General features: G+C 31.8%; 3 protein-coding genes, 1 long non-coding RNA gene and 1 pseudogene across 8 annotated transcripts; 2 read left to right on the top strand and 3 right to left on the bottom strand.

Annotated features, from left to right (window-relative positions):
• Positions 1 to 15,124: 15,124 nt before the first annotated feature.
• Positions 15,125 to 48,677, bottom strand: LOC101512220 (uncharacterized). Of its 5 annotated transcripts, none has more exons than XM_004501824.4 (16): positions 48,223 to 48,677; positions 47,228 to 47,339; positions 46,581 to 46,694; positions 45,685 to 45,866; positions 34,661 to 34,856; positions 31,125 to 31,373; positions 29,961 to 30,107; positions 27,810 to 27,888; positions 26,800 to 26,913; positions 26,560 to 26,726; positions 25,458 to 25,526; positions 25,259 to 25,385; positions 24,931 to 25,045; positions 24,610 to 24,800; positions 24,412 to 24,524; positions 15,125 to 15,654 (listed from the first exon to the last, which is right to left on the bottom strand). In XM_004501824.4, the coding sequence occupies exons 1-16, from the start codon at positions 48,558 to 48,560 to the stop codon at positions 15,388 to 15,390; spliced, it is 2,580 nt and encodes an 859-aa protein (XP_004501881.1). In that variant the 5' UTR covers positions 48,561 to 48,677; the 3' UTR covers positions 15,125 to 15,387. The 5 variants fall into 5 exon arrangements, with proteins under 5 accessions (XP_004501881.1, XP_012571763.1, XP_027190594.1 ...); XM_012716309.3 differs by having other exon boundaries at positions 24,412 to 24,518; XM_027334793.2 differs by having other exon boundaries at positions 46,581 to 46,691.
• Positions 16,113 to 23,953, top strand: LOC140920561 (uncharacterized). Its single transcript, XR_012163256.1, has 2 exons — positions 16,113 to 17,475; positions 22,969 to 23,953. It is a non-coding gene; the product is annotated as an uncharacterized lncRNA (long non-coding RNA).
• Positions 20,682 to 22,240, bottom strand: LOC105852200 (polyadenylate-binding protein RBP45-like; annotated as a pseudogene).
• Positions 48,678 to 58,415: 9,738 nt separating the features above from the next.
• Positions 58,416 to 59,031, bottom strand: LOC101511896 (large ribosomal subunit protein uL15x). Its single transcript, XM_004501823.4, has one exon. It carries the CDS (start codon positions 58,965 to 58,967, stop codon positions 58,524 to 58,526), a length of 444 nt encoding a protein of 147 aa, XP_004501880.1. The 5' UTR covers positions 58,968 to 59,031; the 3' UTR covers positions 58,416 to 58,523.
• Positions 59,032 to 69,308: 10,277 nt separating this feature from the next.
• LOC101511445 (protein PAL OF QUIRKY-like) lies at positions 69,309 to 70,594 on the top strand. Its single transcript, XM_004501822.4, has 2 exons — positions 69,309 to 69,593; positions 69,683 to 70,594. The coding sequence occupies exons 1-2, from the start codon at positions 69,452 to 69,454 to the stop codon at positions 70,138 to 70,140; spliced, it is 600 nt and encodes a 199-aa protein (XP_004501879.1). The 5' UTR covers positions 69,309 to 69,451; the 3' UTR covers positions 70,141 to 70,594.
• The last annotated feature ends 1,495 nt before the right edge of the window (positions 70,595 to 72,089 follow it).

The following is a 72,089-nucleotide window of genomic DNA, read 5'->3' as shown; positions in this document are numbered from 1 at the left end:
ATCTGAATCCTACTCGCTATGCAAAGGTTCAAGTCGAAAGACACCTTTGTTTATGCACAATCTTATAGAAGCGTTTGACGCTAGTCAAGAATCTATTTTTAAATTTAAGTGGGGGATTGTTGGAAATGATGAAAGATAAATGACATTGATGATGGCTTTTAATGTGTGAATTGAAAAATGAGAAGTCCCACATTGGAGGGAATACACTCATTTATGACATTTATAAGGAGTTAGTTTCACAATTGGGTTGGGCCCCAAGGGGCACCGCAATTTTTTGAAGGAGGGAGAACGCAAGCAAACGGACCACCACACGCGCATACATGCGCGCCGCCGCCGCCCGCCCGGCTTGGCTCGGGTCGGGTTGTGGTGTATTAAAGTTTTTTTTAACATATGAAAATTAATTATTTATTTAATTAATTAATTGCTTGCGTTATGTCACATATTACGAAATTGCCATCCACAAGGTCAAAGTCAATGTTCTGATTCATTCAAACCCTAAACAAACTAATCTTTTGTCATTTGCTTAGTCAAAACCCTAATTTGACTTAGCTTCAGTTATTTGCCACGTCAAAACCCTAAGGCTGAGTTTTTCCCACGTTTTGATTATTGCCCGGTCAAGATGCCTAGTCAAGTCACGTTTCCTATTTCTGAGGCACGTTCCTGGTGGCCAGCTGATGGACCTCGTGCTCTTGGATCCCCCCTTTTTCTCAGATCCAGTTGCTGAACTCATCTATAAATAGAGAGCTCACCTCACTTGGAAAAGCACACCAAAAGCTCTCCGTATCTGAGGCTTTTCTCACTTCTCCCCCTTATATTCTTCTTCTTCTTAATTTCTTGAGTAGCCTTCGTGCTATATTTGAGTGTCAGTCAATCGACTGGCATACTGAAGGTGTAATTCTAGAACAGTTTTCTACAGTGCAGTAGAACTCCGATACAGTGAATCTGAGCTGTTTTATGATGAGGACTTTGTGGTTGATAGTCTGCCTTGCACAATTTTGGGCAGTGTCTCGAAACGTCTTAAAGAGAGCGACCTAGTCCGCGACTCAACCCAGTAATATTTTCGGTGACATAAATTGTTTTCAAAGGTTTTCGAATTTCAAAAACAACATCTAACGAACCCTAGCAGTGTGGCTAGGTGCAACACTAGGCACATACGACATCGCTTTCTCTTTTATAAGCTTTAGACCAGGCTGATCCTCATCCTTTTGTGCAAGGGAGGCTCTAAAGTTTTTAAGTTCCTCATCAGTAAGTCGAAATTCATGGAAAGTCTCCGCCGGTGCTGAACGCTTACAACGAATAATTTGCGACCCCAAACAGGCCATCAGCTCCATGCAATAGGAACACTCGTCCTCAGTTTCATCATCGTCATACTCTGCAAAATCAAATTTGTCCGGAAAAATATGTTCCGGATCTAGGCCAGTGTATACAAGATTCGTCATTTCTCTGCGCTTAACCGCACATTTCGAGTCAACAACTTGCCAGTACTCATCAGGTAGATCAATGATGAGCATCTTATGGTAATCTTTGTCGGTCATGAACAAACTAAGTGCATTTCTGAAAGGAGCAGCCACTTTATTAACCGTCCTTTCGATCAACATTAAGAAAGGATTAAACTTAGCATCCTTAATCTCCTTCTCAAACATCTCATATTGTCCAAGCCTGTACAAAGCGCAAAGATGCACAACCTGCGCAAAGTCACCAATTAGGGCAGGATTGACAAGCCAGACACGCGAAAGCTCTTTGGTCACTAAGGACATACCCATGGTTTTCCTTCTTATGTACACACAAATGTTCCTATGACACAAAGAATCTTTAGATATATCTAAAGCATAGTTGATAGCATCATCAAATTCTTCGCGTCTAACTTTGAAGTAGACCAACTTATCCAACATCAATTTACCTTCCTTACTAATCGATCTTCGGATGTTGAGAAACTTAACCGTCATTAACTCCTTTGGTAGGACCCTACAGCTAACAAAACTGTCATTACTCTGCGCCCTATACATACGAACCATAGCCATTGGACCAGCCCTAGATACTATCTCAACCCCAATTGTAAGATCTTTAACATCTATGACTGTTTTTCTCATTAAGGTAGCCCACCTGCTGGTTTTGTGCTTATATCCATTAGAATAGCCGTTGTAAGCCAACAAGGAATAGTCACCTTCAATCCTGTACTTGTAAGCCTCTTGTGGGATAATCTCCGGAAAAACGAGCTCCCAGGGTAAACACATATAACCAATAGCATGTGTGGCGTTGGTAGTCCTGAATATCTTATACCAATCATACTGTGAAAAATTGTAACCAACATCTTCAAAGACAATTCTGTCGTAAACACATTTACTGTGGTTATCGAGACCCAGGTACTCGTCCTCAAAAGGGATAAAACATGCTGAGTTCTCATCAAAAATAGAAGTTATCGCCATGCAGGTCTGATTGACTGTTCTCTTAAAAGAGCTGAAAGTGGAGATCTCTTGCGCTCTACTAAGCGCATCATTATCATGTATGACACCATACTCAAAAAGATTCTTAGTCTCCTCCCACAGCAAAAATCTCTCAGGTATTTTCCTTTTCTTTATCCACTCAGCTATGGCATCATCAACATCATTGACATATTTCAAATTTCTGTTTAACGCCACATGATTCTTGACCTTGTTAAGTTTTCGCAACTTGTTTTTCCTAACTGCTTCTAATATATCACGCACCAACCTAACAGTATCCTTAGCTTCCTTATTAGCAAGTTGAAAATGGAAGTAAGGATTGTGGTGATAGGTTCTCACTTCTCTGTCAGTCGCACCCAAAACAAGAGTCCTAATTTTGTCCTTATCGGGATTTACATACCTCTTATAGTCGCTCCTAATAATTTCCCTGTAGGCCGCCATCAAAGCATGATCGCCAGAGTTATAGTCAGAATGCACAAACCTTAAAGCAGGTCTTTCTTTTGTGATAATGTTAACCTCCCTTTCAGTCAACATAGTTGTAACAGTTGGCAAATTGTGCAAGGTGTTCTTGTAGGCCGTCGAAGAAGACCTGTCCGGGGAACTACCGCCGGACGGCTCAGAACCAGAAAAGAAGGAAGAAGAAGAAGAGGAAGAAGCCATACTCCTGACAAACCTAAAAATGCAAATAAAAGTCCTCGAAAGCAGTGATTTCTTTTGGAGGCGCTAGGCAACGCCGTCAAGTTCCTTTAAACAGACACTTTCGCAGAAAGCAGAAGTAAGGATACTGTAGGAAGGAGAAAGAACAAAAACTACTTATTTTACCTATTTTTGTAACAAAAATATAAAAGAAGAAATTGTTTCACCCCGCCATCTTTAATTATATTCTAGAAAATTTAAAATTTGAATTTTTAAGAACAAAAATATGTTATAAAATAATTAGATATTAAATATTTTTTTTTTTGAATTTAAGAGAACTCAACTTTTAAGTTTTTTAAAATATATTTGTATATCGGAAAACTTAAAATAAATATGATGACAATTTTTTAATTAAATTTTTTTACCAATAAAATTCAGTTTAAAAAAATGGTTGTGTTCCGAAAAAGATGTGTTTTAAAATGTTTAGAATTTAAATTTTTTTTAAATGTTTGTGTTTTAGAAAACTAAAATTTTAAATTTTTTTCAGAACACATTTATGTATTACTGAAAAATTTATATTATGTTTTTCAATACACACTTTAACAATTTGTATTTTTTTTAAAAAAATTAAAATTTAATGTATTGAAAAAATTAGTTTTCAATTTTGTTTCTAATAAAAATGGTGATTTTTGTTTTTAATTTAAAATAAAAATAGAGTTTCTATTAAATATCGAGATACAAGTATAATTCTGAAATATAGAGTAAATTTTTTTTTTCATTTACCTTTATTATTTCTTCATAAAATTATAACCTTTATCAAATAAAATATAATAAATTAATATATTAAAATAGTTTGAAACTCATAGGTTATAAATAAATTAATATAAGTTATTATCTTATGAATAAAATAATGCACACATCTATCTATATTACATACATATTATTTGAATTTTATATTTAGAATTTAAGACACTGAAAAAAATTATTAGATTCAATGAGAAAATCAAATCGGGACAATTTAGTCTCCACCTTTATTATGTTTGGTCGATGATAGAAAGATAGAGAAAAGAAATAAAAATGAAAAGAAGAGAAAATAAATAGAAAATAAATTGATTGATATAGGAAGAAAATGAAAAGAAATTCAGAAAAAAAATATTATTATAAAATAACATAAATATCATTAAGAAAAAGTTATATGATAAAAAGAATAAAAATAAATATTTCATTGGAACCAATAAAAAATTATAAAATATAAAAGAAAAATAAAGAGAGAATAAATATATAAATAAATTTTGTAACAATCAAATAAAAGTTTCAATGTAATATACTATAATATTTTATTTTTATTCTCATCATATTTTCTAATTTTTTGTTAATTTTTCTTTTAATCATATCTAATTCTTTTTTTACTTAAAGACATTTGTTATTTTATAAATATTATTATTTGTAGTTTTTTAATTTTAATTCCATCAAAATATTAGATAAGATTAGAATAAAAATTACACAACTTGTTGATAATAGATAATTTAAACAGAATGCATAACCTTCAAATATGTAAATGAATGCATAAACAACAAACACAATGCTCGTATTCTTGTAAACCTCAAGTCATGACTCGTGAAAATTGCGAGCATAACATAATCCTAAGCATACAAATTATTTTTGAAACTTCAAGTCTCAATCAAGTGTTTGTTGTTTAAGACTACTTAAACAGAACCAATCTTCTTCGTCTCTAAGAAGAATGCATAAACAGAACCAACATAATATAAGAGGAAGTTGGATACTCTCCAACAAAATATCTCTCTATATATATTTCAGAACCAATTTTCTTCTTTACATGTGTTTTAAAGAGTTGAAAGCACAAATTTTAAAACAAAATTTCTACGTTCAAATTAGCATTTTCTTTTTTAAGTTTGTTATAACAAAAAAAAAAAATTATTTTAAGTTAGGAACCATGAACGCACTAAACTTTTTTCTTCAAATAATGCAAGAAAAATGACGATAAGAAGGAAGAAAATGGAACAACGTCGTCAATATGTATTTGTGAGAGGCACAATGAGATGACAGAGAAGCAAAGAAAGGAACAATTTCAAGAAAAATAAAATAAAAAGTTCAATTGGCATTGTTAATATACACCAATGTTTCATGTTATGCTATTAATTTCAGAAAGTCATTAAAAAGTGGAGTGGAGTGACAAAATGTTAAATTTGTATATCATGTTAGTGTAAATGAATTTAACACTTCAACTTGCATAGAAACCCTAGAACCTCAGCAAATTAGATAATCAACTCAATCCTTCATAATTGACACTCGTCTCACAATTCTTTTTTTCATTTAACGATGTTAATTAATCAATTAAATAACTAATTTTAATCCATTAACATGTTTCTGATAAGTTATTTGATTTAATCAATTAAATTGTAATATAATTGTAATTGAATCAATTATGTGTTGCACATATACATTGTAAATTCAGTTTAAAACAGACTAATCCTTTATAATTCAAATTAGAGGATAAGTCGCGATTTAATTACCACAATTAATCGATCATAGGTCACTTGGTCATCTTAAACCCTATTTCCTTGGTACTCTCAAATATAGTGACATCCCTGTATAAATCTTATCTGGAAAATGTTGGATTTGGATCCTTTGATTCCTAATTTTGACATAATTCACAATTCAACAATATTCATACTTAATATGATAAATCTAATATTTCAATTGAGCAAAATTTCAGGAACACCAATTCAATCCCACACACTTGTATCAAATTGCTTGGAACACAAGAAATCAACAAAAGTTGATTTCTGACTATGTAAATCGATTGGGAAATCGATTTCATAACAAGGGTGTAAGGAAATCTTAAGTGTTTGTAAATGTGCAATCGATTAGGCAATCGATTAGCTTAATTAAAAATGAAAAACTGCACAAGTCAGTAGCCTCTGATTTAGAGAGTAATCGATTGGTAAATCGATTGAACATTTCACAAATCAAACCTGATGGTAACACATCGATTGGTAAATCGATTGGATGAGTCACAGTGGCACTCCAGTGCTGAGGAAATCGATTGGCAAATCGATTGACAAAGTATCATTTGAAAAATAACCTCACCTGTGACAAATACAATCGATTGGACAATCTATTGTGAACACTTTCATTTTGTTAAAGTTTGGTTGCAATCGATTGGGAAATCGATTGAACTAAACACCAGGTAAAAACTTTTCAGGAACATGCTATTAAATCGATTGGCAAATCGATTGACAAAGTATCATTTGAAAAATGACCTCACCTGTGACAAATACAATCGATTGGACAATCTATTGTTAACACTTTAATTTTGATAAAGTTTGGTTGCAATCGATTGGGAAATCGATTGAACTAAACACCAGGTAAAAACTTTTCAGGAACATGACACCAAAGCGATTGACAAGTCGATTGATATCAAATAGCTGAGCCACTGTTTTGAAAACAATCGATTGGCAAATCGATTGATATTAAAAACTGAATCACTATTTTGAATCACATCGATTGACAAGTCGATTGATAACAAGTAGCTGAGCCACTGTTTTGAAAATAATCGATTGGCAAATCGATTGATATTAAAAACTGAATCACTATTTTGAATCACATCGATTGACAAGTCGATTGATAACAAGTAGCTGAGCCACTGTTTTGAAAATAATCGATTGGCAAATCGATTGATATTAAAAACTGAATCACTATTTTGAATCACATCGATTGACAAGTCGATTGATAACAAGTAGCTGAGCCACTGTTTTGAAAATAATCGATTGGCAAATCGATTGATATTAAAAACTGAATCACTATTTTGAATCACATCGATTGACAAGTCGATTGATAACAAGTAGCTGAGCCACTGTTTTGAAAATAATCGATTGGCAAATCGATTGATATTAAAAACTGAATCACTATTTTGAATCACATCGATTGACAAGTCGATTGATAACAAGTAGCTGAGCCACTGTTTTGAAAATAATCGATTGGCAAATCGATTGATATTAAAAACTGAATCACTATTTTGAATCACATCGATTGACAAGTCGATTGATAACAAGTAGCTGAGCCACTGTTTTGAAAATAATCGATTGGCAAATCGATTGATATTAAAAACTGAATCACTATTTTGAATCACATCGATTGACAAGTCGATTGATAACAAGTAGCTGAGCCACTGTTTTGAAAATAATCGATTGGCAAATCGATTGATATTAAAAACTGAATCACTATTTTGAATCACATCGATTGACAAGTCGATTGATAACAAGTAGCTGAGCCACTGTTTTGAAAATAATCGATTGGCAAATCGATTGATATTAAAAACTGAATCACTATTTTGAATCACATCGATTGACAAGTCGATTGATAACAAGTAGCTGAGCCACTGTTTTGAAAATAATCGATTGGCAAATCGATTGATATTAAAAACTGAATCACTATTTTGAATCACATCGATTGACAAGTCGATTGATAACAAGTAGCTGAGCCACTGTTTTGAAAATAATCGATTGGCAAATCGATTGATATTAAAAACTGAATCACTATTTTGAATCACATCGATTGACAAGTCGATTGATAACAAGTAGCTGAGCCACTGTTTTGAAAATAATCGATTGGCAAATCGATTGATATTAAAAACTGAATCACTATTTTGAATCACATCGATTGACAAGTCGATTGATAACAAGTAGCTGAGCCACTGTTTTGAAAATAATCGATTGGCAAATCGATTGATATTAAAAACTGAATCACTATTTTGAATCACATCGATTGACAAGTCGATTGATAACAAGTAGCTGAGCCACTGTTTTGAAAATAATCGATTGGCAAATCGATTGATATTAAAAACTGAATCACTATTTTGAATCACATCGATTGACAAGTCGATTGATAACAAGTAGCTGAGCCACTGTTTTGAAAATAATCGATTGGCAAATCGATTGATATTAAAAACTGAATCACTATTTTGAATCACATCGATTGACAAGTCGATTGATAACAAGTAGCTGAGCCACTGTTTTGAAAATAATCGATTGGCAAATCGATTGATATTAAAAACTGAATCACTATTTTGAATCACATCGATTGACAAGTCGATTGATAACAAGTAGCTGAGCCACTGTTTTGAAAATAATCGATTGGCAAATCGATTGATATTAAAAACTGAATCACTATTTTGAATCACATCGATTGACAAGTCGATTGATAACAAGTAGCTGAGCCACTGTTTTGAAAATAATCGATTGGCAAATCGATTGATATTAAAAACTGAATCACTATTTTGAATCACATCGATTGACAAGTCGATTGATAACAAGTAGCTGAGCCACTGTTTTGAAAATAATCGATTGGCAAATCGATTGATATTAAAAACTGAATCACTATTTTGAATCACATCGATTGACAAGTCGATTGATAACAAGTAGCTGAGCCACTGTTTTGAAAATAATCGATTGGCAAATCGATTGATATTAAAAACTGAATCACTATTTTGAATCACATCGATTGACAAGTCGATTGATAACAAGTAGCTGAGCCACTGTTTTGAAAATAATCGATTGGCAAATCGATTGATATTAAAAACTGAATCACTATTTTGAATCACATCGATTGACAAGTCGATTGATAACAAGTAGCTGAGCCACTGTTTTGAAAATAATCGATTGGCAAATCGATTGATATTAAAAACTGAATCACTATTTTGAATCACATCGATTGACAAGTCGATTGATAACAAGTAGCTGAGCCACTGTTTTGAAAATAATCGATTGGCAAATCGATTGATATTAAAAACTGAATCACTATTTTGAATCACATCGATTGACAAGTCGATTGATAACAAGTAGCTGAGCCACTGTTTTGAAAATAATCGATTGGCAAATCGATTGATATTAAAAACTGAATCACTATTTTGAATCACATCGATTGACAAGTCGATTGATAACAAGTAGCTGAGCCACTGTTTTGAAAATAATCGATTGGCAAATCGATTGATATTAAAAACTGAATCACTATTTTGAATCACATCGATTGACAAGTCGATTGATAACAAGTAGCTGAGCCACTGTTTTGAAAATAATCGATTGGCAAATCGATTGATATTAAAAACTGAATCACTATTTTGAATCACATCGATTGACAAGTCGATTGATAACAAGTAGCTGAGCCACTGTTTTGAAAATAATCGATTGGCAAATCGATTGATATTAAAAACTGAATCACTATTTTGAATCACATCGATTGACAAGTCGATTGATAACAAGTAGCTGAGCCACTGTTTTGAAAATAATCGATTGGCAAATCGATTGATATTAAAAACTGAATCACTATTTTGAATCACATCGATTGACAAGTCGATTGATAACAAGTAGCTGAGCCACTGTTTTGAAAATAATCGATTGGCAAATCGATTGATATTAAAAACTGAATCACTATTTTGAATCACATCGATTGACAAGTCGATTGATAACAAGTAGCTGAGCCACTGTTTTGAAAATAATCGATTGGCAAATCGATTGATATTAAAAACTGAATCACTATTTTGAATCACATCGATTGACAAGTCGATTGATAACAAGTAGCTGAGCCACTGTTTTGAAAATAATCGATTGGCAAATCGATTGATATTAAAAACTGAATCACTATTTTGAATCACATCGATTGACAAGTCGATTGATAACAAGTAGCTGAGCCACTGTTTTGAAAATAATCGATTGGCAAATCGATTGATATTAAAAACTGAATCACTATTTTGAATCACATCGATTGACAAGTCGATTGATAACAAGTAGCTGAGCCACTGTTTTGAAAATAATCGATTGGCAAATCGATTGATATTAAAAACTGAATCACTATTTTGAATCACATCGATTGACAAGTCGATTGATAACAAGTAGCTGAGCCACTGTTTTGAAAATAATCGATTGGCAAATCGATTGATATTAAAAACTGAATCACTATTTTGAATCACATCGATTGACAAGTCGATTGATAACAAGTAGCTGAGCCACTGTTTTGAAAATAATCGATTGGCAAATCGATTGATATTAAAAACTGAATCACTATTTTGAATCACATCGATTGACAAGTCGATTGATAACAAGTAGCTGAGCCACTGTTTTGAAAATAATCGATTGGCAAATCGATTGATATTAAAAACTGAATCACTATTTTGAATCACATCGATTGACAAGTCGATTGATAACAAGTAGCTGAGCCACTGTTTTGAAAATAATCGATTGGCAAATCGATTGATATTAAAAACTGAATCACTATTTTGAATCACATCGATTGACAAGTCGATTGATAACAAGTAGCTGAGCCACTGTTTTGAAAATAATCGATTGGCAAATCGATTGATATTAAAAACTGAATCACTATTTTGAATCACATCGATTGACAAGTCGATTGATAACAAGTAGCTGAGCCACTGTTTTGAAAATAATCGATTGGCAAATCGATTGATATTAAAAACTGAATCACTATTTTGAATCACATCGATTGACAAGTCGATTGATAACAAGTAGCTGAGCCACTGTTTTGAAAATAATCGATTGGCAAATCGATTGATATTAAAAACTGAATCACTATTTTGAATCACATCGATTGACAAGTCGATTGATAACAAGTAGCTGAGCCACTGTTTTGAAAATAATCGATTGGCAAATCGATTGATATTAAAAACTGAATCACTATTTTGAATCACATCGATTGACAAGTCGATTGATAACAAGTAGCTGAGCCACTGTTTTGAAAATAATCGATTGGCAAATCGATTGATATTAAAAACTGAATCACTATTTTGAATCACATCGATTGACAAGTCGATTGATAACAAGTAGCTGAGCCACTGTTTTGAAAATAATCGATTGGCAAATCGATTGATATTAAAAACTGAATCACTATTTTGAATCACATCGATTGACAAGTCGATTGATAACAAGTAGCTGAGCCACTGTTTTGAAAATAATCGATTGGCAAATCGATTGATATTAAAAACTGAATCACTATTTTGAATCACATCGATTGACAAGTCGATTGATAACAAGTAGCTGAGCCACTGTTTTGAAAATAATCGATTGGCAAATCGATTGATATTAAAAACTGAATCACTATTTTGAATCACATCGATTGACAAGTCGATTGATAACAAGTAGCTGAGCCACTGTTTTGAAAATAATCGATTGGCAAATCGATTGATATTAAAAACTGAATCACTATTTTGAATCACATCGATTGACAAGTCGATTGATAACAAGTAGCTGAGCCACTGTTTTGAAAATAATCGATTGGCAAATCGATTGATATTAAAAACTGAATCACTATTTTGAATCACATCGATTGACAAGTCGATTGATAACAAGTAGCTGAGCCACTGTTTTGAAAATAATCGATTGGCAAATCGATTGATATTAAAAACTGAATCACTATTTTGAATCACATCGATTGACAAGTCGATTGATAACAAGTAGCTGAGCCACTGTTTTGAAAATAATCGATTGGCAAATCGATTGATATTAAAAACTGAATCACTATTTTGAATCACATCGATTGACAAGTCGATTGATAACAAGTAGCTGAGCCACTGTTTTGAAAATAATCGATTGGCAAATCGATTGATATTAAAAACTGAATCACTATTTTGAATCACATCGATTGACAAGTCGATTGATAACAAGTAGCTGAGCCACTGTTTTGAAAATAATCGATTGGCAAATCGATTGATATTAAAAACTGAATCACTATTTTGAATCACATCGATTGACAAGTCGATTGATAACAAGTAGCTGAGCCACTGTTTTGAAAATAATCGATTGGCAAATCGATTGATATTAAAAACTGAATCACTATTTTGAATCACATCGATTGACAAGTCGATTGATAACAAGTAGCTGAGCCACTGTTTTGAAAATAATCGATTGGCAAATCGATTGATATTAAAAACTGAATCACTATTTTGAATCACATCGATTGACAAGTCGATTGATAACAAGTAGCTGAGCCACTGTTTTGAAAATAATCGATTGGCAAATCGATTGATATTAAAAACTGAATCACTATTTTGAATCACATCGATTGACAAGTCGATTGATAACAAGTAGCTGAGCCACTGTTTTGAAAATAATCGATTGGCAAATCGATTGATATTAAAAACTGAATCACTATTTTGAATCACATCGATTGACAAGTCGATTGATAACAAGTAGCTGAGCCACTGTTTTGAAAATAATCGATTGGCAAATCGATTGATATTAAAAACTGAATCACTATTTTGAATCACATCGATTGACAAGTCGATTGATAACAAGTAGCTGAGCCACTGTTTTGAAAATAATCGATTGGCAAATCGATTGATATTAAAAACTGAATCACTATTTTGAATCACATCGATTGACAAGTCGATTGATAACAAGTAGCTGAGCCACTGTTTTGAAAATAATCGATTGGCAAATCGATTGATATTAAAAACTGAATCACTATTTTGAATCACATCGATTGACAAGTCGATTGATAACAAGTAGCTGAGCCACTGTTTTGAAAATAATCGATTGGCAAATCGATTGATATTAAAAACTGAATCACTATTTTGAATCACATCGATTGACAAGTCGATTGATAACAAGTAGCTGAGCCACTGTTTTGAAAATAATCGATTGGCAAATCGATTGATATTAAAAACTGAATCACTATTTTGAATCACATCGATTGACAAGTCGATTGATAACAAGTAGCTGAGCCACTGTTTTGAAAATAATCGATTGGCAAATCGATTGATATTAAAAACTGAATCACTATTTTGAATCACATCGATTGACAAGTCGATTGATAACAAGTAGCTGAGCCACTGTTTTGAAAATAATCGATTGGCAAATCGATTGATATTAAAACTGAATCACTATTTTGAATCACATCGATTGACAAGTCGATTGATAACAAGTAGCTGAGCCACTGTTTTGAAAATAATCGATTGGCAAATCGATTGATATTAAAACTGAATCACTATTTTGAATCACATCGATTGACAAGTCGATTGATATCAAATAGCTGAGCCACTGTTTTGAAAACAATCGATTGGCAAATCGATTGATATTAAAACTGAGTCACTATTTTGAATCACATCGATTGACAAATCGATTGACATCAAAAACCTGAGCCACTGTTTTGAAAACAATCGATTGGCAAATCGATTGAAATAAACTTGTTGAAAACACAGTGAACTCTGAAGTTTGGCAAATCGATTGAGTAATCGATTGAAAATAGTTTTATTAAAACAGTTTCCCAGAAATCGATTAGGCAATCGATTTATACAGGTCTGGACATGTTCTGCTGAAAAGTGTTGTTTTAAAGAATCGATTGGTAAATCGATTAGCTTGTATAGTTTCAAGATTAAAGAAAACCAAGATCGCGATAATCGATTGGCAAATCGATTTAGCTCATTTTATAACTTTACAAAATCGATTGGGAAATCGATTGCGTAGTTGGTTTTTCAGAAACTATATAAACTGTCTTTCAATCTTTATTCTAATAACTTTTTCACAATAATTCATAACTTTCATAATTTCTCATAATGCTCTCAACTGTTCATAACAACAAACTAACACCTTCATAATTGTGATTACAGATTACAATACAGTTTGTTGACAATCCAAGAGAAATGATAATGTGCTCAAGAACAATCCATGAATATCCAGATTTGTGAAGAGCAACATTCATAAAGATTGAAGACCCTTTTGTTTTACTTCTTTTATTCATTCTGTAATAAATCTTTGAACCGAAACGAACGTTAGAAACCCAGCTAGAAACTGGTGGCTATTTCTTGGGTGAGAGGTCTCAACAAGAAAGAGTCGTACTTTGATTTTGTGTTAGGCTGACGATTGTCTACAAGGATCAAAGGGTTGATAGAAAGCCAGCTAGAAACTGGTGGCTACTTTCTTGGGTGAAGAGTGTTCAACAAGAAAGAGTCGCACTGTGATTCTGTGATAGGTTGACGAGTATCTACAAGGATCAGAGGGTATTCAATAGGAAAGAGATCATTAAGATAGATAGGTTTCAGGGAGGAAACTGGACAATCTATAATTGATTCTTTCTATTGAAGGAGAAGAAAATCTGAAATCCGATTGGATTTTCAGGACTGGATGTAGGTTGTTGTTGACAACCGAACCAGGATAAATCTCTTTGTTTTCTTCTCTAACTCTCTCTCTTTAATTTTCTATATTGCTAACTTTGCATGCCTCAAAATTTAATTTCCGCTGTGCACTTGATACTGATTAATTTGGTAACGAAAACTGATATATTTTCTTTATTGCGAGGTCACTGATACCAACAAGAAAAGAGTCGAGCTCTATTGGAAGCACAATCAAACCCTTTTTCTTTAGCTTGATTTTAAATTAAAATTAAAATTAAAAAATAAATAAAACTCTAACAAATATGTACATATATTACGATTTAAACAATTTTTTTGATAAATAAAACGATTTGATAAAAAAACAAATGAATTTTCAATCAATAGTTATTATTGCCCTTAAATAAAATGCATTCCTTCACATTAGAGTGGGGGAGATAAAAAAAACTAACATTAAAATATAGAACAAAGATCGCTAAAAGATGTGTTTGGTTAGATATAGATGAATAAGAGAGAAAAAATAATTTTAGAAGAGGAGAAGTGGAGGGAGTCAATTTCTACTATAGCTCAACGACGAGAATTTGGAGGAGCAAATAAATTTCTTATAGCCAATTTTTTTTCAATAGCTCATTTTGATCTCCCCCAAAAAACAAAAAAATATTAAAATCTCTCCCCTCTCCTTAAATCAAATACAAATTCATTAAAAAAAAAATCATTCTTCTCTTCTAAACCAAATAGATTTCCAGTTCTCCTTCGTTAAAATGTCTATTATTTTACATTAAAATTGTAACTACTTGTTTCTGTGTTAAGCATAGCTTTCAAGTATTTATCATTTTCACATATATGTGTTTTAGCCATAAGACCCATATTCATTTTACTTTTATAAATAGATAAAAAGAAAATAAAATAAAATAAAAAGAAATAAAATAGATTAATGGAGTGTGAGGATTAATGAGGATACATCTATAGGAGTGACGAAGATTGGATGGTAAAATCTATAGATAAGACTAGTAATTGCTTTGTTGTTACTAACAGTAACACATACGTAATATATGTTTAGTACCCCCTTCAACCATATTTAGGGGTGACCACTACACCCAGCCCCTGTGTGTACATAATAGAATTCCATAACCCTGGAGATTATTTACAATTTGTAAGGATCATGCAATCTCAAAAGGAACAATAATCTTTTAGAACTTGTCTAGCAAGATCTCGAGCCCCACTCCTTTTATAGATTAAATGCAGATTGTAAGCTGCCTCTCTGCGAAGGTCGCAATAGCCAGGTTTATGATTTTCAATGACATCAATATTCTCATTGGGAAGTTTGGGAATTGGACAATCTCTCTCCCTAATTGCAATCACCTTCTCATAATATTTCGCTGCCAGTGTCACAAGACCAACATGATGGTATGCCCGAGCTATGTTGTATAAAGATTCCTGCATGGCATCCATTACTTCAGTCTCACCTTATTAATGCATAAAGTAAGAAACTCACGACAAGAATCAATTTGCTGTATGTGTTTTATCTGATAAGCTACCCCAATTATTTTATTCATATTTCATTGAAAATGACTCCAAGAATTCAAGGATCCATAAGGTGGAATTTCGACAAACCCGAGACATTGATGATAGTGATTGGTCAACCATTAGAATATAGAAACACCATCAATATAAAATCATCATCAAATTCTCATAGAAGATATTAAATGTTTTGAGTTGCAGTCTGTCAATGTCAAACTCTGTTTCTATTTTATTATTAAAAAATATCCCTCAATTATAAAGATTTGATTGTATAAGAGTACTAATAGTAATTTGGTAATTTTATATATATCTAATGTATTATTAGCATATTTCAATTCAGTAAAATATATTTTTCTAATTTTTGAGATGGCATAAGAGTTCTGCATAAACCTGTAGCCTCTATTGCAGTTTCTTTTTTCCTGAAACCTTAGCCACCTTTATTGTGGCCCCTTTGGCTACTTTTATTGCAACAATTTGAGATTTCCCTTTGGCTACTTTTATTGCAACAATTTGAGATTTCTTTTCGGCCTGTTTGCTGCCATAATATGTTGTTCACTATTCACACCTATGTTGTTGATCCCGATGGGATCGCGTGCAATCCCGGAATCGCAGTGCAGCGGGCGGCCTTACTGCGATGCATCTGGGCATGGAAACGCCATCAACGGGTGCAGCGCTTGAGGCCGCAAATCACGCTCTGATCGTGTGTCACAGTCGCGGCCCAAGCCGCTTTCTGACCCGCATTCTGTGTTTTCCAAAAAACAGAGGTTTTTTTTATTTTAGTAATGTTATTTGGGTCTTTTTGCACCCACTGAAGCCCTAATCGTACATCTCTGTTTTTCAAAAAAGAAACATTTTGCCTTCTTCCTCTAATTTTGCTAATGAAATTATTTCTTCCTCAGCCAGAAACAGTTTTGTTTCTTCTTCATCTGTTTCGTTATCCTTCATTGTTTTTTTTCCTGGTACAGTTTCGTTTTCTTCCTCAGTTTCAATTTCGTTTTCTTCTTTGTTCCAGTTTTGTTTTGTTCCTCTATTCCAGTAGAACTTGATTACTTTTATAACTTAATTTTGATTACTATTATGATTACTACTAGAACTTAATTTTGATTACTATTAGATCTTGATTTCGATTTTAGATTCTTGATTTCGATTTTAGATTTTGATTATAAAGTATGATTTCCCCTTTATTTTTGTGTATTTCGCTACTTTTTAGTATTTTTGACCACAATTTGCATTTTATGTTTAGCTTATATACTGTTTTTTAGCCTTCGCAATAGCGGTCATCCCACTATCTGCGATCCTACTATCCCATTTTCGGAGTTTGGCGCTTCACGCGACTTCTGAGACTGACAACATAGATTCACACCATTACTGTTCATGTTCATTTTCAATCAGATTGTAGATCGGCCATTTCTCGTTCTGTTTTAGGTGTTCACTTTTTGATCGAAAAATTGCTTGTGGGTCCTTTGAAGCTCACACGATATTTACTCGGACTTTTTTGTTATAGACTTTGGCCATTATTGTTATTGCATCATTATAGCACACCTATAGTTTGTGAATATTTTTCTGGATGTTTGAAGTTTGTTTTGTTTGATAGATCAATCTTTCGTTTCTAATATCGTTTGTCTGCTGGTTTCACGGACATGACAAACAAAGAAAGCAAATGTGGATTGGCCCGACTCAATGAAGATGAAATAGAAAAGATGAGATCCTTTCTTAGTTAGTTGGAGAAACCAATAGGTACTGATTCTCTGGTATGTATAAGTACACTTCATCTTGGTATGTTTTAATTTTTTTTTGGACTTAATGCTTCAGATACACCCTATAACCAATATTGGAGTCAATGACCATATGACACCCTTACCTACACACTTCTCCACTTATTCACCTTGCCCTAACAACAAGAAAATATTCACCGCATATGATACCCTTATAATTGCAGCAGGTCAAGGATATGTTGAAATAAGCTCATCCATAACTCTAAGAAATGTCCTTCATATTCCTAAATTGCCCACTAGCTTAATTTCCATACAAAAACCAACACAAGACCTATCATGTAATATTTTTTATTACAAATCTAGTGTCCTTCATGACAAGAATTTAGGGAGGACAATTGGTAATGCTAGAGAATGGAATGGTTTTATTACTTGGATAATCAAAATCTTCCTCCAAATCTACTTAGTAATATCAACTCTTTTTTTTCAAGATCAACAAAGACCAATAGGGACAAGGTCATTTTGTACCACTGTCACCTTAGTCATCCTTCATTTAGAGTCATAAAACAATTGTTTTCATCCCTCTTCAAGAAATTTGAGGTAGAAAGTCTTCACTGTGAGGTGTGTGAACTTGCTAAACAAAAACGAGTACTTTTCCATTTGGTTTAGTTCATACTATTGTATGGGGTCCCTCTAATGTTCCAAATATTTCAGGTGCATGTTTTTTTGTAACCTTTATTGATGTTTGTACTCGGGTTTACTTACTAAAACAAAAATCTGAAGTCAGTTATGTGTTTGTACAATCCTTCTTTATGATAAAAAACCAATTTGGAGTGAGTATTAAGATAATGACAAAGATTACTTTAAGATAATGACAAAGATTACTTTAATCACAGACTTATTTCTTTCTGTCAAAAAGAGGACATTATTCACGAGTCCTCATGTGTTAAAACACCCCAACAAAATGGGATTACTGAGGGGAAAAATGGATACTTGTTAGATCAAAGTCGATCGATGTTATTTCAAAATAAGGTTCCCAAATAATTTTGGGGAGAGACTATTTTAATTGCATCGCATCTCATAAATCGTTTATTTTCCATTGTCCTTGCCTCCAAAACTCCTATAGAGGCTATATCCTCGTTTTATCCTGATGTGTCCACTTCCAGTAACCTTACTCCCATAATATTTAGGTGTTTGTCGTTTGTCCATATCCATAGTGATAGTAGAGGGAAACTTGATCCTAGAGCCGTCAAATGTGTCTTTGTCGGGTACTCTTCCACCCAAAAGAGCTACAAATGTTATCATCCACCATCCCATAAATTCTTTGTCTCCCGTAATGTCACCTTCCACAAACAAGAACATTGCTTTAGTCAAACTCATCTTCAGGGGGAGAATATATGTAAGGAAGATGAGTCTCTTCTACTTCTTGAGTTGACTCTTGAACCAAAAATTGAGACTGAAATTGATTTTGAAAAATATGAAAATGAAGGAAATAACAATGTTGAGACTGAAAAAATGGAAATGATGACACTGATGTAAGATATGGGAATAATCTATACAAGAAGAACACATGTCATTTTTTAATCTATTCAAATCCAAGAGTCCAATCCGACTTTACATTAAGTAACTTCCATTGACGCTTCAAACTCCAGTGGTCCAATCTATGAATCTCCCCATGCACTGGAATCAGAATCCAACATACCACTAATTTATGATGACCTCCATATCCCGATTTCCCTTGGGAAGAATACAAGGACATGTACCAACAATCTATGCTTTGAACAATTCTCACTTAACCATAAAGCCTTCCTCACAAGCCTGAACACTACCACTATACCTACCTCCATATCTGAAGCATTGTCTGACAGGTGACAGGAAACGGAAACAAGCAATGGACTTGGAAATGGAAGCACTGGACAAGAACGGTACTTGGAATTTGGTCCCTCTACCAAATGAAAAGAAACATGTAGGAAGCAAGTGGTATACACTGTAAAGTACAAGTCTGATGGATCTATTGAGAGGTACAAGGCAAGGTTGGTAGCTAAAGTATTTACTCAAACATATGAAGTGGATTATCTGGAAACATTTGCTCTGGTTGCAAAAATGAATACCATCAGAGTGAAACTATCTTTGGTTGCACCAATTTGATGTAAAAAGTGCCTTTCTGCATGGAGATCTAGAAGAAGAGATATGGACTTACCCCTTTGATACAATGACCATATTGTTGCCAACACCGTTTGTAAGCTAAAAAAGACTATATAGGCTTAAACAATCGCCACAAACGAGGTTTGCTAGAGTGACGGTGGATCTAGGCTTCAAACAAAACCAATGAGATCATACCCTTTTGTTGAAAGTGTGAGATTTTAGAGACAAGGAGAAAAGAAAATAATAAGGATTTGAATATTATTGATAATAGCTTAATGTTAACTTGATTACAAAAGACTCAATACTAATCTCTATTTATAGAGAAACATAAATTCAATCCTAAATCAGGAATAAATCATAATAAATAATGAGATATTCTAAGATATCTCTATAAATATAAATTGATCCTAGATAATAACTCAAGATACTCTAATGTAATATAAAAGATATTATAAGATATTTTCTAATATTCTAACACTCCCCCTCAAGCTAAAGCTTACTAGCTTTAGCTTGCTACAAGAAAATATTTTGCTCCACAAAATAATAAAAAATATGGAGAGGCAACTCAGGGATGCATGTGAAGTCGGAGAGAATTGCTATAAATATAGCCTAGCCAGATAGTCTGATTGATCATCAGCCTGAGAGAAATTCATGGAAGGCAATTGAAAAAAGCAAGCTTCGTTCTTCTAAAAAACTGCATTTGGAAGCTTCAAACCAATACTCAAAATATTTAAACTTAAATCTGCTTCAAGGAGAGAGAGGCATGCTTCAAGGAGAGAAAGGCAAGGCCAGTGCATCTGGGACAAATTACCAAGGTAAAGTAAGTCATGAAAATAAAAGGCACCGTTAGAATAACCACTAACGGAAAAAGTCATCACTAATATAATTCATATGTGGAAAAAGGGACACCACCGAAATGATCGTCGGTGGGAATAAAAGCCACTTTTATAATATATTAGTAAGAACTAAATTGCATGACAAACACCGAAGAAGCAGCGCGACTCTAATGAAACGAAGTCATGATCAATCAACGTAATAAGAAAATGCGTCCAAAACAGGAGAGATAATGGCTGTTTTAACAATGACACATATTTTTGTTGATCAAAATTGGAGAGTAAGGGCAGATCTGGAACCATCGAAGAGAGAATAATCATGCACCAAGAAGAATCCCATCAGTTGAATTACAAATCTTCCAAACCTGTCAGCTAAGAGCCCACTCATAAGGGCTGCAACAGCTGCCACGACAAAAGCTGGAGAGTTTCCTCCACGACAAAGACCCTTGTACCAGTCAAGGTTAGTAGAGCGCTCAATCATGTTATCTCCCTCAAAACCATAGATGGGAACAAATGGAATTTTGTATGGGTTGTAGCCAACCTTCTTCAAATAGGATGAAACTTCCTTCACAATTTCATCATACCTAGCGTTAGAGTACTTGGGAGTAGTGGCATCCATCTTGTTACAGCAACAAATCATTTGCTTCACACCAAGAGTGAAAGCAAGGAGAGCATGTTCACGGATCTGACCGTCCTTAGAAATACCAGCTTCAAAACCACCAGTAGTGGAATCAATGATAAGGACAACACAATCAGCTTGGGATGTTCCAGTAATCATGTTCTTAATGAAATCTCTGTGTCTGGGGGCATCAATGACAATGCAGTAATACTTAGTTGTCTCAAACTTCCACAGAGCAATGTCAATTGTGATACCTCTTTCCCGCTCAGCCTTGTCTGAAAATTGGACAAATCCACATTGCTTGCCTGATGGAATCTTCACATGTACTAATTCACCATATTGGCTGAAAACTTGCCTCAGATGATCATCAGTGACATTAGGATCCAAATTGCCAACAAAAATAGTTGTATTATTTGGATCATTCTCACTTTGTGCACCTTGAGAGTTCTGATATGAAGCTTTCGGCTGCTGAGTGGTGGCATCAGGATTTTTATTAGTGGTTGGTCCAATCCTCATAGGCCTTGTTGAACAAAGAACCCCTTGCATCTCAGTCAAAGCCCTCATTTGTTCACTCTCATCAGCAAATCTAACAAAACCATAACCCTTAGACCGACCAGTAAGCCTATCAATCACAACTTTTGCCCCCTTCACCGAGTTATAACGAGCCCTAAAAGTCTCCTGAAGAAGGTAATCAGTAACATCAACAGCCAAATCACCAACAAAAATGGTATGATCAGGACCATCATCCTGCTGAGATGACCTCTCCCCAGCACTGAATGTTGCCCAATTCAATCTGTAGCTCTGGCCACCATTCGGCATAATGGCTCCATTATATGTTTGAAGCACTCTCTCAGCAGTTGCATGAGAATTAAACTCGATAAAACCATAACCTTCTGATTGACTAGTTTGCTTATTCCTAACCACTTTTAGAGATATTACCTCGCCGTTTTGACCGAAGCAGGTGTAGAGATAATTCTCATCCATCCAATACTGCAAATTGTCGATCCAGAGAGTACGTACCTTATCGGCGCTGGCGGGCTGCTGAGGAGGCTGGGCGGATTGAGACCACACAGGCGATTGCGCCTGAAGTTGAGGTTGCATCATGATGTACGGCTGTTGCAGCGGGGGCTGCTGGTACTGCTTGGCGGCTGTTGCCCCATGCCAAGTCCAGACTGCATCATCTCTCCCACTGAATCTGAAATTTTTAGATAGAGAAAGACGGAAGGAGTGGCCAACGAGAGGTAGGCTAAATATTAGGGTTTTGACTAGAGAGCTTATGTGTTTAAGGGTTTTGGCCAGAGAGCTTATTTGTTTAAATAGACTAAGGATAAACCTGTCGGTGATGGGAACGGATAAGGGATATAGCAGAGAGATTTTTTTTTTTTTTTACGCAGTGAACAGTACCACGCAATGAACAGTGCTGCAACTGAAAAATAAACTAGAAGCTACAAAGAATGGGTAAATCGGAATTGGGACACGGTTTGCCGAAAAAATCTTACCGAATATTGAAATGTTATAAAAGAGAAACTATAATTATATTCCCTAATTGTTGGGAACTCAGCAGCGAAATAGAGGCGAGATCGTTCAAGGAGGATCGAAATAGGCTCTAGATACCATGTTGAAAGTGTGAGATTTTAGAGAAAAGGAGAAGAGAAAATAATAAGGATTTGAATATTATTGATAATAGCTTAATGCTAATTTGATTACAAAAGACTCAATACTAATCTCTATTTATAGAGAAACATAAACTCAATCCTAAATCAGGAATAAATCATAATAAATAATGAGAAATATTATAAGATATCTCTATAAATATAAATTGATCCTAGATAATAACTCAAGATACTCTAATATAATATAAAAGATATTATAAGATATTTTCTAATATTCTAACACCTTTTTATCAAACACTCTGAATCAGGGGGAGTAACAGTGTTATTAGTATATGTGGACGACATTATAGTGACTGATGATGATGAAAAGGAGCAACAATTGTTAGGACAACACTTAGCCAAGAAATTTGAGATTTAAAACTTTGGAAAAATTGAAGTATTTCTTAGGAATTGAAATGGTTTACTCTAAGAAAGGGATTTTCATATCCCAACAAAAATACATCACAAAATCTTCTGCAAGAAACGGGAAAGATAACATGCAAGCCAACAAGTACACCAATAGATCCAAAGATTAGTTGGAAGACTCATATATTTGTCACATATTAGACCTGATGTTGTCTTTATTTTAAGCCTAGTCAGTCAATTCATGCACCAACGAAAGGAGGTACACTTGCAAGCATATACTGATGTTGACTATGAAGGGTCAATTGTAGATAGAATGTCAACCAAAGGATATTGCACTTGGATGTAGGAATCTTGTGACTTAGAAGAGTAAGAAACAAAGTGTGGTATCCAGATCCGGTGCTGAAGCAGAATTTAGGGTAATGGCATAATGAATATACGAGTTACTATAGTTGAAGATCATTTTGGAGGACCTGAAGATAAAATGAGATGAACCAATGAAACTATATTGTGATAATAAATCTGCTATTAGCATAGCAAATAATCCAGTGCAGCATGACAAAACCATGCATATTGAAGTTGACAGACATTTCATCAAAGAAAAACTCGATAGTGGTCTAATCTGCACTCCATATGTCTCCTCCCAAAGAAACTTTGCAGATCTTCTAACCAAAAGAGCTAAACAGCAGCAACTTTGAAAAACACCTATTCACCAGGTTGAGGAAGAGGGTTAAAATTTATGTTTTATTATTAAAAAATACCCTCAATTATAGGAATTTGATTGTATAGAAGTACTGATAGGGATGTGGTAGTATGATAATCTTGTATAGATATATCTAATGTATTGTTAGTATATTTCAATTCACTAAAATATATTTTCCTAATTCTTGAGACAGTCATTTAAATTATGATTCTTATATGAGATAAAAATGCTATTGATTGTGGCGTCAGACTTTAGTCCACAGTGCGGATGTTTTTTACTCACTCATTTACATTTCCCTCATAGATACATTCGGGTGAATGACAAATGTTTATTAGAAATACAAAGAAAATGGACAATGTAAACAAGTAAATATGAAAATTAATCCTAACTTTCCCAAGAGATAATCTAAGATAAGGATGAGACTCGTCATAGGAGATAAACTAAGATAATATCAGCGATATTTTGAGATATATCTAGAGCTCTTACACTTCCCCCGAGCTAAACCTTATTAGAAAATAAAAATAATGGTTGGGAAGGAAATTCAATATATATAAATAAAGCTGATACTTCCTTTTTCTTATTTTCATTAAATAATTAATGAACATTTTATTCATAAATAGGCACACGGAAATTCATAAAAACAAACCTGGCTGTTCTGACAAATCCTCAAATTATTACAGAGGAATGCTAAACCTTGTCCAACACACTGATGCTTATTTTGAAGTCTGAAACCCAACGCCAAGTTGATCAAGGCTGTTCCTAAGAAACATTGATGATTAAGAGTTCAATTTCTGCTTGTTCTTGGCTAAGATAGCACATACAAATACAGCGTGAAAGAACATACCAACACAGAGATTAACCAAGGGATTCTCCGGCAAAAGTTTATAAGCTTCAAGGTATTTCCTTGCTGCGTCTTGATGATGGCTACATAAAGTAAACTGATGTGCAGAAATGAGGATAGGAGGCACGCAATCCACAAATTTTCCTTGCATAGCACGTACAAATTTGTCGTGTCTTGTATCTCGGTTTTCCAATCTATTATACAGGATAAAACAAGTAAACAAAATTATGGAAGAAATAGGTTCTACATTTACTTTAGGCCGTAAATCTGTGTCCTACTACAACAACAAATTTAACGTTAGGTTCCTTGCATCCAGAAATATACCTCGATATGACCTTGTAGTAGCAATTCCAAGCTGCAACATTCTGTGGATGTTGTTGAACAATGCATTTTACACAATGAAAACCATGTCTAGGATTTGTAGTGTTGTATGCCATTTCTGTGAACAAAAAATTGCTTTATCAGCAAGATATGCATTTTCCCACCCTAAAATAACAAATTAATTTCTCTTCAAAATACCTAAAGCTAAGGAAGGGGAAACAAACAAACATGCAGTAATTCATCTTTTATTTTGATTTATTGAAACGAGAAAAGTTGCAAGTGTAGAATCAATCTAGAAGGAGATAAAGTCTTGTTAAAGTTCAGGACTTACGAGTTCCAAGAGAACGAAGCTTCTCATTATTCTCAGCAGACAGAGAAGTATGAGCCGACCTTAGAGTGAGATTAATAATCTCTAATGCTTCCCTATACCTTTGCAAGGATGCTAACGCATTGCACAACTGTAAATCGATATTAAGTGTCATACATTAAAGGGGAAAGGGGATACAAAATGAAGTGATAGAAATACTAACATCAATGATTAGCTGGTGATATTCTTCATCTTTGTGAAGATTACACAAGGGAGAGTCTGTATTTGGTTTCTGGAAACATCCCATACACAACATCTAGTTAACACATTATCATAAAAAAGTTGTACTAACAGAGTTGAAGGAATAAAACAAAACTTAGGTACCTCCTAAGCTCCTCCAGAAACAAAATATTATCATATAAGCATAATGTAATTGGGAGATCATAATCACATACTAATCTATTTTAAACATATAATGAAATCTTAACTCCACACATTTTTACATCATCCTACAGAAGACATCTACAGATACGAATAGGGTTAAAAAAAATGAGCACACAGGATGTCTTTGCTTCATGCCTCGGTGCTCTCTAGACCAAGAGTGAAGATGGCAGCCTAAATAGAAGACCCTTCTGTTGCATGATTTTATCAAACAAAATCCAACTGACTGACCATCCATTGAATAACATTCTCAAATTAACTTTAATAATAACCAAAAACCTGATATTAGTTGCTCAATTAACTGCGAGACTAAAATACAAAACCCTTCTTAAAGCATGATTATCATCAACCTAAGGTTTCACTAGCTAGCAAACGACAACAAAAGCCCCAGTCTTTTTTCAAAAACAAAATCCAAAACCAATAAACACAACGGATTGACAGGTCCCCATCTGAACCTTTTTAACAGTGTTAGAGATATTGGGCCTAAAGCTAAAAACCTTCACAGTGCATGCAAGCTGGCTTTTCTGTTAGAATAAGTTAGCATGTATTCAGGAAGTTAGTTAGCACTGCATTCTTATATATATACAGTTACTCTCTATTGTAATCATTCAAGCAATTATAATGAATTCAGAATATTATCATCTTGAGATATTTTTCTCAGTTTCTATCATTTTCTTGCATTCTATAATTCTGACAAACAGAGCAATCAATTTTTGAAGATCTAAATAAAATTATTTAGTTTTTTCAAAAGGTTAAATTTGTACTGAGCATGCATATATACGGAGATTTTTGTGAGCACTTGTTTATTTATGTTCGACTTTGTGTGTGAATGTGCTTGTATGAAAGAAAGAATGTATGCTTAAATTTAGCTTCTCAAATATTACCTTCTGTCTAGGAGTTACAACGTGCAGCGATTCATGAACCAATGGGAAACTTACACCCACAAAATCATTAAACATCCCTCTACTATGAAATATGTTGCAGAGCTTAAGTTTTATCCTCACATCAACCCACCATCTATTTGACTTTTCAGAATGTGCTTCACCAGGGTCTGCAAGTACCTTGTATTAGTATGTCAACGGAAGAACTTCAATCACAAAGAAAGGAAACATTTTTACAAGTACCAGAATCTTTTGGAGGAGACAGCAAGGAAATGGCATCATTTTCTTTCCCTTCCTCAACAAGAAGGGAAGCCAAAGCTATGCGTGCTTCCACATCATCTTGTAGTGTTTCTAGGGCTGAAACAAAATCTTCATTAGAAACTGAAGAATATGAAAATTTAGAAAGTGAAAAAGAAAAAAAGCAAAGATCTATCCAAGCAGAATAATAATCAGAAATCAATTAATATTGCATCACCACACAAGATATACTACTCTACAAGCATTTATTGCAAAATTGCAAGCCTGTGTCAAAAAAGCGTGCAACACCTATACACCTCTATTGACGCTCTTTTTTCTATTTCCTTTTTTATTCTATCACAAAGTATAAAGAAACATAAAAGGGTTTCAAAGCTTAAAATAATATTAACTTTAAAGAAAAAGTACATGTGACTCTAAAGACTCAAAAGCTAAGCAAAGGAGAATGTTTGAGAACATTAGCTGCAAGACTTGAATCTACGAATACTCCTGAAAACTCCCCCAAGAAAAAGGTTGTAACCAAACTCAGATTTTTGTTGGGAAACTGTTTGAAATATAGTCCTTATAAGGCCTGAGTAGTCTTCACCTCTTAAGCTAGCTTTTTTAATTAGGCTTAAAGCTCAAAAGCTACACAAGTATAGAGCATATGCTACACCAATTATTGGTTCAACCGTGACTGTATTTGTCCACGCTCTATATGTCAAGTTCTAGGCATGAAGAGGTGTTGTTATTGGACAGCATGCATTTTTCCACACTTATAATGTCCAGTTTTTAGTGTAAAGGAGTATGGTATGTTATGACCTAGGTGGTCCTTATAAGGCTTGGGAAATCCTCACCTCTTGAGCTAGGTTTTGAGGTTGAGGCTTAAAGCCTAAATTCAGCACTAAATGGGAATGTTGGGGAAAAGAAATTTCGTTTTGTGTATAGTAAAAGCTAGGAGTGACTCTCATTTAGTATAATTTGCCTAAATTCTGTTCTTAATAAAAATAAAACCTTGCCTTTGGAAAAAGAGAGAATAGCTTGTAACCTTTCTCCCAAGAATTGATAACATCTAGCAATTTTCAAATACAGAAGACCCTGCAAGAGAAAAATTCAATTTCAATATTGGATTAATCTGATATTCCCTCTAGACTCAAATATAAGTAAAAATGTAGTCATATGTGGTGGACCAAAATATAAACAAAATTTAACTAACTACACTTGATTTAATGCTATTATTCTCAAAATATCCTTCAATGTAACGAGTCCCCATATAAAATTAAATGAAAAAATGAGTAGTTTCAATAAAAAAGTAAATCTAATCAAATATAAAAATAAACATAATTAATAGAATTTGATATAAAAATAAACATAATTTTATCACAAGGGTAGTTTTTTTTATACAAGTTAATAAACCAGTAGTCAAAATTATAAGTACATGAAAATTAATTGAAATTTTACAATCAATATAATTTGTTTACAAAAATATTTTTGCCATTTACATATATATATCATATCTTTATTTACATTCTAACAAATAAAATAGACTTATTTGGTTACTCGTGATTTTTTTTTAAAATTTAAATTATATATTATGTTTAAATATAAAATCATTTCATTACTTATTTACCTTTTTGTTAATTTATAATATTGAATGGTAATTTTTATTTAAATATAATATAATTGTTCATGATAAGATGTGTATCAAATACATGACAAAATAAAATATTGTTATCTTGTTAGTTATCATGTGTGTATCAAACAATGGATATGATAATTTATCATGTCACTATCCTATCATATCTTTATCCAGCTGTATATCCTATGTCTCTATGATATACTGCGCATCAAAGAGGCCCTCAGTGCCTTTAATGGTAACTATTCAGTTTTACATTCAGATAATGAAATGCAAAGTATTTTCCTCTCAAGTTCTTAGAATTTGAGTTGGGTCTAAGGCAAAACATTTGTAAAGACCTATTAGAAGATGAATTCTAGATTCATTCTGTTTGATAAATTTTATGGAATATTCACAATTCAGTTTTCATTTCTTAATTGTCAAATGATTACAATGTTAGAAACTAATCCACATGTTGCCAACTAATTGAATTTTATTCAGTTAATTAATTACAACGAAACTATTCCCTAGGTGCAGCCCCCCATGCTAGATGTGGTGCACTGGAGGCATCTCTAATACTCCCCCTCAAGCTCAACTGGGTGAGGAGAGAAGAGAATCACTCGTGTTAGCCACTAGTGCTTGAGGATTTGATGGTTATGTCACTAGAGGTGGCAGTGCAGTAAATGGAGGCATGCCTGGAAACAGGGCATCGAGAACTGAGAGTAACTAGGTTGAGGCTCCTAATGCATAGTACAAAAAGAAGATTCTCTGCTGATTTCTAATAACTTTAATCACAGGTTCAACCTGTTGACACCATAACCAGTAATTATGCGAATCAAGCTTTTCTGAAATTGTATAGAAGTGATTATTACTTGATGAAGATCCCAGGGGCGTCAAGGGAGACGCAGATGCAGTCATCGTTGACGTGCTTACGAGCGGTGGTGGTGGCTGAGGATCCATGGATCCGATAGGACTTACTGATATCATGTTAGAAGATGAATTCTTGATTCATTGAGTTTGATAAATTCTCAGGAATATTCACAATTCAGTTTTCATTTCTTTGGAGGGCTTTTAGTAATTAATCCTAACAGTTTGCTAACTAACTAAATTCAGTTAGTTGGTTACAAGGAAACTATTCCCTAGGTGCAGTCCAATGCTAGATGTGGTGCACTGGAGGTATCTCTAATAAGACCCTATGCTGAAATATTGACAACGTTTGTAAAGACCCTATGCGTAGTGTACAGCTGAATAAATAAAAGAAAATAGGATATGTATTGTTGGTGTAAAATGGTTTTACACTGACATCCAATAGCATTCATGTCAAAGTTGATTATGACTTGTAAGACATGGCATAATGGATATCTAAAATATGGTAAGACATGGGGCATAATGGATATCTAAAATATGATAAGACATGCAATAATGGATAACTCTCATTAGATGTTAGTGTAAAAAAATTGTACGCTGACAGTGCATATCCATTAAACTCAATAAATAAATTGGCCGGATAAAATCAAAAATGAAAATTGCAATAGATAGGAATGAGTTACCATACATTTTCATTTTTACTATTTCCTTTCAACATCGGAAAATAATTCAAAGCCGAATTATAATGTCCAAGACCCATTAATGAGTCTGCAACCTCAGTGATCAACTCAACATGCTTGTTTGCATTCTCTGGTTTCAAATCATTAAAGAAAACCTGTTAATCATGTTAAATGTAAGTAACACACTTCATACAAATAACATAAAACTACAACAACAACAAAAGACTCATATTGTATTAACTGAAGGTAATGAGAAAACACACAAAAACGATGAAATACTGACAAAATAAAAGAAGACTAAGAAATGGTTGTGCTGGAAAACAAAGACTATAACCTAAAATATAATTTCCTTTAGTTTCGCAAAAAAAAAAGAATAGTTTTTGTTAGAAAGCTAAAAAAATTTATACAACAGAATACAAGAAGTCTAATTAAAAAAGCTGAAACAAGAGGAAAAAAGTCTCCACAGAAAAATCATAACAAATTATGCAAATCTCTTTCAAACATCAGAAGTGATAAACAAGATGGAGATAATTTCAGGGATACTAACAAGCTTTGTTACATGTAAAGCTCTATTGCCTGTTAAACAAGAGGAAACGAATATCCACGAGATGGAAAAATCGTAACAAAGTTATATACCAATGTCTTTCAAAGTTCAAACTATGGAAGTGCTATACTAGATGGGGATAATATCATGGACAATAACAAGTGGTAGGAAGGAAAATCAAAGTTGTTAAGAGTTTCACATTAAGATGGAATATGGCCTGAAAATGAGTTTTTAAATGGGAGGCATTCCTCACTTTACAAGTCAGTTTTGTAAGGGTTGAGTCAAAGTCCAACTCAAATTTATCCAAGATCCATCACACTCGAGATGTCCCGTCCTGGACGGGAGGGGGGGCGTTGAGAGTCTCGCGTTGAATGAGATAGACCTGAAAATGTTCATAAATCGGAGGCATTCCCACCTTACAAATTGATTTTATAAGGGTTGAGTTAGTTACAACCTAAATTATTTTAAGAAAAGTTAACTGAGAATTCCCAACTACATACCCATTCATAGATACCCTCAAATATTAATAAACCTAACATTATTTTGAGGTTCAAACAAGTAATATTAAGCATGCCAGTGATCAAGCAAATCAAAGTTAATTCAATTATAATATGTGCATGCAACGCACCTGAGCCTTCTCCATGTTTCCAAGATGAACATGACAGATTCCAGCTTTAACTTTCAAAGTTAAGGGCAATTCTTTTCCGTCCACTTGAGATAGTTCAATATACTGAAGAGCTTTGTCATGCGCATTGATTTCCATCAATATGGCACCAAGTAGATCAACTACACTTGCATTTACTCCATCTGGCTGATTCTTCAGATAGTCTTCAAGAATGCAAACTGAGCGTTCAACTTGGCCACACTTTTGATAGAACTAAAGAAAGCAGTGAAAATTTAATCAACATCAAAACTCAACCACAAAATATTTATTTGGATCAAAATAAAATATGAGCAGTTCCTACTGAACAGTATTCTAAAACATGATTCCGGCTGAAAAATATTGGCCAGTGTAGACAATCGTAGATTGCAAAAAATAGCAGTTTGTTCAAATAATATTGTTATAGTAACTGTTAAAATATTAGAAAATATCTTATAATATCTATTATATTATATTAGATTATCTTGAATTATTCCCTAGAATCAATTTATAATCATAGAGATATCTTAGAATATCTTTCATTATTATAATGATTTATTTCTGATTTAGGATTGAGTCTATGTTTCTTTATAAATAGAGATTAGTATTGAGTTTTTTGTAATCAAGTTAGCATAAAGCTATTATCAATAATATTCAAACCCTTATTATTTTCTCTTCTCCTTTTCTCTAAAATTCCGCAACTTCAACATGGTATCTAGAGCCTATTTCGATCCTCCTTAAACTGTCTTGCCAATATCCCGCTCCTGAGTTCCCAACAGTTTGGGAATATAATCCTAGTTTCTCTTTTCTAGCACGATCATTCCTTTTTCTAACTACTATCACTTCCGCCCATAATCGTCGCTGCTGCCCCGTCTGCTACTGTCGTTGCCGCTGTATGCTGCTGTATACCGTCTATTGGAAAAGTTTTCTGAAACAACCATTGTTTCTCCTGTTTTGGATGTGTTTCCTCACTCCACTGATCGATCATGGTTTAGTTTCATCAGAGTCGCGCTGCTTCCTCTTTGGTGTTTGTCATGCAATTTAGTTCTTACTAAAAGATTATAACAGTGGCTTCAATTCCCACCGACGATCATTCCGGTGGTGTCCCTTTTTCCGCAGATGAATCATATTAGTGATGACTTCTTTTTCCATTGATGGTCATTCTGACAATGTCTTTTATTGTCATGACTCACACTTTAGCATGGCAATTTGTCCCAGATGCACTGGCCCCATCTTTGTCCCATATGCACTGACCTTGCTTTTCTCTCCTTAAAGCACGCATCTCCAATATTATTGGTTTGAAGCTTCCAAATGCAGTTTTTAGAAGAACGGACCTTGCTTTGTTCAATTGCTTGCCATGAATTTCTCTCAGGCTAATGATCATATCGACTATCTGGCTAGGCTATATTTATAGCAATTCTCTCCGATTTCACCTGCATTCCTGAGTTGCTTTTCCATCCTTTTTATTATTTTACAGAGCTAAACATTATTTTCTTGTAACAAGCTAAAACTTAGTAAGCTTTAGCTTGAGGGGGAGTGTTAGAATATTAGAAAATATCTTATAATATCTATTATATTATATTAGAGTATCTTAAATTATTCCTTATGATCAATTTATAATTATAGAGATATCTTAGAATATCTCTCATTATTTCCTGATTTAGGATTGAGTCTATGTTTCTCTATAAATAGATATTAGTATTGAGTCTTTTGTAATCAAGTTATCATAAAGCTATTATCAATAATATTCAAACCCTTATTATTTTCACTTCTCCTTTTCTCTAAAATCCCACAACTTCAACAGTAACACTATAGCTGCTATTTGATAACATTGTGTACTCAATAGCGTATTGCGGAACAAGTTCAAATTTCATTACGCTATAGCCGCTATGATTTGAATTTACCACAAATTCAAACACAATGTAATTGTGGCCTGATTTCAATTTATAAGTGGTTGGTCAGCCTGATTTAAGCACCCCAAAATAGCAGCTTCTTAGAAGATATTTTATAATATTCTAACGTTCTTCAAACCCCAACAACTTCATCTTCTTCAAACTCCAAAAATCCCAATAACTTCATTTGTTTTATCAAATCTTCTTCTCTTCCATTACTAATTTCCTTCTTCTTCTTTGTCCCCAAATTAAAAATCATGGATTCCTTTTTACCTACAATCCATTTTATTTGTTTCATCAAATTTTCTTCAAAAAGAGTCCAAACATGAACTTCCCATTTTACCCATATCTGAATCACCTAGGAAAAAACCAGATCTTAATCTATATTGGTTTTATTTGTTACAGGGTGTTGGTGTTTTTTCTGAAGTTGTTGGGGTTTTTGGGGTTTGAAGAAGATGAAGTTGGGGTTTGAAAAATATGGTATAGAAGAAGATGAAGTTATTGGTAGGGGTGTTCAAAAAAACCAAACTGCAGAACTGAACTGAACCGAACTGTTTTTGAATTGAACTAATTTATAAAAATTGAGAACCGAACTGTTTTCGAACTGATTTTTTAAAACTAGAACGGAACCAAACTAATTTTCAGTTTGAAAAAACCGAACCGGTTTTCAGTTTTTCCGAACTGGTTTTTAATTCGAAAAAACTAGAACCGAATTTTTTTTTTAAAAGTAATTAGGGGTAATAATGTAAAATTTGGTTTACAAACCAATTCGGTTCAGTTCAAAAATAAATTGGTTCACCGGTTTATAAACCAATTCGGTTTGGTTTTTTGATCTGAAAATCAGTTCTGTTCAGTTTTTTCAAACTGAAAAACGGTTTGGTTCAGTTTTTAAATGGTTCTAGTTCATAACTGAACTTTGTCCACCCCTAGTTATTGGGGGGTTTTGAGGTTTGTAGAAGAAGATGAAGTCTCGTTCATATTATTGAGCTTAATTTCTTGTTGACGAAGATGAAGAAACTAACCATTTTAACTAATGATTTTAATTTTTAAGTAAAAATACGCATGTGGTTCTTTAAGTTTAACTCAACTCTCACTTAGGTCCCGTAAGTTATTTCTTCCTCATATAAAGTAATGATATGAATTTAGCACATCAGCCCTGTTATGACACATCACCATCTTAACGGAAATCCAAAAAAAGGATCACAACGTGCACGTTTTGAGACTTAAAGGCTAACAATGCAAATGGAATGTAACATAAAAGACCAAATTGGAAAGGGAAAAAAAACTTAAAAGACCTAAACGGAAATTGACTTTAACTTATAGATCAAAAGTGTATTCTAGCCAAAAAAGACACTTATTTGCCTTCTCGAAGTATATTTTGGGGCCTCCAAGAAATATTGATTTGAGGAATCATAGAGCCTTAAAGTATTTGAGCCAGTCCAACTTTGTTTTTTAGTTTTCATATTATGATTGTGTTGAGCTAAAGCACTAATTTTATTTTTGTATGGGCCCAATCCTATATTGGATACGAAAATAACCATTACAAAACAAACAAAAATTAGCAACACATGAAATCTATGGAAAATTAAATGCATTTTCATACCAAATATGGCTCAAAAGCAAACGACCAACCTTAGCTGCTTCTTTTAGTGCATCAACGTTTTCACAACAAAGTTGATATACTTGTTCATAAGCCACAGCAGCTTTTTGAAAATCTTGAAGTTCAGCATAAAGCATTGCTCGATAACTTCTTAGAGTACTATCTTTAGGGTCTGCTTTTATTGCTTCTGAAAGACAACAACTGGCTTCACCAATATCACCTTGTTCTCTGCATTTGAAAATGGTTCCCTACTTAGTAACTAACCATTTCTTCTATATATAAATTGATTTTTAAAATGAAAGCATGCACAAACTTAGTTTTGCTAGAAAAAGACAAACTCCAACAAGGCAGTAAAGGTATTTACAACAAATATAATTTAAAGTGAAAGCTAATTCTAATTCTAAACCTGATTCGCAACTAATCTAAGATTCTACTGCTAATGAAAATATCACATGTAACTTGTTGAAGACTGGCGCTAATTAAGGAGAATCAACAGATTCTGTTTTGTACAGTTTTATGACAGCTTTATGTCCATTAAATATAGATTAGTATTAGCTAATTCCTAGCCTTTCCTATCTTATTAGAATTAGCAATTATGAGGAGAATAACTTCCCTAATTCCTAGGCTAGATCAGCGCCCAGCCTTAATCTCCTAGTCTGTATAAATTCTGCTTTGTATTACTGTAAAGACACAGGAAATAAAATAAGAAAATTCCGCATGGTATCAGAGCTCGATCTGATCCATCCCTAAGAAAACCCTAGCGCCGCCAGCAATGGGTGAACCTTCCAACGAACAGCCAAAGATGGAAACTGGATCATTTCCGACCAGTTCACATGATGGGCTCAGTAATCTCATCATTGGCCATAAATTAAATGGTCAAAACTATACCCAATGGGTAAGATCAGTCAAGATCTTCCTTCAAGGAAAAGGGAGAGAAGACTACATCACAGGAGACACAAAATGTCCCCAAGAAGGAGATGCCACCCTTCAAAAATGGAAACTTGAGAATAGCCAAGTAATGTCATGGCTGCTCAACACCATGACCAACGAAATTGGTGAAAATTTCATGTTCTATGATTCGGCAAAGGAGATATGGGATGCTGTGAAGGAAACATATGCAAATGTGGACAATACCTCTGCCATATTTGAGATAAGAAGCATTCTACACAACCTTCGACAAGGAGAATCTTCTGCTACTGAGTATTTTAGTACACTTAGTAGACATTGGCAACAACTAGATGTATATGAAGAAGTCACATGGGATTGTCCAGGGGATAAGAAAAAATTCAAAGAGCTGGTGGAGAAGGACAGAATCTACATGTTCCTATTGGGACTAAACAAGGACCTTGATGAAGTCCGTGGAAGGATCCTTGGAACCAAATCTCTTCCCAAAATTCGGGAAGCCTTTTCAGAAGTAAGGAGAGAAGAGAGCAGGAGGAAACTCATGTTGGGAAATGCCACCTTAACACCTCCCACCGAGAGCTCAGCAATGGCTGCAAGAGGAAACCAAATTCGGCCATTTCAAAAGAAAAATCGTCCCTGGTGTGATCACTGCAAGAAACCAGGCCATACACAAGAAATATGTTGGGTTATACATGGAAAACCCCCAGAAGCCAAGCAATTCAAAAGCAGGGACAGCAGAGGCAACGCAATTTTTAACCACCAAGAAGCTGAGGTAAAATCTACTTCATTTCCATTTAACAAGGAACAAATGGAGGCTTTACAAAAAATCTTCAAACAAACCATGCTCTCTACAGAAAAAGGTGGTACGGCTGTAGTGGCTCAGAGAGGGAATGTCTCACATGCTCTAAATACTAGCATGGGAAAAACAAAGTCATGGATTGTTGACTCAGGGGCTTCAGATCACATGACTGGAAATTTTAATTTGTTTACTAGTTATTCTCCTTATCCATTTAACTGCACTGTCCGAATAGCAGATGGCACACATTCTAAGGTCATGGGTACAGGATCAATTATTTTGTCACCTAATATTACACTAGAATATGTTCTATATGTGCCAAAACTTGATTGCAACTTGCTGTCCATTAGCAAAATCACAAGAGATTTGAAATGTGTTACTAAATTTTCTCCTAACTTGTGTGAATTTCAGATTTTGGAGTCGGGGAAGACGATTGGCAGTGCTAAAGAGTGTGCTGGACTCTACCTACTTTAAGCTGAAGAATTAGAAAGAGGACTCAAGAACAAGTCATATGCAGCAGCTAGTGTTCCAAGTAGTGACAATCCTGTAATGTTATGGCATTATCGATTAGGCCACCCAAATTTCATGTATCTGGAAAAATTATTTCCTTCTTTATTCAATAAAAATCAGAAGCATTTTCAGTGTGAAATTTGTCAATTGTCCAAACATACACGTAGCCAATACCCACCCCAACCCTATAAGCCATCCCAACCTTTCGCCCTAATTCATAGTGATGTATGGGGACCATCACGCATTAAGAATGTTACTGGTTCTAGATGGTTTGTCACGTTCATTGACGATCACACTCGTGTTACCTGGGTATTTTTAATGAAAGAGAAATCAGAAGTAGGAAGGATCTTTGAGGTTTTCCACAACATGGTGCAAACTCAATTTCACAACAAGATCCAAGTGCTTAGAACTGACAATGGTTGTGAGTACTACAATTCGATTCTAAGTTCTTACCTACAAAAAGTTGGCATTGTTCACCAAAGCTCTTGTGTGGACACTCCACAACAAAACGGAGTTGCGGAAAGAAAGAATAGACATATTTTGGAAGTAACTAGATCAATCATGTTAGCCACAAATGTCCCGAACCAGTTTTGGGGGGAAGCTGTCCTTTCGGCAACACACCTTATAAATAGAATGCCTTCCCGGATCCTTAACCTCAAGACCCCCCTCTCCACACTCCAAATCTTCTTCCCAACCAGCAAAATACTCACCTCCATTCCCTTAAAGATTTTTGGATGCTCATCCTTCGTCCACAACCACAACCCACACCGTAGTAAACTTGACCCCAAATCTATCAAGTGCATTTTTCTTGGTTACTCACCTCACCAAAAAGGGTACAAATGTTACTCACCCATCACCAAAAAATTCTACCACACCATGGATGTAACCTTCTTCGAGAACCAACCCTACTACCCCAAAGTTGGCATTCAGGGGGAGCAAGTACACACATATCCAATTGAAACTTTAGAATACCAACCTTGGATGTTTGAACAAACAGAAACTGCCCCTATCCCAGCTGAAAGGACAGCAGAACCTGAACCGGTTGTTGTAACAGAAACTGAAGCAGTGGCCGAGGCAGAAAATGGAAAAAACAATGAAATTGGAACAACCCAACATAATCAAACAGAAACTGAAGCAGTGGCCGAGGCAGAAAATGGAAAAAACAATGAAATTGGAACAACCCAACATAATCAAACAGAAACTGAAGCAGTGGCCGAGGCAGAAAATGGAAAAAACAATGAAATTGGAACAACCCAACATAATCAAACAGAAACTGAAGCAGTGGCCGAGGCAGAAAATGGAAAAAACAATGAAATTGGAACAACCCAACATAATCAAACAGAAACTGAAGCAGTGGCCGAGGCAGAAAATGGAAAAAACAATGAAATTGGAACAACCCAACATAATCAAACAGAAACTGAAGCAGTGGCCGAGGCAGAAAATGGAAAAAACAATGAAATTGGAACAACCCAACATAATCAAACAGAAACTGAAGCAGTGGCCGAGGCAGAAAATGGAAAAAACAATGAAATTGGAACAACCCAACATAATCAAACAGAAACTGAAGCAGTGGCCGAGGCAGAAAATGGAAAAAACAATGAAATTGGAACAACCCAACATAATCAAGGTACACACGAAGGAAGTTGGAAAACTTATGAAAGAAGAAGGAGGAAGGAAGTAGAGCCCAGCACAGCTCCACCGCAAAGCCATGAGTCTCACCAGATTCCAGAAAATGAAATCCCTACAGGTAACGTTGTCCCAAACTCTAAACTCCTTGTGAATCTTGACACTGTTGATATTGATATTCCTATTGCTGTAAGAAAAGGGGTGAGAACTTGCACTCAACACCCTATTGAGAATTGTGTTTCCTATGGAAAATTATCACAAAACTACAGATCATTTGTAGCAGCCATTGACAACATAGAAATTCCAAGGAATGTTCAAGAAGCTCTACAGAAACCTGAATGGGCAGCAGCTGTAACTGAAGAAGTCCAAGCACTGGTAAAAAATGGCACATGGGAAATCACCACAATACCTGAAGGGAAGAAACCAGTGGGATGCAAGTGGATCTTTTCGGTTAAACACAATGCTGATGGGAGTATAAACAGGTACAAGGCCCGATTAGTTGCAAAGGGATTTACACAATCATATGGAGTGGACTATGAAGAGACCTTTGCACCTGTGGCAAAACTCAACTCAGTTCGGGTCCTATTATCATTGGCAGCAAATCTAGATTGGCCCCTACACCAATTAGATATAAAGAATGCCTTCCTAAACGGTGAGCTAGAAGAGGAGGTGTATATGCAAATACCTCTCGGGCTTAAATCACATGACACCTCAAACATGGTATGCAAACTCCATAAATCCCTCTATGGCTTGAAACAATTTCCAAGAGCATGGTTTGATAGACTAACAAGAGTTGTCAGGGAAGATGGCTTTGCCCAATGCCAAACAGACCACACTATGTTTGTTAAGCACTCTCCGGAGGGAAGAATAGCCTTATTTATTGTCTATGTTGATGATATTGTTATTACAGGAGATGATCATGATCAAATCAGCCACCTCAAGAGTATCTTAACCGAAGAATTTGAAGTCAAAGATTTGGGCCAACTCAAGTACTTTCTAGGAATGGAAATTGCTCGGACAAGGGATGGTATTTGTGTTTCTCAAAGGAAATACACTTTGGATTTACTCAAAGAAACAGGGATGCTTGAATGCAAAGTTGCCAATACTCCGGTAGAACCCATGAAACAAAGTGAAGAAGAAAGTGTACCTGCTGATAAGGATAGATACCAAAGCTTAGTTGGAAAACTAATCTATCTAACTCACACTAGACCAGATATTGGTTTTGCTGTGAGCTTGGCTAGTCGCTACATGTCCAACCCAACTGAGACTCACATGAAGGCTCTAAATAGAATCTTTCAATACCTAAAGGGTACACCTGGCCGCGGGCTCTATTTCCAGAAGAGCCACAACCAGGGAATTGAAGTTTATACCGACTCAGATTGGGCAGGGAGTTTATCTGACAGGAAATCCACCACAGGCTATTGCACCTTTGTATGGGGAAACTTGGTAACATGGAGAAGTAAGAAACAATTTGTGGTCGCTAGAAGTAGTGCAAAAGCTGAATTCAGAGCTATGGCACAAGGAATTTGTGAAGGGATTTGGCTCAAACGAATGTTGGATGAGATCAAAATTCCTACTAACTACACTATGAGAATACTTTGTGACAACAAGGCAGCTATAAGTATTGCAAAAAACCCGGTTCACCATGATAGAACAAAGCATGTGGAAATAGACAAACACTTCATTAAGGAGAAAATTGATCATGAGATCATAAGTGTTAACCACATCTCATCAAACAGACAAACAGCAGACATTCTAACAAAGGCACTTTCAAGGCACACATACGAAACTATCAGGTCCAATCTGGGTATGATAGATATCTACCACCCAGATTGAGGGGGAGTGTTGAAGATTGGCGCTAATTAAGGAGAATCAACAGATTCTGTTTTGTACAGTTTTATGACAGCTTTATGTCCATTAAATATAGATTAGTATTAGCTAATTCCTAGTCTTTCCTATCTTATTAGAATTAGCAATTATGAGGAGAATAACTTCCCTAATTTCTAGACTAGATCAGCATCCAGCCTTAATCTCCTAGTCTGTATAAATTATGCTTTGCATTACTGTAAAGACACAGGAAATAAAATAAGAAAATTCCGCATAACTAAATAAAAATCCATGTGACTAATTATGACTATTACAGAAGGTACATCTTTGTACTTATATATAATATCATGTAAACAGGGTCATATTTCCTATATAGGGTCATATTCCTATATTTTTGTATTTATTGTCTTGAGCTTATATGAGAGACAACCTTAAAACCTTGATTACTCAGTCGACTCGCTTCCTCCGGTGAGATGTTTTTTCAAGCAAACCATGTTCCAATTCTGTTTTGCCCCGTTCATTTTTTTTTTTCAGCAATAAAGTTCGTGAATATTGTTCACATCGTATGTACTGTTCATTTCAGCATCACTGTTCATCGTACACACTTTTCACTGTGCAATCATTGTTCATCGCAAGTACTCTTCACCACGCCGGCATTGTTCATGGTGCAGTATTGTTCATTGCAAAAAAATTATTTTGTCTCTTCAAGTACTGTTTCAGTGATGCTTAAGTTATCTACTTACTAATTATCACTACTTATGAACATTTTCTTCGGTGGGTAGAGAATCGTCAGCTGAACACAATGGTAATTCATTTGTTTGCATCTCACCTTCCCTTAGTCAATTGGTTCTTGATTCTGGTGCGCCTCACCACATTACTAGTAATAAAGTTCTTTTTTCCTTTCTCATTACGTCTAGTTATTTACCTATTGTAGTCTCAACCAATGGTTCCGAAATTTAATTCTATTCTTTGTGCCTGGATGTCCTTTTAATTGCATCTTTATCAATTGCATTTGTTCTTTATGTGCCTAGATGTCATTTTAATTTAATCTCTATCATTCGATTGACTCGTTTTCATGATTGTGTTGTTACTTTTACTAATGGCAATGTGACTTTGCAAGATTGAACTTCAGGACAAGCGATTGGTGTAGGATGTGAGCCTAATGGTCTCTATTATCTCTCTGTCAAACCAATGGCAAGTCCTGCCACAAATTCTTCTTTTACTATACATGCTCAATTAAGTCATCCAAATCTTCCTAAACTTCAACAATTAGAACCTAATTTTTCCCAATTATCTAGCTTACATTATGAGTTGTGTTAGTTAAGGAAACACCTTCGTAGTCATTTCCCTAATCAAGCCAATAAACAAGTTTTGCCCCCTTTTGCCTTAGTTCACTCTGACATTATGGTCCTTCTCGTATTATATCCGCTCTGGAGTCTAGATATTTTGTTACATTTATTGATAATTTTTTCCTTTGTACATGGTTATTTATAATGAAAAATACATTTGAAATATTTTCTATTTTTGAGCAATGTTATAAGGAAATTTGAAATGTCCATTCACACTTTACACGGTGATAATGCCCAAGAATATTTGTCCCATCAATTTCAAAATTTTATTACCTCTAACTACGTTCTTCACCAAACATCTTGTGCTCATACACCTCAACAAAACGGGGATGTCGAACTCAAAAATCAACATCTTATTAAAACAACTCGTTTTCTCCTTCACGGTAATGTTCCATCTCGTTTTTGATGGGATGTTGTCCTAACAGCGTACTATCTTATAAATCACATGCCTTCGTCTTTTTTTATAACCAAATCCCTCACTCGGTCCTTTTACTGCATACTCCTCTTTATTCTCTTCCTCCTCGTGTCTTAGGGTCCACATGTTTTCTCCACAATCTCTCTCCTAATCTTGAAAAACTTTAGGCTCGATCACTAAAATGTGTCTTTCTTGGTTATCATCGATCTCAAAAAAGGTTATCATTATTACTCTCCTACTCTTTGATGGTGCCTCATTTTGGCTGATGTACCTTTTTTGAGTATGTTCCATACTTTGAGTCAACCCATGTACCTCATAACCCTCTTCCAGTCGTCGTTCCTGTGTTGCCTGCTATTGTTCCTTTTAAGCATGAGGTATCCGTCCCACCTGGACCCACTATTGTTGTCCCTTTTGCATATCTTCTTATAGACCCTCCTACAGAACCTCTGAAAAACCCACCCACTCCACAACCTCTTTAGACATACCGTCGTCATTAACCACCCTCTATTGTGCATGTCCCAACACCTGTTCATTACGATTGCTCATTTGAATTATACTTGCTTGTCTTCCTTGTATTTTGTTTCTATTCCTAAATCTCCAGGAGAAGCTTTATCCCACCCATAGTGGAGACAAGCAATGATTGAAGAGATTTGTGCACTTCAAAGCAGTGGCACCTAGGAAGGTTGGTCCAGATGGTAAGATTGACCACTTTAAAACTCGTTTAGTGGCAAATGGGTACACTCAAATTTTAAGCCTCGATTAGAGTGATAGTGATAATTTCTCACTTGTGGCTAAAATGACTTATGTTAGACTTCTCTCTATTGCAATCATCCGAAGTTGGCCTCAACACCAACTTGACATTAAAAATGTCATTTTGCAAGGATACCTTGAAGAGGGAGTGTATATGGAGCAACCACCTAGATTTATTTCTCAGAAGAAGTCCTCTAACATGTTTTCTCGACTTCACAGGTCCCTCTATGGTCTTAAACAATCTCCTCGAGCTTGATTTGGCAAATTCAGTACAGTTATTCAACAATTTGGTATTATTCGAAGCAAAGCCAATCATTTTGTGTTTTATCGTCACTCAATCCAATGATGCATTTTACTTGATTGTCTACGTAGATGATATTTTCATAACTAGTAGTGATCATAAGGGTGTACTCTAGTTGAAACATCTATCTCATCTATTTCAGACTAAAGATTTTGGCAAGCTCCGCTACTTCTTGGGTATTGAGGTAGCCCAATCCAAGGATGGCTTGGTAATTTCACAAAGGACATGTGTCATGGATATTCTTGAAGAGACAGATTTATTGAATGTCAAGCCGGTTGGTACTCCTATGAATCCAAATGTCAAACTCCTACCTAATCAGGGGAGTTACTTTTAGATTCAAGGAGATACATCAGATTGGCTGGTAAATTAAACTACCTCATAGGCACATGTCCAGACATTTATTTTGCAGTCAATGTGGTAAGTCAATTCTTAAACTCTTCTTGCCATGAACACATGGATGTTATGATACGAATCTTGAAATACATTAAAGGTGCTCCATGACAAAGTTTAATTTATGAAAACAAATGACATACTTAGATAGTTGGTTATTCAAATGTCGATTGGGCATACTCATGCGATCCACTTATAGGTATTGTGTACTTGTTGGAGGAAACTTGATATCTTGAAAGAGTAAGAACCAAAAGGTGGTTGCAAAATTCAGTGCTGAAGTTGAATACATGGTCATGGCATTAGTGACTTGTGAGCTCGTTTGGTTGAAACAATTACTCAAAGTGCTTCAATTTAAACAGGCAACACAGATGAAATTAATTTGTGATAATCAAGCAACATTGCATATTGCCTCTAATTCGGTTTTCATGAGAGGAACGAGCACATTGAGACAGATTGTCACTTTGTACGGGAGAAGATCGAATCAGGCGACATCACTGCTAGCTGTGTTAATTCCAATGATTAATTGTCAAATGTTTTCACTAAATCCTTAAGAGGTCCTCGAATTAGTTATATATGTAACAAGCTTGACGCATATGATCTATATGCTTCAGCTTGAGGGAGAGTGTTGAAAATATTTTTATAATATTTGTATATTTATAAGGTATATGATTACATATCGTATCATGTAAATAGGGCAATATTTCCTATATTTATTTTTGTATTTATTGTCTTGAATCTATATAAAATTGACTCTGTATCATGTAAATAGGGCAATATTTCCTATATTTATTTTTGTATTTATTGTCTTGAATCTATATAAAATTGACTCTGTTGTGTAGTTTAGACACACGATTTCACCATATGTCTCTCTCATTTTTCTCTCATTCAACAGGTACAAAATTAATGTTAGAGTCTAAGGTCATAATGTGGGTGAAGTGTTCGATCAGAAGAAAATTAAGCCTAAAATGCGGCTTGTGAATCAAGGAGAAATAAGACATTAAATGGTCACAATTAGTATTCTGAAAGTTATGCAGCAGAACAATTATTAATTATTATTTTAATTATGCAATAGAGCAATTATATGTTAAAGCAGTTTATTTAGGAGTCACGTAAATGTATGAGGGATAATTATAGGGTGAAAAGTTTAGCATGCGTGTTTTCTTGTGTAAGGCTGAGAACTATTTTCTCTAAGGAGAGCCTCAGCTCTAAGGCTGGTATGGAAGCTGATCTGCTAGATTTGTGTGTTGTGTATTCTGTTAAATTCAATGAAGTTTCTGTTATAAATTTTTATCATCGGTCCAACCGTTGAGATATGAGAGCTGTTGTCTGATCACAGTAGATACAACTAAGATACAAGAGTAGTATACTCTATTATCCCACAACCAAACCATGGAGTTGGCTACCTAGATCGAACAACAGAATAATTTTTTATAAATCGCGTCAAATGACAAATAATTTGAATCTAAATCCTTTAAAAGCAGTGATAAATCAGATTAAATAAACATAGGGGAGCGGTGTGCAAAATGCACACACGATGCAATTTTATCCTCTTTCACTATTAGAATGATGCAGCTCAATATTTGAGATATGAGAGCTGTTGTCTGATCACAGTAGATACAACTAAGATACAAGAGTAGTATACTCTATTATCCCACAACCAAACCATGGAGTTGGCTACCTAGATCGAACAACAGAATAATTTTTTATAAATCGCGTCAAATGACAAATAATTTGAATCTAAATCCTTTAAAAGCAGTGATAAATCAGATTAAATAAACATAGGGGAGCGGTGTGCAAAATGCACACACGATGCAATTTTATCCTCTTTCACTATTAGAATGATGCAGCTCAATATTTGAGATATGAGAGCTGTTGTCTGATCACAGTAGATACAACTAAGATACAAGAGTAGTATACTCTATTATCCCACAACCAAACCATGGAGTTGGCTACCTAGATCGAACAACAGAATAATTTTTTATAAATCGCGTCAAATGACAAATAATTTGAATCTAAATCCTTTAAAAGCAGTGATAAATCAGATTAAATAAACATAGGGGAGCGGTGTGCAAAATGCACACACGATGCAATTTTATCCTCTTTCACTATTAGAATGATGCAGCTCAATATTTTCAAAAGAGTAACTTCTAAGAACTAACAATGGCAACAAAAGGTAATAACCACCTTACATGTACCATGCAAAGAGCATTTTCCAAAGCGATGAATCCTTTGGAGTCAAACGAGCAGCAATCTTGTAAAAACTCATTCCTTTTTTATAATCCCCGATTGCATTATGGACAAGTCCAAGGATGTGATATGACTCGGGTAAAGTTGGCTTCAGCCTGACAACTTCATGCAACACAGTTATAGCCTGCAAAAAAGTCAACATAGCAATGAATAACTAATTAGCAAAAAGCTAACATAGTACTAATGCCTATAATATATATCACGCTTAAACAAAACAGAAACTGTGTAGAATCAGTAAAATTTAACTTCAAGCTCTAATGCAATCTAACATTAACAATTCCCCTTTTTATTATGAAAGTTGAGTCAACTAAAAATGGATACTCTTAGACCTTGGGTTGTTCCTAACTCAAACCTTGTGAGAGATGACTCCCACTTAAAAACACTTTTTAAGACCATTTCACATCTAACACGGGACTTTCAACAAACTTCACCATGCCCTGGACTAGACATCTAGACTCTGGAGCATGACTTGAGGGATCCCATAACAGTGGCCCAACAATTTTTGGATGGATTCTCAGACCATCTTACAATTTGTGTTGCGCTAATTCAACCCCACAAAATAGACTTGTAAAGAGAGAGATGCCTCATATATAAACATTTTTTCAAGGCATATCAGATTCAATGTGGGACTTTTAGTAGATAGGAACACAACTTGTAGCTATGTGTGGTTTGGAGGCAACTTTGTCTCTTTGAAAAGTTAAACACCGTTTTGCAGCCAGATCAAAAGTGGTTTAGTGTGAATATGTAATCAATTTGATTTGATGAACTTGGATTTAAGTACTATTTGAACAAGTCTAATGCCAAAGCCTATAGTTCACTACGTAACAGAATAATGTACCATGTCATAACGACGATTTGCATAGTGAAGGTTGGCATCGCCCAACATTCGTGACAGCCTTTCGTCAAGTTTCTTCTTTGATCCTTTTCGCCTACCTCTTTTTCTAGGCACCTTCTAGAATATAAACAATATTGAAAAAAGTGTCATGCAAGTTATGCTAAATCAAATAAATACATAACACATAATTGAGAGTGCTCAACATTTTTAGAGTTTCATATAAATCCTTTCAAGGGCAAAATATGCATGAGAAAATATATATGACCAAGAGCTTAAAAAGAAAGAGGTGTAAAAGTAAATTAGTAAAAATCTCTCATCCATAAAACAGAATATTAATGAAAACAAGGAATAAGAAAACATATAAATAAAAATTGCAGCAAAGTTACACGCCGTGTAAAAAATGGAAACTCACTAGAAAAATCTATGAGTGGATAAAAGTGATTGGCAGGAGCGTGTATAAATTTTCTTCCAAAATCATAATACCAAATGTATTAGTCAGCTATGCTTTCCATTGCTAGAGTCTAAAACTTGTAATCTACCTTTCTTTAAGGAATTAATGAATGCAAGAATAACATATGATGGAGAAATTCTTATCAAGATGTTGCACAATTGTTACTGAACATATGTACATCTTAGTATTAGTATCATACCTTTTTTGATCTCCCGCACTGATCAAAATTCATTAATTCAATTTCCGTCATCTCAGCTGAGCTTACCTCGGCAATATCTTCTTCTCTTGCCTTCTTAGAAGAAGTTCCTTCACTGTGTTTAGAGACATTCAATATAAAATGTGTCAAACATAGCAGCAATTTATTTGGTTCTCATTCATGCAAAACACGTATAATCGTTCCATTCAACACTCATGGTGTCTGAACTCAAAATAAAGACTCGTCTTAGTAGCTCATTGAACTTTTATTTCGTGTTCCTAGTTAATCGAAACTAAAAGTGAGAGAAATCATGAGAGAAAGAGAGAGAAACTGAAGGAAAACCGGTTCTCCATATTCTCTGTATTGAACGGATGAATTCTTGATTTTCATTTACATTTAATAACTCTGGTATTTATACTAGAGGAGACTAACTGCCTCAAGGTCAGTTAGCTACACGGGCTGTTGGCTAGGTGCTGACGCAGCACTTTCTGTTACAGATAGAAGCCTTTTTGGGCTTAGCTTGTGCCATACGCTGAGCTAGCTTGTGCCATGCGCTGAGCTAGCTTGAGCTATACTCTATTACTGGTAGGATCTAGGTTTTCTGTTTTGAAGATATCTTAATGTGCCATAGTTTTAATTAAACTTCTAGTCTTTATATTTTCTTTTTTCAATTAGAAAAATAAACAAACTTTTACCACTAAGAAGCTTATTCGTTATAATTGCTAATATATTGAACACTCACATTGTTGGTTACAGCATTCACAGTTGCACATACACAGTAGTAACTAATCAACCACTGATTAACTGAATACATAGTTTAAAGCATAGATTAAATGTGAGTGGACAAAAATATTTTGAAGTTGAGAGGACAAAAATATACGAAGCTAAATTGTTAAATTATAACAGAGAAATTATATGGAAGTAAATAACACGTAGGTATTATGGATTGAATTGAAATTTCAAAACCTAGACAAATTAAATAAGATGAAGTTAGTTACCGGTGACATTGTTCGAGTGGTTTTCGCTTTTTGTTACAGAGAACCACGTAATCTTTAATTGTCTGGTAGCACGGAAGACCGGAATCACTGTTACCTATTAAGTCCAAAGGATTAATCCCGTTTTCGAACTCGAACGGATTCTCACACTCTGTATCTTCTTCTTCTGCTTCTTCTTCTTTTTCTTCTTCTTCTTCTTCTTCTCCTTCATTCTCTGATGAATTTTGTTCTTCTCGCTCATCTTCCACACCATAGCATGTGTCTTCGTTGTGATCAATGGCATTGTCATTGCCCTCTTCTGCCATCGGATTATCCTCCTTATTCTGGTTAATCACTTCCATGCTATATTTGATTATTTTTCGGATTTTTTTTTTATCTTTTTTCGGTTTATTCCTAGAAAGCTTATTTTCTTCTCCCCATCCAAGTATTTTCAAAAATTGTTATATTTTAGAAGAAAGACTCTTATTTCTAAACTGGTGCTTGTGAATATATATATATGTGGGGTACGGTACACCGGTTTCAGAGCCCGGCCCAACAAATTAATTAAAATATTATATTTTTATGAAAAAAATTAAAAAGTTATTCGTTATATATTATGAATAAATTTTAATGCATATACCGTTTATGATTTTTCAAACATACAATAAAATTAATTTTTAATTGTGTATCAAAATTATTTTAAGAAGTGTGTTCAATTGAGATTTTAATAGATTTTTAAAGTTTTTTGGTTATAATAAAATACATTGGTATTCAATTCAAATTTTGAAACAATATAAATAATTTTTGTGGTATTGATTATTAAAATTATTTTAATAGGTGAACGAAATTTAGTGTTCAATTAAAAAATTTGAGGATTTTACATTATATAAATTTTAAAAGATTATTTTTGAAGTGGATTTTGAGAGATTTTTTTAGTTAAAATATATTTATCTAACTATCCCACAAAAACACTTGAAACTTTATAAGGCTTTCAATTTTTTATCATTGGTTCTTCTAAATTCTACTATTATATATTCTTAGTCATATCATTTTTTACTTTACCATAAATATTTTTTTCATTATTGTCAACTTCAACATTTACGTATCACTTCCTATTTTTATTTATTATTTTTATGTTACTTTAATTCTTTGTGATTCAATGTATTTTTATATATATGTTGGTCAAAAAAATTATTCATTTACTTATTGGGTGTAATTTAACTTTTATTCATTCACAGCATTATTGAATGTGTATTTATTCATTCATCTTATATCGGTTGCATGTTATGACACAAATGTTATGTAATTTCTGTATTGGTTTCATAGCGAGTACAAGTGACGGGACACGAAACACCTATGGTACATAATCCTTCTCTTTGGCAACTCACGATGATGATAACAATAATAAAATAATTTATGTGATTCTTTGTCTAAATTAGTTTAATAATTTTATTTGATTTTTATTTAATTTTTTATATTTTAAAATATCAATAATGTAATCATTGTTACATAAATTCAAAAAATTCATCATCATATTCAAACAAAACATAAATAATTAGTAATAATTTTCAACAAAATTCATATTTTCATCAAATTTATAACTCAAATCTCCAAATAAATTCATATTTTCATCACCAACAACAACATCAAATTCATTAACAAAGAAGTCGCATTTTAAGATTAAGATTATTAATTTGATTTTGAGAAAAATAGAAATAAGAAAACTACATTGTCTTAGTGATTTGGAGATCAAATCTTAAATTGTGAGTTTTTTATTTGATAGTTTGATGTTGTTGTTTTTGGATATGAAGATATATATTTATTTGAATATTTGATTTATGAATTTTTTATATATATATATATATATGAATTTTCTTGAAAGTGATAATAAATTTTATGATATTTGTTTAAAAATAATAATAAATTTTATAAATTTACATAATAAATAATAATATTGTTGACATTTTAAAATATAAATGATCAAATTGAGAAGAAAAAAAAAAGATAAATAATTGTATTGTTACTTTTAAGTTAAGAGACTATATATATAGAAGGTATTTCAACAAAAAAAAAAAAAAACAAAAAAATATTCATATTATTATTAAAAACCATCTCGTAGTTTGAACTTGAAAATGCTAATTTATGTGTGAGTATTGTTTTTTTTTTTATCAATGTGGAACAATCTATATTTTCTCTGAATTTTTATTTCCAAAAATGTATCATCACTATTTGAGTAGGATGTTGTGTTTTTTTTACCTTATAAATATTTAATTATATTTTTGTTTTATCAATCATCTACTTTTTTTAAAAATCGTCACGTACAATATTAAAAAAAAATATTTTTATTCAATTCTCAAAATAACATTATTTTTCAGTTTTACTTTCGAGATCGAGATGTGTAATTAATTTTTAAGATATTACCAATTATGACACTAATTTTAAAAATAAAAATGAATTATTGGTTTAGTTTGTACATTCTTAAAAATATAATCAAGGTGAGAGCAGTCCAAATGTTGTATATAAAGATAACAATCATCAAAATAAAAATAAATCGATAAATTGTTAATATTTTCATGTATCATTGAGGATTATGTTGATAGAATAATGATGGTTGATATAATTTTAAATATGTGTAATTGAATTTTGTTGGAATAATTCAAATTTTAACAAATAAAAAAAATGTATTAAGAATGTTGTATTCAAAAGTGTGTTGTAAACTTGTAATCATCTCTCTTCTTAGTCCTCGCTTAAAATTTATTGAGTTGTTAAAAATCTTAAAAATCCATAAAATCTTTTTAAATCTTATAAATTCTTATAATACAAATCTTTTGAACACCCAAATTAACAAATCTTAGTGGTTTTTTAAAATTTTAAAAGTCATTAGAATTTTTTATCCAAAAATTATATTTTAAAATTATAATTCAATACACCTCTTTAATATATATCATTTAGATTGTAAAATTAAAATAAAAACAGTTGCAAAGTTTGGATTTGAATCATTGATAAAAGATTTAAAACCTCGCACTTTGTCAACTAAGCTAACATAAAATAAAATTATAAGGGAATTTGTAACACGATTAATATCATTAACTATTTAATCGGAGACTTTTTGTAATTAAATAAAATTATTTTTTGAACCCCAAAGTCGTCGGTCTAGTAGTTTGAATTTTGTATCAACTGTCATTGGTTTTAATTTGTAATTTTAAAGAAGTTTTCATACTTGTTCTAATTGCAATCAAGTTATTTTTCTCTCCACATTCAAAATATGATATTTTTTTTTTTAGTATTTTATCTAAGTTGATCTCATGCAGCTATGGATGAGTCTGGATTCAAATAGTCAATTCAACAAAAATATATTGTAACAGCTAAATTTCAATCGATTTGTCGCTTGTTTTGAGCAGTAAAGAGGTTTCAAAGAGCAAACGAGTGAGTTAGATCAGAATATCGACCTTTCAATAAAACGGTTTTTTTATGTTTGGTTTTTTTTATTCAATTCAGTTTTTTTAATTAAAAAAAAAGTTGTCGTACTTTTTTATTAATTTCCGATACAATTTTAAAATGGTCAATAGTTCGAGTGAGAGAACTGAGTTCCAACAAGAAAAAATGAATCACCGATCTGAAGCCCTTATATGATACCTAATTTTATTTGACAAGATCTAACCATTGTGGATGCTATAATATTTTTGGTCCCAATATATATTAAGATATAAATAAATAAATTTGGCCTTCATAAGTGTCAAAACAAACTATTTTTGATAAAGACCTAAACTCACACAAAGAGAACACCACTTATATAGCATCCTAAAATTAAAGGACTAAAAATCATTATAATTTTAAATTTTAAAATATTATAATTTATATATTATAATAATAATAATAATAATAATTATTATTATTATTATTATTAGTAGTAGTAGTAGTAGTAGTAGTAGTAGTAGTAGTAGTAGTAGTAGTAGTAGTAGTAGTAGTAGTAGTAGTAGTAGTAGTAGTAGTAGTAGTAGTAGTAGTAGTAGTAGTAGTAGTAGTAGTAGTAGTAGTAGTAGTAGTAGTAGTAGTAGTAGTAGTAGTAGTAGTAGTAGTAGTAGTAGTAGTAGTAGTAGTAGTAGTAGTAGTAGTAGTAGTAGTAGTAGTAGTAGTAGTAGTAGTAGTAGTAGTAGTAGTAGTAGTAGTAGTAGTAGTAGTAGTAGTAGTAGTAGTAGTAGTAGTAGTAGTAGTAGTAGTAGTAGTAGTAGTAGTAGTAGTAGTAGTAGTAGTAGTAGTAGTAGTAGTAGTAGTAGTAGTAGTAGTAGTAGTAGTAGTAGTAGTAGTAGTAGTAGTAGTAGTAGTAGTAGTAGTAGTAGTAGTAGTAGTAGTAGTAGTAGTAGTAGTAGTAGTAGTAGTAGTAGTAGTAGTAGTAGTAGTAGTAGTAGTAGTAGTAGTAGTAGTAGTAGTAGTAGTAGTAGTAGTAGTAGTAGTAGTAGTAGTAGTAGTAGTAGTAGTAGTAGTAGTAGTAGTAGTAGTAGTAGTAGTAGTAGTAGTAGTAGTAGTAGTAGTAGTAGTAGTAGTAGTAGTAGTAGTAGTAGTAGTAGTAGTAGTAGTAGTAGTAGTAGTAGTAGTAGTAGTAGTAGTAGTAGTAGTAGTAGTAGTAGTAGTAGTAGTAGTAGTAGTAGTAGTAGTAGTAGTAGTAGTAGTAGTAGTAGTAGTAGTAGTAGTAGTAGTAGTAGTAGTAGTAGTAGTAGTAGTAGTAGTAGTAGTAGTAGTAGTAGTAGTAGTAGTAGTAGTAGTAGTAGTAGTATTATTATTATTAGTATTATTATTATTATTATTATTATTATTATTATTATTAGTAGTAGTAGTAGTAGTAGTAGTAGTAGTAGTAGTAATACTCTAATTGTTATCAATAATTAATTTGCTTAAAATAAGACAATAGAATTAAGTTGTTTTGTTAGAAACTTATAAGGTAATATTAGGAAGTTTGTTTTGTATTTAAAGGTTTATGTGCACTAGATAATAACAACCTCTTATTATCTAATTATCTAGGATTGAGTCAAACAAAATTCTAAATGAATTTAGTGTATATTCGTTATATCTGTAACAACTAGAGTTTAGTGAAACAAATATAAAATATTTAGTTAAATTATCTTATAAATATTTAAATATACATCAAAAACTCTGAATTAAAAACTAAAGCTATACAAAATAAAGAGGAACATAAGTACTTTACCGGCAATAATTATTAATAGCGATTAACATATAGGAAAAGAATTAGATGTTTTGAATGATATGTTTGTTGAAAATCTAACTATATTAACATTGGAATTTTATGAAAATTTTAAAGTATGAAATGATTTATTTGTTATTTTGTGTGTTGAATTACGATTTTTTTATGATTAATTCAATATGCATTCTTTATACGATTGTTTTATTATGTGTTTTTGAATGATTGATGTTATTATATATTCAAATGAAATATTAAACTGTAAATATGATATTATAAAGATTATTGTTAAAAAAATGAATTACTCTTATAGTATGTGTTTCAGTTGAGTTTATGCTCCATATGGAGTCTTGTACTCCACAATTATTTATTAGGATGAGTATCTGCTCCGTATAGATGGGTCATGTACTATAGATGAGATTTAAATTCCACGTGATTTTAGACTCCACACAGATGAGTATTGTATCACACAGATGAATATTATACCACACAAGATGGGTTGGTGCTCTTTATGATGAGATAATACTCACTTCGCGAAAGTAGTACATCTTCATATAACGATAGGACGCCGTTGAATTGATTGATTAATTTTCTGCATAATATATGTGTGTATTTAATTATTATAGATGTGAATTATTGTTAATTTATGTGGATGAGTTTATATTAATTATCGAAAGTAATTGGTTATTATAGAAAAATTTAGTTATATTATTTATATTTCTAAAATATATTTTTGGGAGAACACAAGTGTCATGATTGATTTTTTTGGTTACCGCACTGGTTGAGAACAATGCTTATTTTAAAATTGTGTTTATTATTCACAAATTAGTATATCATTAAAGTGTTGTTTTCATATTGAATCAGTCGTGGGCGTCGAGAGTGTTGTAGCTAAAATATCAAGAAAGGGGGTTGAATAAGGATTTTACTGTTTAAAAAAAGTTTCTCATGTGTTTTGAAATGTTATCTTCTCTCAAAGGATGCGAACTCGAGGATGGTAATTTAAACCTTTAAATTTGAGCTGAGGAAAAGAAAGAGAAAATATAGAGAATGACACACAACTTTTATACTGGTTCATCCAATGAAAGTTACGTCTAATCCTCACACACTTGCGAGATTTTACTAATGATCAAACTGATTAACCTCTCACAGAGGTTGATTACACTTTGTGTATTCTTTAACCTCACCAAGCTTACAATCTTGTTTCTTACAAGTTCCAACTATTTCCAAGCGTAACTCACATGGAAATTATAAAGTTATATGAGTATGATATTTCTCTTTACTTAAACACTTTCTAAAAACATATTTTAAAGATCTAGTGTAGGATTATAGAAAGTATAAAGAGATGATGAAAATTGCTCTTGATAGCTTTAAGATACTTGCTCTTTTTTATGTAATGTTGTTATTGTTTCGATGATAATTGCATATTGCCTTTTATAGAGACTTTGAGGAGCTTTTTCCAAGTGACAAAAGCTTTATGACCATTGGGGTCTTCAATCAAAAAAGTCCAAGATCTTTCCTCATATTTATGGGATTGCCATTTAGATGTCCTTTGACTGGTTCAATCAATTCTTTTGCACGAGGTTCAAAACTCCTATCCTCTAACCTAGTACAATACGCCCTCGTACCTATTCATTATGCCTTTTGACTTCTTTATATCAAATGTTTTATTTATTCATTCTGTAATATTGTTTTGTCTTCTCTTAATGAATAAAAAACATGTGTTTCAGTGAGTATGAATATTTTGCAACTTTGAAGCTTCATTCTCTTACGAGGTCATCCTCTCGTATTCCAATCCTTCAGATTTGAATCAGATTTTTCTCATTTTTGTCTTAACGATTAATAATCTATTTTCGTATATGAATTCACTTCAAAGCACAGATTAGTCATTAACCACAATCATAATCTTTTAAATAGTTTTGTTGTCATTAAAACCATTTGAGAGAGATTTTGTCTCAACAGAGAGTTGAAGTCTTATCTCATTTGAGAAGAGTAACTTATTTCGATTACGTTAGTAGATCAATAATAAGTGAACATAGTTTTTACATCATATTTTTATTTCAGAATTAGTTATTAAATGTCCAGTTTTAAATATTTTGATTATTCAAAATTTTCGGTTGTAAGAATTTAATTTAAAAATCTCATAATATTATTTCTTTGGGAAAATTTATTATTTATTATAGTATCTCATTCTCCTATATAATATAAAAACTTTTTTTATTATTACCTCAATTGTTATATGCACCTAAGTAGAATTTACAACTTACGTGATTCTCCCACATTTTGTTGTTGATTATTGTCAAGTTTTATAAAATGGGAATGAAAATTTTCACTTCATCGTTATTGACAATTTTTTACCAAGTTCACCCTTATGAGATTCAAAATCAATTTTAATTTGTTTCTTTCTTTTCATAGCATAAGGTATTTTATATGAAACATGTTCCGACCAACAACTACAGACAATTGAGGTAATAATACAACAATAGTACGTGATTGATGAGTTTAAATTTTCAACTTAAATTCTAATGCATAAAATAAATGATATAACTAGCTTTAGTTTAAGCACGTACGATCCCTCTTAATTTGTTCTTAAACAATACAAGTACTTAAGTCATTTTATCTGAAGTATTGAGGTTAAACACTTCAGTCACTCTGAGCACTTTGTACAAAATCCAATTACAATTTGGGACTATAGTATACTTTCATATGCCAATACACATTTGGGACTATAGTATACTTTCATATGCCAATACACGCTAGGGTGTTTATGGTGTAAAAATTTAACTATATTAGACTATATTAATGGTTTCGTTCAGTTATTGAAAACTACTTTTAAATTAAATTTAGTGTAGTTGTGAATCGGTTTAAAATTGGTTTATAAATATAAACTAATTTAATATTTTAAACAATTTTTTACTTAAAATCAATTTTAAAATAGTTATTCAAAAAATTAATTTTAAAATTCTTTTGATAAAAAAATATCAATTTCTTTTTTTGTGAAAAATATGTCAAAAATTTCAAACAAAAATGTTTCTATTTTTTTTTCAAAAAAAAAGAGAAAAATATGTTTTTGATTTTTTTCTTAAAAATTTTTCAAACAAAATTTTTATTTATTTATATTTTCTATATTTTTTTTAGCAAAAATAAAAAAAATTATAAAACTATTTAAATGATTTAATTTTTACAATACAATATAATCGAATTTGTCAATATGATTCAATTAACCATATTTCTGCGTATTCCCTATCGCACGCATTTCTTTTCAAATGTCTACGAACTCTAAATTCAATTGGTTTGGCATTAATATTGTTTAGGTTCCACACTTATACAGAGAAGCATTTGGGAAACTAAAAACTTTAAAGATGTATGCTCTTCTTTCCTCCATCAACTCTATCATATTTTCCCTTATTGCAAATTATTGATTTGTTCTTCCTTATTTATTTTCTAAAATTTAAGAAATTAGGGTGAATAGAAGTGCCAACTACGATCTAACCAAAAAATAATTACAAGTTTATTTCCCAAAGCATACAGAAACTAATCATCATTAAAAATCTACATCACTGTGAAGAGAGTACTCAAGAAGACGAAATTTCCTCAAGCAAGTTCATTTCAATTTTTAAATACAATCCCATCTCACATCATTGAAAATATACAACAAATTGAATACCGAAAAGCTAATATTCCAAAAAAACCTAAATAAATAACTGCAATGAAATTGATCAATTAGCAAGTAACATATTAATATCAACTTCAAAATCTAAATTATGTGAATTTGTATCATTTTCAATAGAAATTTGGGATGTTTGATAAATCTTTTTACCAGGTTCACCCTTTTGATATTCAAAATCAATTCCAATTTGTTTCTTTCTTTACATATCATAAAGTGTTTTATATGAAACACGTTCAAACAACCACCAACAAGTATAAACCAAATATAAAATGGTAATATACAAATCAACATAGAATTTTGACTAAGTACACATAAAGAAAACTTAATGATCAGTATAGAAGCACATTTAGAAGCAATTATTACCATATACACATATAGAGGGGGAAAAATAGAAAAATACAAAAACTAAAAAAACAATCATAACTTCAAAGGTCATTACTATTAATATTTTAAACATAATATAAATCGAAATTCCAATGCTTCCAACATCTAAAACAAAAAACAAATATTTTTTGTTTTAAAAAAATAAACAAATCATTTTATACTTTTTTTTACTAATAAAATCATATAGCATCATATATTTCATTTTATGAATAGCATAGTATATTTCCTTTTAAATTAGCAATTATTACTAATTAATTCTGTAAAACCAAAAAGGAAAGCAAAACCACAGCTATCAGCAAGCAAAATAACAGGTATCATAAACGTGTTTTTTAGGGTTTGTTTTCAATAAGCCGACCCGACCCGACCCATAAACCATGACAGTAACAAAAATAACCAGCCGAGGCGGCGTGCGTTGAACGTTTTTCCGCATTGCGCTTCTCCGCGAATCAGCGGCAAGCGACGGCCGCTGCCAAATGCAAAGATTTGGTTTATGCAGGTACAATCCCTAATAAGTTGGACACTCTGAATTTCAGATGTATGCTCTTCTTTCCTCTTCGTCAACTCTATCATCTATAACCTCATGAAATGAAATATTATTAATTTGTTCTTCTTTATTAATTTGTTCAAATTCAGTGTCCCCTACTTCCATCTAACCAAAAAGTAATAACAGGGTCATTAAAAACAGCATACAGAAACTAAATTAACATTAAAAACCTGCATCACTATGAAAAGAGTACTCAAAAGACGAATTTTCATCAATCAAGTTCATTTCATTTTTAAAATACAACCAAATTTCACATACTGTATAGATCCAACAAAATCCTAAAACCTAATATTCGAAAATATATAAATCAAAAGCCGCAATGAAACTGATCCATTCGAAAGTAACATGTTAATATCATTATCTGTTACGAATTAGTCTAGCGCAATCAAACATAAACATTCCACAGGTTATATAATAATCGCAAATTAAAATAACAAACTTTAATTCAAAGATCTCAATAGAAACGGTCCAAACAAAATTTGAAAAACCGGATATAAACCTTAAGTTGTCCGAAAGCAAAATCATAATAAAAATTAAGCGGTAAGAACAACAGCACCACCGGCTTCCTTAATCTTCTTCTCAGCGATCTTCGAAATGAGTTTAGTCTTCACAACAAATGGCTGATTCTGAGGCAAAACACCTTTACCCAAAAGCTTGAAGAAACCAAATTGAGTAACATCAATAACAGGTGCTTTGTTTTCCTTAGAAGCTTTGTCCTTGACCTCTTGTGAAATGAGAGAAGATAGCTTGTCTATGTTGACAATGGGGCAGTAGAATTTGTTACGGAGTTTGTGGAAATAACGCATACCGACCTTACCGAAATAACCAGGATGGTATTTGTCGAAGAGGATACGGTGGTGGTGCATACCTCCGGCGTTACCTCTACCTCCAGGATGCTTCCTGTGCTTACCGACACGACCATGACCGGCGCTGACGTGGCCTCTCTTCTTCCTGTTCTTCTTGAGTCTGGTCGTCATCTTCTTCTGCCTCTTCTCCTCCCCGACGGCAACCGATGGAAATTAGGGTTCAAGGATTCTGTGGGTTGTAATTTTCATTTATATACTCGTTTGTGATGTTTTTTATGTATGGGCCGAGCCCAATAACAACAAAACCGGCCTACTTTCAATTTTTTAAATTATTGACAAAAAAAAAATTATGTGTGCTTTCGAATGTCATAATTCTTTTTGTTTTTTTAATGTGTATTTTTTAAATGTGATTTCATTATCAACCCCATTTCTTGCTAAGTTGCTAACTAGAATTTTTGAATTAGATGCAATTAGTTTTAAGAGATGATAAAAACGTGACAAAGCAAATATAATGATGCAATTCGTTTTTCAGCAAATTAGGGTGCAATGAGTATAAAAGATGATTATATATATATTAATACTTCTGTATTTTGTTGTTTTTAATTTGGAGGTTGTATTGATAAGTATTTGTTAGTATTTTATTTTTGGTAAAAGTTGTTAGTTTTAATGCAATGTATTTCTTGCTCTATTTTCATATGATCCAGACATTTAAAAATGATGTAAACAAAATTAACTAATATTTGTTGCTTTATAATTTAAACTATCACATTGGAAGATATTTGTTTAAGAAAAATTCCAAATCAAACTGCACTATAAAAAAATTTAGGATGGGTGATTTTTTACCTCAATAACCTATCAAAATCAAATTTCAAACACCTTATTTATGAGTAAACAATGGAAATATAAAATGGTATATTTGATGAAAGATAGTTTAAAAAGTTCTATTTTATTTTAAATTATCAATGTTTTTGTAACATCCCGCTTTTTCGATACATTGACTAACGAAATTCTGAACATAAAGATACAGATCCGTTTTTTTTCTTCATAAAAGATTATCTTAAATACTCATTTAAAATTACAAAAGTAAATTTAATACGTAAAACAAAATAAATTCCTAACGTCGAAACTCTGGACGCTTGTGGAAAACTCTCCCAACAAGTCTCATACCAGTACAAAAGTATATCGGAGCCTCCGACTGCATGTTATTGTACTGCCTCGCATTTCTCCTATTAGGTTGACCGTAACACTATATATAATGTTCTGTCAAATGTAAGAGTCATTTCCAAATAACAAACACGGAGCAAATAAACATACATATCTAATCGTTATAGCAAAAATATAAATAAATCATATACTTCATTTAACAATTACATCACAAGACACCAAAGATACAAATAAACAAAAATGCACAAATCATATTTGTTAGACTATATGTCAATGCATAATTCCGGAATATCACCTCCCCTGCAAGGGCTTCATGGGTTCTTCCAAGCAACACCACTAACTCAAAATCTTCGCAAGGGTATGTGGGCTCCAACCAATTATGGATGCACCACACAACTATGAATGCATGAATGTAGACATTTTTGTTAGTAACAATATAGATCATTAAACCACGGCGTCCAAAATCATTCAACTTTGTCCTAAACCAACCTAGTTTACGCACAAAGTAATCACCTTGAATAACCACAACATGTCAAACACAACCATTATAACAACTTATAATATAACATTCATTTTCCACAATTTGAACATATCAAATACAACCATTATTAATATTCATTTTGAAGATAACATACAAAGAGAACCAATACATAACATCACAATACATTTATATCACATATAATTCAAGTAGAAAACCGGATGGAGTGATGCCCTTACTGATACGAGTGTCGTTATTAAAATTCTCACGCATCTGTCTTTTGCTCCAAATGTGCTACACTTGAGGGATGAATTACTAACTCATTTTCTTCCTTTTTCTGTCCTAAACGAGCGTCTTTGAATGGAAGACGTCATTTTTGTTTTATTCCTTTTTATCATTAGAAGTGGGGAACGTAATATTAAATTGGAGAAATTGATATTTCAACCCATGAAATTTGTTTTTAACTGTTTTCTTTTATTATTATTATTATTATTATTATTATTATTATTATTATTATTATTATCAAAAATTAAAATAACACACTACAATAGTAACTATCACCGATAATTTCTATGATAATTATCTGAACTCCTTAGAAGGTAAAATATAAAAATAAAATAAAATGTTTGGATGTTATAGTTTTAATTTGATTTTTTAAAAAAGAAAAAATATAATTTATTTTTAAGTTTAGTTCAATTCTTGCTTAGGTCATTTTATTTTATTGTATTTTATTTTTATGATTCGGTCGTTTAAGTTACATTAATTTGCACCATTAACCCTTAAAATATATTAAATTACACATATAGTTTTTTAAATTTAAAAATGTTCTCAAATTATTATCATAAAATGTTAAAATCTAATTGAAACATCACAACAAGTTAATTGTTCAACTTCTTTGCATGTGAATAAAATTAAAAACATTGATTATGTGAATAAATATTTATTACTTTATTTTTAAGATTATATTTATGTTTAAATTGCTTAAAGAGAAAAAAAAATATAAACGATTCATAGATTTGATAAATATTTTTGAAATAATTAATGTGAGACATATTGTTGTAGCATTAATAGAATTTCAAATGATTTAAAAGTTTTCAATTGAATTAATTGTTACCGAAATTGAGATAAATAATGAACAATACAAACTTAATATATTTTAAAAACCAAATTGAGATAAAATAAAATAAAATAACCTAAAAGATAATTGAGTTTTAAAGAGACTATAGATATATTTCTCTGTTTTTTTTTGTTCGGTTTATTTTTCTTAGTTGATTAAATTACTACTTTATATTTAATTTAAAGGTGACAATTTTAAAAAATTGAATTGTATTTATGTTTGGGGTATTTCAAAAATAAAAATACTTTGATTTATAATCTTTTATGAAAGTTTTAAAATTAATTTGAGTTTTTATTTAAATATTAAAGGACTATGTCAAAAAAATTAATGGTTTGTGAAGGCATGAGGACCAACTATGGGGGTATGAAATAAATAAATAAAAAATGGTAGTCACTCGGGTCTTAATAAAAGTGTTTGTACTCGAATCAATGTAAAGTATTCTATATTGCACCCCACACATAAATATGTTATCATCTAATCAATGTGAAATACATTTTTGTCCCTTTAACCATTTATAATAAGTTTTAAAATTGATAGTTTCGTAGGTTTAATTTTTCAAAACTTTCAGAATTTTTAAATTTTTGAAATTTTCAAAACTTTTTACAAGTTTCAAATTTTCGAAATAAGGATTACATTTCGAAAAATTGAAAAGTTTCAAAATTTTCTAAATATTAAAAATTTTCAAATCTGGAAAGTTTTGAAAGTTTCAAAATCTAAAAAAAAATTCAATGTTTATAAATCTGAAAAGCTTAAAAGTTTTCAAAAATGAAAAATTTCAAAAATTTAAGATTCAGATTGTTTGAAACTTTAGAAAATCTATAAAAAAAATTTGTTTCGAATTGTTTTAAATTTTGAAATTTCTTATTTCGAATGTCACTTTTTTTTATTTCGAAAATTATGGTATATTATTTTATAGAAGGTTAACATAACAAAATTGTATTTTTACGTTGATCGATAAGATGACAAATTTAGATATGTAGTGTAAGGTAGAATATTGATCAATGTATATATTTTCTCAAATAATAATATGCTGATGGGCTTTTTTTAAGCAATAAAATCACTGTCCAAATTTTAGTGAGACGAAATAAATTGAGATTCTTCCAAGTCCATTGTGACGCACATGAATAATTAATTTTTGAAAGACGTAATACACATAAATAATAAGTACAAAAGCCAAAAACATAAATCAATGTCCAGTTGAAGAATACAAACTTAAGCACATGACTATGCACAAAAGAAGATAAGATAACACATAAAACTTCAATAATAAAATAGGAATGTTAATATGGTTAATTTATGTAGGGATAACATACCACGGGTAGAGGTTGAATTATGTTTCTATTGCACATATCCTTATTTATGTCTATAAACAAATCAAAGTATAACTCTTTTTTTTCTTCTTTAATTTGAACGCTTAATTATAGAAATATAATAAGCAGTTTTTAAACTATTTTTAATCTACTAATTTAGTCCTTGGGTTGGTTCTAAATTATAAGAGATATTGATAGTTAAATGACTAAACATAAATGATGTATACTTACATATTTAACCTTTGTAACACTACATTGGAGGTTGAAATTGGTATGATGTTTATTAATTATTAAATCTTTACTTTATAAAAATATATAAATTTTAAAATATTTGTATATGAATAAATAAATAAATAAATACAAAAGTAAAATTAATGTTGTCTATTGATTAGACCACTCTATTGAAATCGATAAATTGATTCAAGAAAACAGTTTGGATAAAGTGATTGAGTCATATTGATTTCGAATACAAGAAAATCAATCTAAAAAATTGGATATCGAGTAAAACCAAACTCAATCCCAATAAAATCATGTGACTCGTAGATTGATGCTTGTAAGTATTTTATGACTTTAATACTCTCATCGATTGTATCTTTATAGTTGATAAAAAAATAGTAAAATAAGTTAATATATTTATAAGAAAAAGATAGGGTTGAGTTATTTTCTTGTAAAAAAATATAATAGTCCATATGTCACAATCATATTTAAGAAAAAAAGTTGAATAATTCAATATTTAATTGATAAATGAATATTTTGATTTGACTTAATCTAATCTAAAATAGTGACTAACCGATTACTTCTGAGATTCGAGTCAAAAAATTTCTACATAATTTGAGTTGCAGTTTTGGCCAAACACAATTCAATCTAATCGTAAACAACGACAAGATAGATCAACTAAAAAAAAATGTATATTTCTTTTTAAAAAAATCTATTAGAAGTTATAGTTATGAGAAAATGATCATGGCCTTAGCCTCCTCTGTCCCCACACAATTGATTTGTTTTTTCCTTTCCGGATAAGAAATTGGAATCTTTTGAGATAACGATTCCTGATAAGAAGTTAAAACATATTGAAATAGCAAATTAACAAGGACCCCCTTACATAAGCATCCCATATAACATGAATGAGTCCTTTCAATGGATAGAGACGATCATGGACAATTGGGACTGTGGGCTGCCATCACCTTATGGAGATTGAAACGATGATGCGAGAGACTCCACTCATCATTATATAATATACAACAATATAATAAGTTCCGCTTCGGTTTGATTAGTGCGTTTGTGAATGTAAGTCTCAAGAAAAAAAATTAAGTTTAAATATTTACTAAGACTTGACTCTAATGATAAAAACATCAACATTTGATATTTTTTCTTTTATTTCTTTACCATCGGTACTCAAAAGGGTACAATGAGGGTGACACTACTTTCGTCAATTAAAAAATTAAATTTAAATGCAGTTTTAATTTATTTTATTTTAATTGATATATAATTTTTGTCTTATTATTTTAATTTTGATTACTTTGTAATTTTATTTTTTTATTTTTAATTTTATAATTTTAGTTCTTTTATTTTAATTGATTCGTAATTTTAATTTTTTTATTTTTAATTTTGTAATTTTACTCTCCTATTTTAAATGATTTATAATTTAAAACCCCCCACTTTTAATTTTACAATTTTGATACTTCGATTTTTTAAAATTGAGATATTTTATAAATCTAATAGATCACATATTTTATTTAATAAAATATAATGAATTACATTTAAGAATATATATAATATTAAGAAAATATTATATTTTTTTTTAGTTATTATAAAAACTATTTAAAAGTAGTTTTTAATTATTTTAAAACTAATTAATTATAAATTTATTATGTTTAAAAACTGATTTCAAAATTTATTAGTAATAAAAATAATAATGAAAAATTCTTCTAAAAATAGTTTTTAAAATAATAATTTTGAAATCAGTTTAAAAAAAATAATAAATAAAACTATTTTTAGAATTGATTAGTTTTAAAATAATTAAAAACTTTTTTTTAAATAGTTTTTATAATAAAGAATATTGTTTAAAACTAATATCTAATATTTTCTTAATATTATATATAATTTTTTAAACGTAATTCATTATATTTTATGTGATATATTAGATTTATAAAATATCTCAATTTTAAGAAATTGAAGAGTCAAAATTACGAAATTAAAAATAGAATAACCAAAATTACGAATTAGTTAAAATAGGAGACTAAAATTACAAAATTATAAATAAATTGACCAAAATTACGAATGAATTAAAATAGAGAGATTAAAATTGTGAAATTAAAAATAAAGAGACAAAAATTATAAATCAATTAAAATAGAAAGTCCAAAATTACAAAATTAAAAATAAAAATACTAAAACTACATTTAGAAAAAAAAAAACTTATATAAATTCTATTACTTCGTATTCTTCTTGCATTCCCTCGTACTAAATAAAACATCAATTATTATTTATTCCAGTCGATCTATCTTTTCTTATAGTCTTTATATCTTCTCAATTTTTTATATCTGTGTGATTTTTAGATCTCTATTTTCTCATTAATTTTTCGACTATCGTATACCTCGTTTGTAGAAATTAATTTGGCAATCTTCTTCCCTTTAAGTTAATTAACAACAAAAGCCTCAAAAAAAATCACGAACACAACAAGTTCGTCAAAAACCAGCGTGTTGGAAATCGTCTCTGCCTCACCGGAATTCCTAACTTGGCAACTTCATCTTTTTATTCTTGCTTTGTTATTTTCTTAAATTTGTCCGAAGCTTTATGTCACTTCAAAAAGAAAAAGATAAATTATGAATTCAATTAGACTAAAATACTCATAAATTGTTGAACTGAGCAAGGGTAAATTTGTATTTTAAACTTTTTTTCTTCTTATATTAAATGCAGATTATGCTAATAATAATTACAATTATATTTGGTTTTAAAAATACTGCAGTAATAGTAGAAACAAACAATATCACACTAAGATAACAAACAACATAGCATCACACTCATACGATGAAATTCAAATTAAAAAGACGGTATGAAAGACCACTTATTTAAATAAATAAAATTAACAAAATAATTTGAAGGATGAATTCCATACCAACAAAATTACCATAAACCACCTCTTTGATGGATGAAATATGAATGGACTATATTTTTTCTAATGGAAGCTGCACTCACAATAATTATTAGCACAAACAATATCACTCACAATTGTACTAAAATAAAATAGCATTATAATCAATTAATTTTAAAATTAAATTCAAATAATAGCAAAGGAGCCTATTAAATAAAATGGCAAGAGAGTGGTTGGGAATAAAACATTGTACCACTTCAGGTCGAGTTAGAACAAATAAAGTGGTAAACGGATCTAGCCAATAACTCAAACCTCAGGTATCAACTGTGAAAATTTTGTAGTTTGGACTTGACTCATTTATTTAAACTAGACTATAACTATAATTGAGTTTGACTTGGTAGTAAGGCCTGATTTGTTTAGCTCATTTTTGGTATTTATACACATTTTTCTTAATTTGTGCATTTCACTCTATGAAAGTTATTTCTATTTTTTTTTTTTTAACATCTATGGTGAAGATACATCTTATCAACACTCTTTTACAACATAATTAATTACAAAGGTTAGTAAAATATTTTTCAATTGTGAATTCATTGATAGAAATATAGAAAAACAAATATAAGGTTTGTTAAAAATAAATTTTGTTTTGAAAGCATTCAAATACATGCTTGCATGTTGATCACAAAGATGTTTGAGGTGTGTAAAACTAGTTAGAAAGAGAAAAAAAGTACTTGAGATTTGTTTTTAAATTTCCATTACAATTTGATATCAAATTCATAAAATAAATATGTTGTAAGAAGATAGATCTAGAAAGTGAAGTTAAAGTCTAATTGTTTAATCGAATAAATATATGATTTTTTAAGGCTATGCACGCTAAATGTTCGATAATAAGTTTGAGTTGACTCATTTAAATTAGTCAAATTTTATGTTAATAAAATTTCAGTTTATTTATTTGATAAAATTGATTAATATGATTTAGCATTTAATGAGTCAAACACAACAAAAAAGCTTAGTTTTGTTTATTATTCAACTTGACTAGAGTTATTGTTTAAATAAATTAGTCAATACCTTTTATTTATATTTTTAACTAAGAAAAACATTTTAGGTGATTTGAAAAATATTTTATAACACATTCAATAAAAATAATTTTTTACTCTCTTATTATTATTTTTTATGAATCTTATTATTGTATTAGATTTGTATATGTGTTAAATCATTTGTTAGTTTTTAATTATTTCAATATCTTAGACTTACATAAATATTCCAAATTATATATATAAAAAATTATAAATAAGTTTTTGACACAGTTAAATATAAAAGTTGAAGAAATAATTTTAAATAGTCTATCTTGTATTTATGCAATATCAAACTTTACCAACTATTTTTTAATCTTAAAATGAGTTATAATGAATAATGATATATGAATTGAACATGTTGGTTGAGGTTCAGGTCGAATGGGCCAATACAATCAAAGAGTGAGCCACAACGTAATCACACCAAAATGGCCCACCATTCCAAATTTCACTGGACAGTGGGTACCCACCCACCGCGTTTTTTATTTTATTTTATTTTTATTTTTAATATTTTTCAAAATTAAATAAACGACTTGGTTAGGCTATCGCTTCGCTTGTTTGGGCCAGAATTTGTCTTCCTTTTTACTCTCTTATTATTATTTTTTATGAATCTTATTATTGTATTAGATTTGTATATGTGTTAAATCATTTGTTAGTTTTTAATTATTTCAATATCTTAGACTTACATAAATATTCCAAATTATATATATAAAAAATTATAAATAAGTTTTTGACACAGTTAAATATAAAAGTTGAAGAAATAATTTTAAATAGTCTATCTTGTATTTATGCAATATCAAACTTTACCAACTATTTTTTAATCTTAAAATGAGTTATAATGAATAATGATATATGAATTGAACATGTTGGTTGAGGTTCAGGTCGAATGGGCCAATACAATCAAAGAGTGAGCCACAACGTAATCACACCAAAATGGCCCACCATTCCAAATTTCACTGGACAGTGGGTACCCACCCACCGCGTTTTTTATTTTATTTTATTTTTATTTTTAATATTTTTCAAAATTAAATAAACGACTTGGTTAGGCTATCGCTTCGCTTGTTTGGGCCAGAATTTGTCTTCCTTTTTTTTTTCTTCTCTTTTTTGACGTCGGAATTTGGGTTCCCTTCTCCGAAAGCGAAAAAGAAAAGAATATTCGCATATGTAGGAATATAAGTCAGAATGAGAAATGGTTAAAAGTATTTTAAGTGAAAACACCTAACAAACATTGCACCCCAACAAAAAAAAAAGCTTAACAAACACTCCAAGTCGATTTACACTTTACGTTTTCTCTTAATTCTCCTTTTATTTATTTTCATTTAATTTATATATTAGATATTATATTTGATATTATTTATAAGAAAAAGTTAAGTTTATAAAAGTAAATTTATTTAGTTTTTATTTTTTACCAAATACATTAATTTTTATTAATTCAAATTTATTTTATATATAAGACCAGATGTATTAATAAATATTAAATTTTTATATTTGTCTTAAAATATTGAAATTTTATTTAAAATAATTCTTAGTCAAACTTTATTTATTTTTCAGTTGAATTTTAATTTTTCATAAATTCTTAATTCTGATAAATAAATAATTAAAAATAAAAAATACCGGTTTAAATATATGGCACTGACTTGAGATGAAATGATCAATCATCAATATTTAAAAAAGACAAATGCTAATAATTACTGTTAAAAATACAAACATAAAAATATTTATTTAAACTTATTTAAAATGTTGTGCATTCAAATATTTTAAGTTAAAATTTTTAGTTTAACCATCAAAAGTTTATACTTTTGATTCATTAACAAATGTCATTGAAATATTTGATAGCTAGCATTAATATGATTCAAAATACAGAGAAATACTAACATATATTATTTAATTCTATAAAAATCTGACCATAAAATAAAATTTTAAAAGGTATGTAATTTGTACTTTTAAATTATAAAAAGTAAAAATTTAACTCAAAATTTATATTTTAATTATTTTGTAGCACTTGTTAGCTTAACAAAAAAATACCAAATATTCGGCAAATTATATAGAAATAAAATAAATTATCATTTCAAAAAATATAATATATTTACAGATCCTAAAACTTTAAAAATATAAACAAAAAGGAAAACTTAAAACACATGATGAAATACATATTTAAATCATAAATATTATTATTAAAAAAATTAAGAAAAACAAGAATTTTTAGTCAAAAGTTAAGAAAAGCAAGAATATTAGGTTTGGGCTACGAGTTCCGCCTATAAATAGACCCGAAAATCACTGCCCAGAGTTTTCAAGCCTCAACCTTCCAACTCAGAAGGAACAAACACTCCTTCCTCGCTCCTCAGTTCTTTCTTTTTCTCTAGAATCTTCCAATATTCCTTTTACCTTTTCATACAACTTAACTCACTCAGTAGCAAGAAACGAGTCATGGAATCTAAACCCTTAAAATCTATCAAGCTCCTCTGTAGCTACGGTGGCAAGATCCTTCCTCGCTCCACCGACGGCGAACTCCGTTACGTCGGCGGTCACACCAGAGTTCTCGCCGTCGATCGTTCAATTTCTTTTTCAGGTTCGTTCCTTCCATGTTCCTTTCTCTCTCAAATCTCGTATTTACTTTACTTCGTTATTTGTACTGATCGATTTTGGCGTTGTTTACAGAACTGATGGTGAAACTCGGAGAGTTGTGCGGTTCGTCTGTGACTTTAAGGTGTCAATTACCAAAAGGAGATTTGGAAACGCTGATTTCCATCACCAACGATGAAGATTTGGCTAATATAATCGATGAATACGAACGTGCTTCATTGAAATTAACTCATCCGTTGAAGATCAGAGCCATTCTTTCGCTGCCGAAATCGCTTTTGAAAGTTTCTCCTGTTGCGTCGTCTTCGTCGTCCAGTACAAGTTGTTCTCCGTCCAGATCTCCTCATACCTCCGCTGAATCGCTGCCGTACACTATGGCTTATCGGATCAGACGCCAAATTCGTTCGCCGCGTGCGCCGGTAGGGTATCCGATCGGCGTCAGAAACGGCTCGGCGAAAGCTTGTTATATGGGCCAGTTTGACGGAAGCCCAAGGTCCTTTTATTGTGGGCCGCGTTGCAATTATTACTGCCATTAAGGAGAAGGCCCATATTTTATAAATATATAATTACATAAGTAAATACATGGAACCAAATTAGAAGCTGATTCAGTATATGAATGAAAAAAATTAAACAAATGACCCAGGACAAAACTAAAAAGAAATTGAGAGATGAACCGGGTTATGAAATACGATGATTTTTGTTTCTTATAAATTTTGAGATGGTATTGAGGTTCTAAATTTTTTATTTGAGCCTTAATTTCTTGTTGGACATGGTGGATGCCTTAGACTCTTGTTTTTTTCTTAGGAGTTAGGGTTTCGTTAACCGCGGTCTGATTCGGACACGATTGTCCGTTTTTGATGATTTTGATTCTGTCTTTGGAAGACAGTTGTCGTTTCTTGCGTGAAATTCGTTCAATTCATACATCGTGTGAACTTGATTATGTGATTAATATTAATTGGGTAAGTAAGCTTCCTTCTAATTTATTGGTCAGATTAATGGGATTATTCTATTTGATTTGTATTATTGTTGAATGTTTGAACTAATCTTTATGCGTGATCTATTGATGTGCTATTGTTTTTCTTTCAATTTGCAGGACAATATTAAGAGGATGGGGACACGGTGCCGTAAGGCATGTGATTTGTTGGGATGAGGACAAAACGTTTGAACCTTACTGATATTGGAAGGACAACTTATCTAAACATATTAGTAAAATTTTATACTAATAAATTTATAAAACAGAACTCTAATAATATAATAATATATGAACGGTACAAGACATTTTTCGTGGAAACCAGCTAAGAAGGAGGACGGGATATTACAAACTTAAATTAAATTAAGCTAAAAAAACTATATAAAATAAATGTAAAACTAATATATATTTTGATAAACTTTTCGTCAAGACCAAAAACCAATAATGAATTTGTTGACCAAAACAGATAACCTTGGTGGAGCAAGTAGGCCAGTTGGTTACTTGGCAACGTCATTGATGCATATTTTTAGGAGCATTTTGGTGGGTTCAACAGGCCACTTATATATGATTGGATGAAGTTCAGAAATTTTTTATTACAAATATACCATCGGAGTACAAGGACCAGGATGGCCTTCGTTTGCCGTTGGATCTACATTGAACTGTTCGGATTTTAAAATATATACATTTCTAATTTTTTAAAAATTAAAATATGAAGCATAAAATTTGAATTGGAATATATCAATCCATCGACCACCCACGTGTTAGACTACAGGAATTTGTGGATCATCAACTCCAGCCAATTGAAACCTACCTTAGAATTTGTACTACTATATATAAGAAAGAAAAAACAAAAATCATCAATGCTAATATAATTATTAAACATTATAATATTTATAATTTTCTCTAAATATACCCATATATTAAACAATTTTAAAAAATGTGTGATGAACTTATATGAAATATATTTATTTTTATTTAACATTAAATAAAGATAAAAAGTAAAATAAATAATTAACACTTTTAAATTGTATAATTTTTTTATAACAGAGATCAAAAAATTATTCATACATTTTTTTTATATAAGAGATAAAAAGAGTATTCGGTACATTATAAAAATAGTTTGTAAAGTGAAGACTTTTTCAGTTATACATATGCATTTTAAAACATATTTCATAAAACTCATAATGTTTTTATCACATTTAAGACTAAACATTTGAAATATGACCTAATAATGGTGATATGATAATATATAGTCTAATAGATCTTTGACAAAACCAGTTATGATTAAATTATCACTATTTAATCACACTATATATGTTCAATTATATACCTTTTAAATTCATTTTGTAAAATTGTGTCAGATCTAACTTAAATTTTAAAAATAGAATCTATCAAAATTAACAATACTAACATCAAAGACCAATTATCAACCTGGGAGTGGGAAATGATTAAGTACGAGGAGAAAAATATTTTGTTGAACATAATTAAGAGTAACTCTTTTTTTATTAATATTAA

Source organism: Cicer arietinum, chromosome 5, assembly GCF_000331145.2.
Source record: "Cicer arietinum cultivar CDC Frontier isolate Library 1 chromosome 5, Cicar.CDCFrontier_v2.0, whole genome shotgun sequence".
NCBI lineage: Eukaryota > Viridiplantae > Streptophyta > Magnoliopsida > Fabales > Fabaceae > Cicer > Cicer arietinum.
The sequence above is the reverse complement of the archived record's forward strand: the minus strand, read 5'-3'. Positions and strand labels throughout refer to the sequence as shown.

Excerpts from the sequence above, each read along its gene's own strand:
- LOC101511445 (XM_004501822.4), top strand. The coding sequence starts at position 69,452 with ATGGAATCTAAACCCTTAAAATCTATCAAGCTCCTCTGTAGCTACGGT. Across the intron at positions 69,594-69,682 it reads TCGTTCAATTTCTTTTTCAG|AACTGATGGTGAAACTCGGA; the intron begins GTTCGTTCCTTC and ends CGTTGTTTACAG.
- LOC101511896 (XM_004501823.4), bottom strand. The coding sequence starts at position 58,967 with ATGACGACCAGACTCAAGAAGAACAGGAAGAAGAGAGGCCACGTCAGC.
- LOC101512220 (XM_004501824.4), bottom strand. The coding sequence starts at position 48,560 with ATGGAAGTGATTAACCAGAATAAGGAGGATAATCCGATGGCAGAAGAG. Across the intron at positions 26,727-26,799 it reads GTCTCCTCCAAAAGATTCTG|ACCCTGGTGAAGCACATTCT; the intron begins GTACTTGTAAAA and ends AGGTACTTGCAG. Across the intron at positions 25,046-25,258 it reads GCTTCGTTCTCTTGGAACTC|AAATGGCATACAACACTACA; the intron begins GTAAGTCCTGAA and ends TTTTGTTCACAG.